Here is a 72,089-nt window from a genome sequence, read left to right as displayed (position 1 = left end):
GTTGGGTATGTTTTAGGGCAGGGTAGACCCATTTTGACCCTAAAACCCTTGTATCGGCACCCCCCAACCATGGGATCACCATGAATGTAAAAACCAACCTAGAAAAAGCAATGCAAGAAGGGTGGGGCACAACACCATGGACAAGTGTGCCAAATATTGGCCCCATCAAAGGTGCTTGGGTATGTTTTAGGGCAGGGTAGACCCATTTTGACCCTAAAACCCTTGTATCGGCACCCCCCAACCATGGGATCACCATGAATGTAAAAACCAACCTAGAAAAAGCAATGCAAGAAGGGTGGGGCACACCACCATGGACAAGTGTGCCAAATATTGGCCCCATCCAAGGTGGTTGGGTATGTTTTAGGGCAGGGTAGACCCATTTTGACCCTAAAACCCTTGTATCGGCACCCCCAACCATGGGATCACCATGAATGCAAAAACCAACCTAGAAAAAGCAATGCAAGAAGGGTGGGGCACACCACCATGGACAAGTGTGCCAAATATTGGCCCCATCCAAGGTGGTTGGGTATGTTTTAGGCAGGGTAGACCCATTTTGACCCTAAAACCCTTGTATCGGCACCACCAATGAATGGGATCTCCATGAATGAAAAATACAACCACGAAAATTAAATGCAAGAAGGGTGGGGCACACCACCATGGACAAGTGTGCCAAATATTGGCCCCATCCAAGGTGGTTGGGTTTGTTGTACGCAAGGGTAGACCCATTTTGACCTTAAAACCTTTGTATGGGCACCCCCAACCATGGGATCACCATGAATGCAAAAACCAACCTAGAAAAAGCAATGCAAGAAGGGTGGGGCACACCACCATAGACAACTGTGCCAAATATTGGCCCCATCCAAGGTGGTTGGGTATGTTTTAGGGCAGGGTAGACCCATTTTGACCCTAAAACCCTTGTATCGGCACCCCCAACCATGGGATCACCATGAATGGAAAAACCAACCTAGAAAAAGCAATGCAAGAAGGGTGGGGCACAACACCATGGACAGGTGTGCCAAATATTGGCCCCATACAAGGTGGTTGGGTATGTTTTAGGGCAGGGTAGACCCATTTTGACCCTAAAACCCTTGTATGGGCACCTCCAACCATGGGATCACCATGAATGCAAAAACCAACCTAGAAAAAGCAATGCAAGAAGGGTGGGGCACAACACCATGGACAAGTGTGCCAAATATTGGCCCCATCCAAGGTGGTTGGGTATGTTTTAGGGCAGGGTAGACCCATTTTGACCCTAAAACCCTTGTATCGGCACCTCCAACCATGGGATCACCATGAATGCAAAAACCAACCTAGAAAAAGCAATGCAAGAAGGGTGGGGCACAACACCATGGACAAGTGTGCCAAATATTGGCCCCATCCAAGGTGGTTGGGTATGTTTTAGGGCAGGGTAGACCCATTTTGACCCTAAAACCCTTGTATCGGCACCCCCAACCATGGGATCACCATGAATGTAAAAACCAACCTAGAAAAAGCAATGCAAGAAGGGTGGGGCACAACACCATGGACAAGTGTGCCAAATATTGGCCCCATTCAAGGTGGTTGGGTATGTTTTAGGGCAGGGTAGACCCATTTTGACCCTAAAACCCTTGTATCGGCACCCCCAACCATGGTATCACCATGAATGCAAAAACCAACCTAGAAAAAGCAATGCAAGAAGGGTGGGGCACAACACCATGGACAAGTGTGCCAAATATTGGCCCCATCCAAGGTGGTTGGGTATGTTTTAGGGCAGGGTAGACCCATTTTGACCCTAAAACCCTTGTATCGGCACCCCCCAACCATGGGATCACCATGAATGTAAAAACCAACCTAGAAAAAGCAATGCAAGAAGGTTGGGGCACAACACCATGGACAAGTGTGCCAAATATTGGCCCCATCAAAGGTGCTTGGGTATGTTTCAGGGCAGGGTAGACCCATTTTGACCCTAAAACCTTTGTATCGGCACCCCCCAACCATGGGATCACCATGAATGCAAAAACCAACCTAGAAAAAGCAATGCAAGAAGGGTGGGGCACACCACCATGGACAAGTGTGCCAAATATTGGCCCCATCGAAGGTGGTTGGGTATGTTTTAGGGCAGGGTAGACCCATTTTGACCCTAAAACCCTTGTATCGGCACCCCCAACCATGGGATCACCATGAATGCAAAAACCAACCTAGAAAAAGCAATGCAAGAAGGGTGAGGCACACCACCATGGACAAGTGTGCCAAATATTGGCCCCATCCAAGGTGGTTGGGTATGTTTTAGGGCAGGGTAGACCCATTTTGACCCTAAAACCCTTGTATCGGCACCCCCCAACCATGGGATCACCATGAATGTAAAAACAAACCTAGAAAAAGCAATGCAAGAAGGGTGGGGCACACCACCATGGACAAGTGTGCCAAATATTGGCCCCATCCAAGGTGGTTGGGTATGTTTTAGGCAGGGTAGACCCATTTTGACCCTAAAACCCTTGTACCGCCACCCCCAACCATGGGATCACCATGAATTCAAAAACCAACCTAGAAAAAGCAATGCAAGAAGGGTGGGGCACACCACCATGGACAAGTGTGCCAAATATTGGCCCCATCCAAGGTGGTTGGGTATGTTTTAGGGCAGGGTAGACCCATTTTGACCCTAAAACCCTTGTATCGGCACCCCCAACCATGGGATCACCATGAATGTAAAAACCAACCTAGCAAAAGCAATGCAAGAAGGGTGGGGCACAACACCATGGACAAGTGTGCCAAATATTGGCCCCATCAAAGGTGGTTGGGTATGTTTTAGGGCAGGGTAGACCCATTTTGACCCTAAAACCTTTGTATCGGCACCCCCCAACCATGGGATCACCATGAATATAAAAACCAACCTAGAAAAAGCAATGCAAGAAGGGTGGGGCACACCACCATGGACAAGTGTGCCAAATATTGGCCCCATCCAAGGTGGTTGGGTATGTTTTAGGAAGGGTAGACCCATTTTGAACCTAAAACCCTTGTATCGGCACCCCCAACCATGGGATCACCATGAAAAAGCAATGCAAGAAGGGTGGGGCACACCACCATGGACAAGTGTGCCAAATATTGGCCCCATCCAAGGTGGTTGGGTATGTTTTAGGGCAGGGTAGACCCATTTTGACCCTAAAACCCTTGTATCGGCACCCCCCAACCATGGGATCACCATGAATGTAAAAACCAACCTAGAAAAAGCAATGCAAGAAGGGTGGGGCACAACACCATGGACAAGTGTGCCAAATATTGGCCCCATCAAAGGAGCTTGGGTATGTTTTAGGGCAGGGTAGACCCATTTTGACCCTAAAACCCTTGTATCGGCACCCCCCAACCATGGGATCACCATGAATGTAAAAACCAACCTAGAAAAAGCAATGCAAGAAGGGTGGGGCACACCACCATGGACAAGTGTGCCAAATATTGGCCCCATCCAAGGTGGTTGGGTATGTTTTAGGGCAGGGTAGACCCATTTTGACCCTAAAACCCTTGTATCGGCACCCCCAACCATGGGATCACCATGAATGCAAAAACCAACCTAGAAAAAGCAATGCAAGAAGGGTGGGGCACACCACCATGGACAAGTGTGCCAAATATTGGCCCCATCCAAGGTGGTTGGGTATGTTTTAGGGCAGGGTAGACCCATTTTGACCCTAAAACCCTTGTATCGGCACCCCCAACCATGGGATCACCATGAATGTAAAAACCAACCTAGAAAAATCAATGCAAGAAGGGTGGGGCACACCACCATGGACAAGTGTGCCAAATATTGGCCCCATCCAAGGTGGTTGGGTATGTTTTAGGGCAGGGTAGACCCATTTTGACCCTAAAACCCTTGTATCGGCACCCCCAACCATGGGATCACCATTAATGCAAAAACCAACCTAGAAAAAGCAATGCAAGAAGGGTGGGGCACACCACCATGGACAATTGTGCCAAATATTGGCCCCATCCAAGGTGGTTGGGTATGTTTTAGGGCAGGGTAGACCCATTTTGACCCTAAAACCCTTGTATCGGCACCCCCCAACCATGGGATCACCATGAATGTAAAAACCAACCTAGAAAAAGCAATGCAAGAAGGGTGGGGCACAACACCATGGACAGGTGTGCCAAATATTGGCCCCATACAAGGTGGTTGGGTATGTTTTAGGGCAGGGTAGACCCATTTTGACCCTAAAACCCTTGTATGGGCACCTCCAACCATGGGATCACCATGAATGCAAAAACCAACCTAGAAAAAGCAATGCAAGAAGGGTGGGGCACAACACCATGGACAAGTGTGCCAAATATTGGCCCCATCCAAGGTGGTTGGGTATGTTTTAGGGCAGGGTAGACCCATTTTGACCCTAAAACCCTTGTATCGGCACCCCCCAACCATGGGATCATCATGAATGTAAAAACCAACCTAGAAAAAGCAATGCAAGAAGGGTGGGGCACAACACCATGGACAAGTGTGCCAAATATTGGCCCCATTCAAGGTGGTTGGGTATGTTTTAGGGCAGGGTAGACCCATTTTGACCCTAAAACCCTTGTATCGGCACCCCCAACCATGGGATCACCATGAATGCAAAAACCAACCTAGAAAAAGCAATGCAAGAAGGGTGGGGCACAACACCATGGACAAGTGTGCCAAATATTGGCCCCCATCCAAGGTGGTTGGGTATGTTTTAGGGCAGGGTAGACCCATTTTGACCCTAAAACCCTTGTATCGGCACCCCCCAACCATGGGATCACCGTGAATGTAAAAACCAACCTAGAAAAAGCAATGCAAGAAGGGTGGGGCACAACACCATGGACAAGTGTGCCAAATATTGGCCCCATCAAAGGTGCTTGGGTATGTTTTAGGGCAGGGTAGACCCATTTTGACCCTAAAACCTTTGTATCTAAGACCCCCAACCATGGGATCACCATGAATGTAAAAACCAACCTAGAAAAAGCAATGCAAGAAGGGTGGGGCACACCACCATGGACAAGTGTGCCAAATATTGGCCCCATCGAAGGTGGTTGGGTATGTTTTAGGAAGGGTAGACCCATTTTGACCCTAAAACCCTTGTATCGGCACCCCCAACCATGGGATCACCATGAATGCAAAAACCAACCTAGAAAAAGCAATGCAAGAAGGGTGAGGCACACCACCATGGACAAGTGTGCCAAATATTGGCCCCATCCAAGGTGGTTGGGTATGTTTTAGGGCAGGGTAGACCCATTTTGACCCTAAAACCCTTGAAAACCAAACACCCAACCATCGGATCACCATGAATGTAAAAACAAACCTAGAAAAAGCAATGCAAGAAGGGTGGGGCACACCACCATGGACAAGTGTGCCAAATATTGGCCCCATCCAAGGTGGTTGGGTATGTTTTAGGGCAGGGTAGACCCATTTTGACCCTAAAACCCTTGTATCGGCACCCCCAACCATGGGATCACCATGAATTCAAAAACCAACCTAGAAAAAGCAATGCAAGAAGGGTGGGGCACACCACCATGGACAAGTGTGCCAAATATTGGCCCCATCCAAGGTGGTTGGGTATGTTTTAGGGCAGGGTAGACCCATTTTGACCCTAAAACCCTTGTATCGGCACCCCCCAACCATGGGATCACCATGAATGTAAAAACCAACCTAGCAAAAGCAATGCAAGAAGGGTGGGGCACAACACCATGGACAAGTGTGCCAAATATTGGCCCCATCAAAGGTGGTTGGGTATGTTTTAGGGCAGGGTAGACCCATTTTGACCCTAAAACCTTTGTATCGGCACCCCCCAACCATGGGATCACCATGAATATAAAAACCAACCTAGAAAAAGCAATGCAAGAAGGGTGGGGCACACCACCATGGACAAGTGTGCCAAATATTGGCCCCATCCAAGGTGGTTGGGTATGTTTTAGGGCAGGGTAGACCCATTTTGAACCTAAAACCCTTGTATCGGCACCCCCCAACCATGGGATCACCATGAAAAAGCAATGCAAGAAGGGTGGGGCACACCACCATGGACAAGTGTGCCAAATATTGGCCCCATCCAAGGTGGTTGGGTATGTTTTAGGGCAGGGTAGACCCATTTTGACCCTAAAACCCTTGTATCGGCACCCCCAACCATGGGATCACCATGAATGTAAAAACCAACCTAGAAAAAGCAATGCAAGAAGGGTGGGGCACAACACCATGGACAAGTGTGCCAAATATTGGCCCCATCAAAGGAGCTTGGGTATGTTTTAGGGCAGGGTAGACCCATTTTGACCCTAAAACCCTTGTATCGGCACCCCCCAACCATGGGATCACCATGAATGTAAAAACCAACCTAGAAAAAGCAATGCAAGAAGGGTGGGGCACACCACCATGGACAAGTGTGCCAAATATTGGCCCCATCCAAGGTGGTTGGGTATGTTTTAGGGCAGGGTAGACCCATTTTGACCCTAAAACCCTTGTATCGGCACCCCCAACCATGGGATCACCATGAATGCAAAAACCAACCTAGAAAAAGCAATGCAAGAAGGGTGGGGCACACCACCATGGACAAGTGTGCCAAATATTGGCCCCATCCAAGGTGGTTGGGTATGTTTTAGGGCAGGGTAGACCCATTTTGACCCTAAAACCCTTGTATCTAAGCACCCCCCAACCATGGGATCACCATGAATGTAAAAACCAACCTAGAAAAATCAATGCAAGAAGGGTGGGGCACACCACCATGGACAAGTGTGCCAAATATTGGCCCCATCCAAGGTGGTTGGGTATGTTTTAGGGCAGGGTAGACCCATTTTGACCCTAAAACCCTTGTATCGGCACCCCCCAACCATGGGATCACCATTAATGCAAAAACCAACCTAGAAAAAGCAATGCAAGAAGGGTGGGGCACACCACCATGGACAATTGTGCCAAATATTGGCCCCATCCAAGGTGGTTGGGTATGTTTTAGGGCAGGGTGGACCCATTTTGACCCTAAAACCCTTGTATCGGCACCCCCCAACCATGGGATCACCATGAATGTAAAAACCAACCTAGAAAAAGCAATGCAAGAAGGGTGGGGCACAACACCATGGACAGGTGTGCCAAATATTGGCCCCATACAAGGTGGTTGGGTATGTTTTAGGGCAGGGTAGACCCATTTTGACCCTAAAACCCTTGTATGGGCACCTCCAACCATGGGATCACCATGAATGCAAAAACCAACCTAGAAAAAGCAATGCAAGAAGGGTGGGGCACAACACCATGGACAAGTGTGCCAAATATTGGCCCCATCCAAGGTGGTTGGGTATGTTTTAGGGCAGGGTAGACCCATTTTGACCCTAAAACCCTTGTATCGGCACCCCCCAACCATGGGATCATCATGAATGTAAAAACCAACCTAGAAAAAGCAATGCAAGAAGGGTGGGGCACAACACCATGGACAAGTGTGCCAAATATTGGCCCCATTCAAGGTGGTTGGGTATGTTTTAGGGCAGGGTAGACCCATTTTGACCCTAAAACCCTTGTATCGGCACCCCCAACCATGGGATCACCATGAATGCAAAAACCAACCTAGAAAAAGCAATGCAAGAAGGGTGGGGCACAACACCATGGACAAGTGTGCCAAATATTGGCCCCCATCCAAGGTGGTTGGGTATGTTTTAGGGCAGGGTAGACCCATTTTGACCCTAAAACCCTTGTATCGGCACCCCCCAACCATGGGATCACCGTGAATGTAAAAACCAACCTAGAAAAAGCAATGCAAGAAGGGTGGGGCACAACACCATGGACAAGTGTGCCAAATATTGGCCCCATCAAAGGTGCTTGGGTATGTTTTAGGGCAGGGTAGACCCATTTTGACCCTAAAACCTTTGTATCGGCACCCCCCAACCATGGGATCACCATGAATGTAAAAACCAACCTAGAAAAAGCAATGCAAGAAGGGTGGGGCACACCACCATGGACAAGTGTGCCAAATATTGGCCCCATCGAAGGTGGTTGGGTATGTTTTAGGCAGGGTAGACCCATTTTGACCCTAAAACCCTTGTATCTAAGACCCCCAACCATGGGATCACCATGAATGCAAAACCAACCTAGAAAAAGCAATGCAAGAAGGGTGAGGCACACCACCATGGACAAGTGTGCCAAATATTGGCCCCATCCAAGGTGGTTGGGTATGTTTTAGGGCAGGGTAGACCCATTTTGAACCTAAAACCATCTCAGCTCCACACCCCAACCATGGGATCACCATGAATGTAAAAACAAACCTAGAAAAAGCAATGCAAGAAGGGTGGGGCACACCACCATGGACAAGTGTGCCAAATATTGGCCCCATCCAAGGTGGTTGGGTATGTTTTAGGGCAGGGTAGACCCATTTTGACCCTAAAACCCTTGTATCGGCACCCCCAACCATGGGATCACCATGAATTCAAAAACCAACCTAGAAAAAGCAATGCAAGAAGGGTGGGGCACACCACCATGGACAAGTGTGCCAAATATTGGCCCCATCCAAGGTGGTTGGGTATGTTTTAGGGCAGGGTAGACCCATTTTGAACCTAAAACCCTTGTATCGGCACCCCCCAACCATGGGATCACCATGAATGTAAAAACCAACCTAGCAAAAGCAATGCAAGAAGGGTGGGGCACAACACCATGGACAAGTGTGCCAAATATTGGCCCCATCAAAGGTGGTTGGGTATGTTTTAGGGCAGGGTAGACCCATTTTGACCCTAAAACCTTTGTATCGGCACCCCCCAACCATGGGATCACCATGAATATAAAAACCAACCTAGAGAAAGCAATGCAAGAAGGGTGGGGCACACCACCATGGACAAGTGTGCCAAATATTGGCCCCATCCAAGGTGGTTGGGTATGTTTTAGGGCAGGGTAGACCCATTTTGACCCTAAAACCCTTGTATCGGCACCCCCCAACCATGGGATCACCATGAATGTAAAAACCAACCTACAAAAAGCAATGCAAGAAGGGTGGGGCACACCACCATGGACAAGTGTGCCAAATATTGGCCCCATCCAAGGTGGTTGGGTATGTTTTAGGGCAGGGTAGACCCATTTTGACCCTAAAACCCTTGTATCGGCACCCCCCAACCATGGGATCACCATTAATGTAAAAACAAACCTAGAAAAAGCAATGCAAGAAGGGTGGGGAACACCACCATGGACAAGTGTGCCAAATATTGGCCCCATCCAAGGTGGTTGGGTATGTTTTAGGGCAGGGTAGACCCATTTTGACCCTAAAACCCTTGTATCGGCACCCCCAACCATGGGATCACCATGAATGTAAAAACCAACCTAGAAAAAGCAATGCAAGAAGGGTGGGGCACAACACCATGGACAAGTGTGCCAAATATTGGCCCCATCAAAGGAGCTTGGGTATGTTTTAGGGCAGGGTAGACCCATTTTGACCCTAAAACCCTTGTATCGGCACCCCCCAACCATGGGATCACCATGAATGTAAAAACCAACCTAGAAAAAGCAATGCAAGAAGGGTGGGGCACACCACCATGGACAAGTGTGCCAAATATTGGCCCCATCCAAGGAGGTTGGGTATGTTTTAGGGCAGGGTAGACCCATTTTGACCCTAAAACCCTTGTATCGGCACCCCCAACCATGGGATCACCATGAATGCAAAAACCAACCTAGAAAAAGCAATGCAAGAAGGGTGGGGCACACCACCATGGACAAGTGTGCCAAATATTGGCCCCATCCAAGGTGGTTGGGTATGTTTTAGGGCAGGGTAGACCCATTTTGACCCTAAAACCCTTGTATCGGCACCCCCAACCATGGGATCACCATGAATGTAAAAACCAACCTAGAAAAATCAATGCAAGAAGGGTGGGGCACACCACCATGGACAAGTGTGCCAAATATTGGCCCCATCCAAGGTGGTTGGGTATGTTTTAGGGCAGGGTAGACCCATTTTGACCCTAAAACCCTTGTATCGGCACCCCCCAACCATGGGATCACCATTAATGCAAAAACCAACCTAGAAAAAGCAATGCAAGAAGGGTGGGGCACACCACCATAGACAATTGTGCCAAATATTGGCCCCATCCAAGGTGGTTGGGTATGTTTTAGGGCAGGGTAGACCCATTTTGACCCTAAAACCCTTGTATCGGCACCCCCAACCATGGGATCACCATGAATGTAAAAACCAACCTAGAAAAAGCAATGCAAGAAGGGTGGGGCACAACACCATGGACAGGTGTGCCAAATATTGGCCCCATACAAGGTGGTTGGGTATGTTTTAGGGCAGGGTAGACCCATTTTGACCCTAAAACCCTTGTATGGGCACCTCCAACCATGGGATCACCATGAATGCAAAAACCAACCTAGAAAAAGCAATGCAAGAAGGGTGGGGCACAACACCATGGACAAGTGTGCCAAATATTGGCCCCATCCAAGGTGGTTGGGTATGTTTTAGGGCAGGGTAGACCCATTTTGACCCTAAAACCCTTGTATGGGCACCTCCAACCATGGGATCATCATGAATGTAAAAACCAACCTAGAAAAAGCAATGCAAGAAGGGTGGGGCACAACACCATGGACAAGTGTGCCAAATATTGGCCCCATTCAAGGTGGTTGGGTATGTTTTAGGGCAGGGTAGACCCATTTTGACCCTAAAACCCTTGTATCGGCACCCCCAACCATGGGATCACCATGAATGCAAAAACCAACCTAGAAAAAGCAATGCAAGAAGGGTGGGGCACAACACCATGGACAAGTGTGCCAAATATTGGCCCCCATCCAAGGTGGTTGGGTATGTTTTAGGGCAGGGTAGACCCATTTTGACCCTAAAACCCTTGTATCGGCACCCCCAACCATGGGATCACCATGAATGTAAAAACCAACCTAGAAAAAGCAATGCAAGAAGGGTGGGGCACAACACCATGGACAAGTGTGCCAAATATTGGCCCCATCAAAGGTGCTTGGGTATGTTTTAGGGCAGGGTAGACCCATTTTGACCCTAAAACCTTTGTATCGGCACCCCCCAACCATGGGATCACCATGAATGTAAAAACCAACCTAGAAAAAGCAATGCAAGAAGGGTGGGGCACACCACCATGGACAAGTGTGCCAAATATTGGCCCCATCCAAGGTGGTTGGGTATGTTTTAGGGCAGGGTAGACCCATTTTGACCCTAAAACCCTTGTATCGGCACCCCCAACCATGGGATCACCATGAATGCAAAAACCAACCTAGAAAAAGCAATGCAAGAAGGGTGAGGCACACCACCATGGACAAGTGTGCCAAATATTGGCCCCATCCAAGGTGGTTGGGTATGTTTTAGGGCAGGGTAGACCCATTTTGACCCTAAAACCCTTGTATCGGCACCCCCCAACCATGGGATCACCATGAATGTAAAAACCAACCTAGAAAAAGCAATGCAAGAAGGGTGGGGCACACCACCATGGACAAGTGTGCCAAATATTGGCCCCATCCAAGGTGGTTGGGTATGTTTTAGGGCAGGGTAGACCCATTTTGACCCTAAAACCCTTGTATCGGCACCCCCAACCATGGGATCACCATGAATTCAAAAACCAACCTAGAAAAAGCAATGCAAGAAGGGTGGGGCACACCACCATGGACAAGTGTGCCAAATATTGGCCCCATCCAAGGTGGTTGGGTATGTTTTAGGGCAGGGTAGACCCATTTTGACCCTAAAACCCTTGTATCGGCACCCCCCAACCATGGGATCACCATGAATGCAGAAACCAACCTAGAAAAAGCAATGCAAGAAGGGTGGGGCACACCACCATGGACAAGTGTGCCAAATATTGGCCCCATCCAAGGTGGTTGGGTATGTTTTAGGGCAGGGTAGACCCATTTTGACCCTAAAACCCTTGTATCGGCACCCCCCAACCATGGGATCACCATTAATGCAAAAACCAACCAAGAAAAAGAAATGCAAGAAGGGTGGGGCACACCACCATAGACAAGTGTGCCAAATATTGGCCCCATCCAAGGTTGTTGGGTATGTTTTAGGGCAGGGTAGACCCATTTTGACCCTAAAACCCTTGTATCGGCACCCCCCAACCATGGGATCACCATGAATGTAAAAACCAACCTAGAAAAAGCAATGGAAGAAGGGTGGGGCACAACACCATGGACAGGTGTGCCAAATATTGGCCCCATACAAGGTGGTTGGGTATGTTTTAGGGCAGGGTAGACCCATTTTGACCCTAAAACCCTTGTATGGGCACCCCCAACCATGGGATCACCATGAATGCAAAAACCAACCTAGAAAAAGCAATGCAAGAAGGGTGGGGCACAACACCATGGACAAGTGTGCCAAATATTGACCCCATTCAAGGTGGTTGGGTATGTTTTAGGGCAGGGTAGACCCATTTTGACCCTAAAACCCTTGTATCGGCACCCCCCAACCATGGGATCACCATGAATGCAAAAACCAACCAAGAAAAAGCAATGCAAGAAGGGTGGGGCACAACACCATGGACAAGTGTGCCAAATATTGGCCCCATTCAAGGTGGTTGGGTATGTTTTAGGGCAGGGTAGACCCATTTTGACCCTAAAACGTACCCTTGTATCGGCACCCCCCAACCATGGGATCACCATGAATGCAAAAACCAACCAAGAAAAAGCAATGCAAGAAGGGTGGGGCACACCACCATGGACAAGTGTGCCAAATATTGGCCCCATCCAAGGTGGTTGGGTATGTTTTAGGGCAGGGTAGACCCATTTTGACCCTAAAACCCTTGTATCGGCACCCCCAACCATGGGATCACCATGAATGCAAAAACCAACCTAGAAAAAGCAATGCAAGAAGGGTGGGGCACACCACCATGGACAAGTGTGCCAAATATTGGCCCCATCCAAGGTGGTTGGGTATGTTTTAGGGCAGGGTAGACCCATTTTGACCCTAAAACCCTTGTATCGGCACCCCCCAACCATGGGATCACCATGAATGTAAAAACCAACCTAGAAAAATCAATGCAAGAAGGGTGGGGCACACCACCATGGACAAGTGTGCCAAATATTGGCCCCATCCAAGGTGGTTGGGTATGTTTTAGGGCAGGGTAGACCCATTTTGACCCTAAAACCCTTGTATCGGCACCCCCAACCATGGGATCACCATGAATGCAAAAACCAACCTAGAAAAAGCAATGCAAGAAGGGTGGGGCACACCACCATGGACAAGTGTGCCAAATATTGGCCCCATCCAAGGTGGTTGGGTATGTTTTAGGGCAGGGTAGACCCATTTTGACCCTAAAACCCTTGTATCGGCACCCCCCAACCATGGGATCACCATTAATGCAAAAACCAAACTAGAAAAAGCAATGCAAGAAGGGTGGGGCACACCACCATAGACAATTGTGCCAAATATTGGCCCCATCCAAGGTGGTTGGGTATGTTTTAGGGCAGGGTAGACCCATTTTGACCCTAAAACCCTTGTATCGGCACCCCCCAACCATGGGATCACCATGAATGTAAAAACCAACCTAGAAAAAGCAATGCAAGAAGGGTGGGGCACAACACCATGGACAGGTGTGCCAAATATTGGCCCCATACAAGGTGGTTGGGTATGTTTTAGGGCAGGGTAGACCCATTTTGACCCTAAAACCCTTGTATGGGCACCTCCAACCATGGGATCACCATGAATGCAAAAACCAACCTAGAAAAAGCAATGCAAGAAGGGTGGGGCACAACACCATGGACAAGTGTGCCAAATATTGGCCCCATCCAAGGTGGTTGGGTATGTTTTAGGGCAGGGTAGACCCATTTTGACCCTAAAACCCTTGTATCGGCACCCCCCAACCATGGGATCACCATGAATGTAAAAACCAACCTAGAAAAAGCAATGCAAGAAGGGTGGGGCACAACACCATGGACAAGTGTGCCAAATATTGGCCCCATCCAAGGTGGTTGGGTATGTTTTAGGGCAGGGTAGACCCATTTTGACCCTAAAACCCTTGTATCGGCACCCCCCAACCATGGGATCATCATGAATGTAAAAACCAACCTAGAAAAAGCAATGCAAGAAGGGTGGGTCACAACACCATGGACAAGTGTGCCAAATATTGACCTCATTCAAGGTGGTTGGGTATGTTTTAGGGCAGGGTAGACCCATTTTGACCCTAAAACCCTTGTATCGGCACCCCCCAACCATGGGATCACCATGAATGCAAAAACCAACCTAGAAAAAGCAATGCAAGAAGGGTGGGGCACAACACCATGGACAAGTGTGCCAAATATTGGCCCCATTCAAGGTGGTTGGGTATGTTTTAGGGCAGGGCAGACCCATTTTGACCCTAAAATCCTTGTATCCGCACCCCCCAACCATGGGATCACCATGAATGTAAAAACCAACCTAGAAAAAGCAATGCAAGAAGGGTGGGGCACAACACCATGGATAAATGTGCCAAATATTGGCCCCATCAAAGGTGCTTGGGTATGTTTTAGGGCAGGGTAGACCCATTTTGACCCTAAAACCCTTGTATCGGCACCCCCCAACCATGGGATCACCATGAATGTAAAAACCAACCTAGAAAAAGCAATGCAAGAAGGGTGGGGCACACCACCATGGACAAGTGTGCCAAATATTGGCCCCATCCAAGGTGGTTGGGTATGTTTTAGGGCAGGGTAGACCCATTTTGACCCTAAAACCCTTGTATCGGCACCCCCAACCATGGGATCACCATGAATGCAAAAACCAACCTAGAAAAAGCAATGCAAGAAGGGTGGGGCACACCACCATGGACAAGTGTGCCAAATATTGGCCCCATCCAAGGTGGTTGGGTATGTTTTAGGGCAGGGTAGACCCATTTTGACCCTAAAACCCTTGTATGGGCACCCCCAACCATGGGATCACCATGAATGCAAAAACCAACCTAGAAAAAGCAATGCAAGAAGGGTGGGGCACAACACCATGGACAAGTGTGCCAAATATTGACCCCATTCAAGGTGGTTGGGTATGTTTTAGGGCAGGGTAGACCCATTTTGACCCTAAAACCCTTGTATCGGCACCCCCCAACCATGGGATCACCATGAATGCAAAAACCAACCAATAAAAAGCAATGCAAGAAGGGTGGGGCACAACACCATGGACAAGTGTGCCAAATATTGGCCCCATTCAAGGTGGTTGGGTATGTTTTAGGGCAGGGTAGACCCATTTTGACCCTAAAACCCTTGTATCGGCACCCCCAACCATGGGATCACCATGAATGCAAAAACCAACCTAGAAAAAGCAATGCAAGAAGGGTGGGGCACACCACCATGGACAAGTGTGCCAAATATTGGCCCCATCCAAGGTGGTTGGGTATGTTTTAGGGCAGGGTAGACCCATTTTGACCCTAAAACCCTTGTATCGGCACCCCCAACCATGGGATCACCATGAATGCAAAAACCAACCTAGAAAAAGCAATGCAAGAAGGGTGGGGCACACCACCATGGACAAGTGTGCCAAATATTGGCCCCATCCAAGGTGGTTGGGTATGTTTTAGGGCAGGGTAGACCCATTTTGACCCTAAAACCCTTGTATCGGCACCCCCAACCATGGGATCACCATGAATGTAAAAACCAACCTAGAAAAAGCAATGCAAGAAGGGTGGGGCACACCACCATGGACAAGTGTGCCAAATATTGGCCCCATCCAAGGTGGTTGGGTATGTTTTAGGGCAGGGTAGACCCATTTTGACCCTAAAACCCTTGTATCGGCACCCCAACCATGGGATCACCATGAATGCAAAAACCAACCTAGAAAAAGCAATGCAAGAAGGGTGGGGCACACCACCATGGACAAGTGTGCCAAATATTGGCCCCATCCAAGGTGGTTGGGTATGTTTTAGGGCAGGGTAGACCCATTTTGACCCTAAAACCCTTGTATCGGCACCCCCCAACCATGGGATCACCATTAATGCAAAAACCAACCAAGAAAAAGCAATGCAAGAAGGGTGGGGCACACCACCATAGACAAGTGTGCCAAATATTGGCCCCATCCAAGGTGGTTGGGTATGTTTTAGGGCAGGGTAGACCCATTTTGACCCTAAAACCCTTGTATCGGCACCCCCAACCATGGGATCACCATGAATGTAAAAACCAACCTAGAAAAAGCAATGCAAGAAGGGTGGGGCACAACACCATGGACAGGTGTGCCAAATATTGGCCCCATACAAGGTGGTTGGGTATGTTTTAGGGCAGGGTAGACCCATTTTGACCCTAAAACCCTTGTATGGGCACCCCCAACCATGGGATCACCATGAATGCAAAAACCAACCTAGAAAAAGCAATGCAAGAAGGGTGGGGCACAACACCATGGACAAGTGTGCCAAATATTGACCCCATTCAAGGTGGTTGGGTATGTTTTAGGGCAGGGTAGACCCATTTTGACCCTAAAACCCTTGTATCGGCACCCCCAACCATGGGATCACCATGAATGCAAAAACCAACCTAGAAAAAGCAATGCAAGAAGGGTGGGGCACAACACCATGGACAAGTGTGCCAAATATTGGCCCCATTCAAGGTGGTTGGGTATGTTTTCGGGCAGGGTAGACCCATTTTGACCCTAAAATCTTTGTATCGGCACCCCCCAACCATGGGATCACCATGAATGTAAAAACCAACCTAGAAAAAGCAATGCAAGAAGGGTGGGGCACACCACCATGGACAAGTGTGCCAAATATTGGCCCCATCCAAGGTGGTTGGGTATGTTTTAGGGCAGGGTAGACCCATTTTGACCCTAAAACCCTTGTATCGGCACCCCCAACCATGGGATCACCATGAATGCAAAAACCAACCTAGAAAAAGCAATGCAAGAAGGGTGGGGCACACCACCATGGACAAGTGTGCCAAATATTGGCCCCATCCAAGGTGGTTGGGTATGTTTTAGGGCAGGGTAGACCCATTTTGACCCTAAAACCCTTGTATCGGCACCCCCCAACCATGGGATCACCATGAATGTAAAAACCAACCTAGAAAAATCAATGCAAGAAGGGTGGGGCACACCACCATGGACAAGTGTGCCAAATATTGGCCCCATCCAAGGTGGTTGGGTATGTTTTAGGGCAGGGTAGACCCATTTTGACCCTAAAACCCTTGTATCGGCACCCCCAACCATGGGATCACCATGAATGCAAAAACCAACCTAGAAAAAGCAATGCAAGAAGGGTGGGGCACACCACCATGGACAAGTGTGCCAAATATTGGCCCCATCCAAGGTGGTTGGGTATGTTTTAGGGCAGGGTAGACCCATTTTGACCCTAAAACCCTTGTATCGGCACCCCCCAACCATGGGATCACCATTAATGCAAAAACCAACCTAGAAAAAGCAATGCAAGAAGGGTGGGGCACACCACCATAGACAATTGTGCCAAATATTGGCCCCATCCAAGGTGGTTGGGTATGTTTTAGGGCAGGGTAGACCCATTTTGACCCTAAAACCCTTGTATCGGCACCCCCCAACCATGGGATCACCATGAATGTAAAAACCAACCTAGAAAAAGCAATGCAAGAAGGGTGGGGCACAACACCATGGACAGGTGTGCCAAATATTGGCCCCATACAAGGTGGTTGGGTATGTTTTAGAGGGCAGGGTAGACCCATTTTGACCCTAAAACCCTTGTATGGGCACCTCCAACCATGGGATCACCATGAATGCAAAAACCAACCTAGAAAAAGCAATGCAAGAAGGGTGGGGCACAACACCATGGACAAGTGTGCCAAATATTGGCCCCATCCAAGGTGGTTGGGTATGTTTTAGGGCAGGGTAGACCCATTTTGACCCTAAAACCCTTGTATCGGCACCCCCAACCATGGGATCATCATGAATGTAAAAACCAACCTAGAAAAAGCAATGCAAGAAGGGTGGGGCACAACACCATGGACAAGTGTGCCAAATATTGGCCCCATCCAAGGTGGTTGGGTATGTTTTAGGGCAGGGTAGACCCATTTTGACCCTAAAACCCTTGTATCGGCACCCCCCAACCATGGGATCATCATGAATGTAAAAACCAACCTAGAAAAAGCAATGCAAGAAGGGTGGGGCACAACACCATGGACAAGTGTGCCAAATATTGGCCCCATTCAAGGTGGTTGGGTATGTTTTAGGGCAGGGTAGACCCATTTTGACCCTAAAACCCTTGTATCGGCACCCCCAACCATGGGATCACCATGAATGCAAAAACCAACCTAGAAAAAGCAATGCAAGAAGGGTGGGGCACAACACCATGGACAAGTGTGCCAAATATTGGCCCCATTCAAGGTGGTTGGGTATGTTTTAGGGCAGGGCAGACCCATTTTGACCCTAAAATCCTTGTATCCGCACCCCCCAACCATGGGATCACCATGAATGTAAAAACCAACCTAGAAAAAGCAATGCAAGAAGGGTGGGGCACAACACCATGGATAAGTGTGCCAAATATTGGCCCCATCAAAGGTGCTTGGGTATGTTTTAGGGCAGGGTAGACCCATTTTGACCCTAAAACCCTTGTATCGGCACCCCCCAACCATGGGATCACCATGAATGTAAAAACCAACCTAGAAAAAGCAATGCAAGAAGGGTGGGGCACACCACCATGGACAAGTGTGCCAAATATTGGCCCCATCCAAGGTGGTTGGGTATGTTTTAGGGCAGGGTAGACCCATTTTGACCCTAAAACCCTTGTATCGGCACCCCCAACCATGGGATCACCATGAATGCAAAAACCAACCTAGAAAAAGCAATGCAAGAAGGGTGGGGCACACCACCATGGACAAGTGTGCCAAATATTGGCCCCATCCAAGGTGGTTGGGTATGTTTTAGGGCAGGGTAGACCCATTTTGACCCTAAAACCCTTGTATGGGCACCCCCAACCATGGGATCACCATGAATGCAAAAACCAACCTAGAAAAAGCAATGCAAGAAGGGTGGGGCACAACACCATGGACAAGTGTGCCAAATATTGACCCCATTCAAGGTGGTTGGGTATGTTTTAGGGCAGGGTAGACCCATTTTGACCCTAAAACCCTTGTATCGGCACCCCCCAACCATGGGATCACCATGAATGCAAAAACCAACCAATAAAAAGCAATGCAAGAAGGGTGGGGCACAACACCATGGACAAGTGTGCCAAATATTGGCCCCATTCAAGGTGGTTGGGTATGTTTTAGGGCAGGGTAGACCCATTTTGACCCTAAAACCCTTGTATCGGCTCCCCAACCATGGGATCACCATGAATGCAAAAACCAACCTAGAAAAAGCAATGCAAGAAGGGTGGGGCACACCACCATGGACAAGTGTGCCAAATATTGGCCCCATCCAAGGTGGTTGGGTATGTTTTAGGGCAGGGTAGACCCATTTTGACCCTAAAACCCTTGTATCGGCACCCCCAACCATGGGATCACCATGAATGCAAAAACCAACCTAGAAAAAGCAATGCAAGAAGGGTGGGGCACACCACCATGGACAAGTGTGCCAAATATTGGCCCCATCCAAGGTGGTTGGGTATGTTTTAGGGCAGGGTAGACCCATTTTGACCCTAAAACCCTTGTATCTACACCCCCAACCATGGGATCACCATGAATGCAAAAACCAACCTAGAAAAATCAATGCAAGAAGGGTGGGGCACACCACCATGGACAAGTGTGCCAAATATTGGCCCCATCCAAGGTGGTTGGGTATGTTTTAGGGCAGGGTAGACCCATTTTGACCCTAAAACCCTTGTATCGGCACCACCAACCATGGGATCACCATGAAGACAAAACAAACCTAGAAAAAGCAATGCAAGAAGGGTGGGGCACACCACCATGGACAAGTGTGCCAAATATTGGCCCCATCCAAGGTGGTTGGGTATGTTTTAGGGCAGGGTAGACCCATTTTGACCCTAAAACCCTTGTATCGGCACCCCCAACCATGGGATCACCATTAATGCAAAAACCAACCTAGAAAAAGCAATGCAAGAAGGGTGGGGCACACCACCATAGACAATTGTGCCAAATATTGGCCCCATCCAAGGTGGTTGGGTATGTTTTAGGGCAGGGTAGACCCATTTTGACCCTAAAACCCTTGTATCGGCACCAACCAGGGGATCACCATGAATGTAAAAACCAACCTAGAAAAGCAATGCAAGAAGGGTGGGGCACACCACCATGGACAGGTGTGCCAAATATTGGCCCCATACAAGGTGGTTGGGTATGTTTTAGGGCAGGGTAGACCCATTTTGACCCTAAAACCCTTGTATGGGCACCTCCAACCATGGGATCACCATGAATGCAAAAACCAACCTAGAAAAAGCAATGCAAGAAGGGTGGGGCACAACACCATGGACAAGTGTGCCAAATATTGGCCCCATCCAAGGTGGTTGGGTATGTTTTAGGGCAGGGTAGACCCATTTTGACCCTAAAACCCTTGTATCGGCACCCCCAACCATGGGAACACCAGGAATGTAAAAACCAACCTAGAAAAGCAAAGCAAGAAGGGTGGGGCACACCACCATGGACAAGTGTGCCAAATTTTGGCCCCATCCAAGGTGGTTGGGTATGTTTTAGCCCAGGTTAGACCCATTTTGACCCTAAAACCCTTGTATCGGCACCCCCAACCATGGGATCACCATGAATGTAAAAACCAACCTACAAAAAGCAATGCAAGAAGGGTGGGGCACAACACCATGGACAAGTGTGCCAAATATTGGCCCCATCCAAGGTGGTTGGGTATGTTTTAGGCAGGGTAGACCCATTTTGACCCTAAAACCCTTGTATCGGCACCCCCCAACCATGGGATCACCATGAATGTAAAAACAAACCTAGAAAAAGCAATGCAAGAAAGGTGGGGCACACCACCATGGACAAGTGTGCCAAATATTGGCCCCATCCAAGGTGGTTGGGTATGTTTTAGGGCAGGGTAGACCCATTTTGACCCTAAAACCCTTGTATCGGCACCCCCCAACCATGGGATCACCATGAATGTAAAAACCAACCTAGAAAAAGCAATGCAAGAAGGGTGGGGCACAACACCATGGACAAGTGTGCCAAATATTGGCCCCATCAAAGGTGCTTGGGTATGTTTTAGGGCAGGGTAGACCCATTTTGACCCTAAAACCCTTGTATCGGCACCCCCAACCATGGGATCACCATGAATGTAAAAACCAACCTAGAAAAAGCAATGCAAGAAGGGTGGGGCACACCACCATGGACAAGTGTGCCAAATATTGGCCCCATCCAAGGTGGTTGGGTATGTTTTAGGGCAGGGTAGACCCATTTTGACCCTAAAACCCTTGTATCGGCACCCCCAGCCATGGGATCACCATGAATGCAAAAACCAACCTAGAAAAAGCAATGCAAGAAGGGTGGGGCACACCACCATGGACAAGTGTGCCAAATATTGGCCCCATCCAAGGTGGTTGGGTATGTTTTAGGGCAGGGTAGACCCATTTTGACCCTAAAACCCTTGTATCGGCACCCCCAACCATGGGATCACCATGAATGTAAAAACCAACCTAGAAAAATCAATGCAAGAAGGGTGGGGCACACCACCATGGACAAGTGTGCCAAATATTGGCCCCATCCAAGGTGGTTGGGTATGTTTTAGGGCAGGGTAGACCCATTTTGACCCTAAAACCCTTGTATCGGCACCCCCCAACCGTGGGATCACCATTAATGCAAAAACCAACCTAGAAAAAGCAATGCAAGAAGGGTGGGGCACACCACCATAGACAATTGTGCCAAATATTGGCCCCATCCAAGGTGGTTGGGTATGTTTTAGGGCAGGGTAGACCCATTTTGACCCTAAAACCCTTGTATCGGCACCCCCCAACCATGGGATCACCATGAATGTAAAAACCAACCTAGAAAAAGCAATGCAAGAAGGGTGGGGCACAACACCATGGACAGGTGTGCCAAATATTTGCCCCATACAAGGTGGTTGGGTATGTTTTAGGGCAGGGTAGACCCATTTTGACCCTAAAACCCTTGTATGGGCACCTCCAACCATGGGATCACCATGAATGCAAAAACCAACCTAGAAAAAGCAATGCAAGAAGGGTGGGGCACAACACCATGGACAAGTGTGCCAAATATTGGCCCCATCCAAGGTGGTTGGGTATGTTTTAGGGCAGGGTAGACCCATTTTGACCCTAAAACCCTTGTATCGGCACCCCCCAACCATGGGATCATCATGAATGTAAAAACCAACCTAGAAAAAGCAATGCAAGAAGGGTGGGGCACAACACCATGGACAAGTGTGCCAAATATTGGCCCCATTCAAGGTGGTTGGGTATGTTTTAGGGCAGGGTAGACCCATTTTGACCCTAAAACCCTTGCATCGGCACCCCCCAACCATGGGATCACCATGAATGCAAAAACCAACCTAGAAAAAGCAATGCAAGAAGGGTGGGGCACAACACCATGGACAAGTGTGCCAAATATTGGCCCCCATCCAAGGTGGTTGGGTATGTTTTAGGGCAGGGTAGACCCATTTTGACCCTAAAACCCTTGTATCGGCACCCCCCAACCATGGGATCACCATGAATGTAAAAACCAACCTAGCAAAAGCAATGCAAGAAGGGTGGGGCACAACACCATGGACAAGTGTGCCAAATATTGGCCCCATCAAAGGTGGTTGGGTATGTTTTAGGGCAGGGTAGACCCATTTTGACCCTAAAACCTTTGTATCGGCACCCCCCCAACCATGGGATCACCATGAATATAAAAACCAACCTAGAAAAAGCAATGCAAGAAGGGTGGGGCACACCACCATGGACAAGTGTGCCAAATATTGGCCCCATCCAAGGCGGTTGGGTATGTTTTAGGTCAGGGTAGACCCATTTTGACCCTAAAACCCTTGTATCGGCACCCCCCAACCATGGGATCACCATGAATGTAAAAACCAACCTACAAAAAGCAATGCAAGAAGGGTGGGGCACACCACCATGGACAAGTGTGCCAAATATTGGCCCCATCCAAGGTGGTTGGGTATGTTTTAGGGCAGGGTAGACCCATTTTGACCCTAAAACCCTTGTATCGGCACCCCCCAACCATGGGATCACCATGAATGTAAAAGCAAACCTATAAAAAGCAATGCAAGAAGGGTGGGGCACACCACCATGGACAAGTGTGCCAAATATTGGCCCCATCCAAGGTGGTTGGGTATGTTTTAGGGCAGGGTAGACCCATTTTGACCCTAAAACCCTTGTATCGGCACCCCCCAACCATGGGATCACCATGAATGTAAAAACCAACCTAGAAAAAGCAATGCAAGAAGGGTGGGGCACAACACCATGGACAAGTGTGCCAAATATTGGCCCCATCAAAGGTGCTTGGGTATGTTTTAGGGCAGGGTAGACCCATTTTGACCCTAAAACCCTTGTATCGGCACCCCCCAACCATGGAATCACCATGAATGGAAAAACCAACCTAGAAAAAGCAATGCAAGAAGGGTGGGGCACACCACCATGGACAAGTGTGCCAAATATTGGCCCCATCCAAGGTGGTTGGGTATGTTTTAGGGCAGGGTAGACCCATTTTGACCCTAAAACCCTTGTATCGGCACCCCCAACCATGGGATCACCATGAATGCAAAAACCAACCTAGAAAAAGCAATGCAAGAAGGGTGGGGCACACCACCATGGACAAGTGTGCCAAATATTGGCCCCATCCAAGGTGGTTGGTTATGTTTTAGGGCAGGGTAGACCCATTTTGACCCTAAACCCTTGTATCGGCACCCCCAACCATGGGATCACCATGAATGCAAAAACCAACCTAGAAAAAGCAATGCAAGAAGGGTGGGGCACAACACCATGGACAAGTGTGCCAAATATTGGCCCCATCCAAGGTGGTTGGGTATGTTTTAGGGCAGGGTAGACCCATTTTGACCCTAAAACTCTTTTATCGGCACCCCCCAACCATGGGATCACCATGAATGTAAAAACCAACCTAGAAAAAGCAATTCAAGAAGGGTGGGGCACAAAACCATGGACAAATGTGCCAAATATTGGCCCCATCCAAGGTGGTTGGGTATGTTTTAGGGCAGGGTAGACCCATTTTGACCCTAAAACCCTTGTATCGGCACCCCCCAACCATGGGATCACCATGAATGCAAAAACCAACCTAGAAAAAGCAATGCAAGAAGGGTGGGGCATACCACCATGGACAAGTGTGCCAAATATTGGCCCCATCCAAGGTGGTTGGGTATGTTTTAGGGCAGGGTAGACCCATTTTGACCCTAAAACCCTTGTATCGGCACCCCCCAACCATGGGATCACCATGAATGTAAAAACCAACCTAGAAAAATTAAGCAATGCAAGAAGGGTGGGGCACACCACCATGGACAAATGTGCCAAATATTGGCCCCATCCAAGGTGGTTGGGTATGTTTTAGGGCAGGGTAGACCCATTTTGACCCTAAAACCCTTGTATCGGCACCCCCCAACCATGGGATCACAATGAATATAAAAACCAACCTAGAAAAAGCAATGCAAGAAGGGTGGGGCACACCACCATGGACAAGTGTGCCAAATATTGGCCCCATCCAAGGTGGTTGGGTATGTTTTAGGGCAGGGTAGACCCATTTTGACCCTGAAACCCTTGTATCGGCACCCCCCAACCATGGGATCACCATGAATGCAAAAACCAACCTAGAAAAATCAATGCAAGAAGGTTGGGGCACACCACCATGGACAACTGCGCCAAATATTGGCCCCATCCAAGGTGGTTGGGTATGTTTTTGGGCAGGGTAGACCCATTTTGACCCTAAAACCCTTGTATCGGCACCCCCCAACCATGGGATCACCATGAATGTAAAAACAAACCTAGAAAAAGCAATGCAAGAAGGGTGGGGCACACCACCATGGACAAGTGTGCCAAATATTGGCCCCATCCAAGGTGGTTGGGTATGTTTTAGGGCAGGGTAGACCCATTTTGACCCTAAAACCCTTGTATCGGCACCCCCAACCATGGGATCACCATGAATGCAAAAACCAACCTAGAAAAAGCAATGCAAGAAGGGTGGGGCACACCACCATGGACAAGTGTGCCAAATATTGGCCCCATCCAAGGTGGTTGGGTACGTTTTAGGGCAGGGTAGACCCATTTTGACCCTAAAACCCTTGTATCGGCACCCCCCAACCATGGGATCACCATGAATGCAAAAACCAATCTGGAAAAAGCAATGCAAGAAGGGTGGGGCACACCACCATGGACAAGTGTGCCAAATATTGGCCCCATCCAAGGTGGTTGGGTATGTTTTAGGGCAGGGTAGACCCATTTTGACCCTAAAACCCTTGTATCGGCACCCCCCCAACCATGGGATCACCATTAATGCAAAAACCAACCTAGAAAAAGCAATGCAAGAAGGGTGGGGCACACCACCATGGACAAGTGTGCCAAATATTGGCCCCATCCAAGGTGGTTGGGTATGTTTTAGGGCAGGGTAGACCCATTTTGACCCTAAAACCCTTGTATCGGCACCCCCCAACCATGGGATCACCATGAATGTAAAACCAACCTAGAAAAAGGAATGCAAGAAGGGTGGGACACAACACCATGGACAAGTGTGCCAAATATTGGCCCCATCCAAGGTGGTTGGGTATGTTTTAGGGCAGGGTAGACCCATTTTGACCCTAAAACCCTTGTATCGGCACCCCCAACCATGGGATCACCATGAATGCAAAAACCAACCTAGAAAAAGCAATGCTAGAAGGGTGGGGCACACCATCATGGACAAGTGTGCCAAATATTGGCCCCATCCAAGGTGGTTGGGTATGTTTTAGGGCAGGGTAGACCCATTTTGACCCTAAAACCCTTGTATCGGCACCCCCCAACCATGGGATCACCATGAATGTAAAACCAACCTAGAAAAAGCAATGCAAGAATGGTGGGGCACACCACCATGGACAAGTGTGCCAAATATTGGCCCCATCCAAGGTGGTTGGGTATGTTTTAGGGCAGGGTTGACCCATTTTGACCCAAAAACCCTTGTATCGTCACCCCCCAACCATGGGATCACCATGAATGCAAAAACCAACCTAGAAAAAGCAATGCAAGAAGGGTGGGGCACACCACCATGGACAAGTGTGCCAAATATTGGCCCCATCCAAGGTGGTTGGGTATGTTTTAGGGCAGGGTAGACCCATTTTGACCCTAAAACCCTTGTATCGGCACCCCCAACCATGGGATCACCATGAATGCAAAAACCAACCTAGAAAAAGCAATGCAAGAAGGGTGGGGCACACCACCATGGACAAGTGTGCCAAATATTGGCCCCATCCAAGGTGGTTGGTTATGTTTTAGGGCAGGGTAGACCCATTTTGACCCTAAACCCTTGTATCGGCACCCCCAACCATGGGATCACCATGAATGCAAAAACCAACCTAGAAAAAGCAATGCAATAAGGGTGGGGCACAACACCATGGACAAGTGTGCCAAATATTGGCCCCATCCAAGGTGGTTGGGTATGTTTTAGGGCAGGGTAGACCCATTTTGACCCTAAAACTCTTTTATCGGCACCCCCCAACCATGGGATCACCATGAATGTAAAAACCAACCTAGAAAAAGCAATTCAAGAAGGGTGGGGCACAACACCATGGACAAATGTGCCAAATATTGGCCCCATCCAAGGTGGTTGGGTATGTTTTAGGGCATGGTAGACCCATTTTGACCCTAAAACCCTTGTATCGGCACCCCCCAACCATGGGATCACCATGAATGTAAAAACCAACCTAGAAAAAGCAATGCAAGAAGGGTGGGGCATACCACCATGGACAAGTGTGCCAAATATTGGCCCCATCCAACTTGGTTGGGTATGTTTTAGGGCAGGGTAGACCCATTTTGACCCTAAAACCCTTGTATCGGCACCCCCCAACCATGGGATCACCATGAATGTAAAAACCAACCTAGAAAAATTAAGCAATGCAAGAAGGGTGGGGCACACCACCATGGACAAGTGTGCCAAATATTGGCCCCATCCAAGGTGGTTGGGTATGTTTTAGGGCAGGGTAGACCCATTTTGACCCTAAAACCCTTGTATCGGCACCCCCCAACCATGGGATCACAATGAATATAAAAACCAACCTAGAAAAAGCAATGCAAGAAGGGTGGGGCACACCACCATGGACAAGTGTGCCAAATATTGGCCCCATCCAAGGTGGTTGGGTATGTTTTAGGGCAGGGTAGACCCATTTTGACCCTAAAACCCTTGTATCGGCACCCCCCAACCATGGGATCACCATGAATGCAAAAACCAACCTAGAAAAAGCAATGCAAGAAGGGTGGGGCACACCACCATGGACAAGTGTGCCAAATATTGGCCCCATCCAAGGTGGTTGGTTATGTTTTAGGGCAGGGTAGACCCATTTTGACCCTAAACCCTTGTATCGGCACCCCCAACCATGGGATCACCATGAATGCAAAAACCAACCTAGAAAAAGCAATGCAAGAAGGGTGGGGCACAACACCATGGACAAGTGTGCCAAATATTGGCCCCATCCAAGGTGGTTGGGTATGTTTTAGGGCAGGGTAGACCCATTTTGACCCTAAAACTCTTTTATCGGCACCCCCCAACCATGGGATCACCATGAATGTAAAAACCAACCTAGAAAAAGCAATTCAAGAAGGGTGGGGCACAACACCATGGACAAATGTGCCAAATATTGGCCCCATCCAAGGTGGTTGGGTATGTTTTAGGGCAGGGTAGACCCATTTTGACCCTAAAACCCTTGTATCGGCACCCCCCAACCATGGGATCACCATGAATGTAAAAACCAACCTAGAAAAATTAAGCAATGCAAGAAGGGTGGGGCACACCACCATGGACAAATGTGCCAAATATTGGCCCCATCCAAGGTGGTTGGGTATGTTTTAGGCGTGGTAGACCCATTTTGACCCTAAAACCCTTGTATCGGCACCCCCCAACCATGGGATCACAATGAATATAAAAACCAACCTAGAAAAAGCAATGCAAGAAGGGTGGGGCACACCACCATGGACAAGTGTGCCAAATATTGGCCCCATCCAAGGTGGTTGGGTATGTTTTAGGGCAGGGTAGACCCATTTTGACCCTGAAACCCTTGTATCGGCACCCCCCAACCATGGGATCACCATGAATGCAAAAACCAACCTAGAAAAATCAATGCAAGAAGGTTGGGGCACACCACCATGGACAACTGCGCCAAATATTGGCCCCATCCAAGGTGGTTGGGTATGTTTTAGGGCAGGGTAGACCCATTTTGACCCTAAAACCCTTGTATCGGCACCCCCCAACCATGGGATCACCATGAATGTAAAAACCAACCTAGAAAAAGCAATGCAAGAAGGGTGGGGCACACCACCATGGACAAGTGTGCCAAATATTGGCCCCATCCAAGGTGGTTGGGTATGTTTTAGGGCAGGGTAGACCCATTTTGACCCTAAAACCCTTGTATCGGCACCCCCAACCATGGGATCACCATGAATGCAAAAACCAACCTAGAAAAAGAAATGCAAGAAGGGTGGGGCACACCAACATGGACAAGTGTGCCAAATATTGGCCCCATCCAAGGTGGTTGGGTATGTTTTAGGGCAGGGTAGACCCATTTTGACCCTAAAACCCTTGTATGGGCACCCCCCAACCGTGGGATCAACATGAATGTAAAAACCAACCTAGAAAAAGCAATGCAAGAAGGGTGGGGCACAATACCATGGACAAGTGTGCCAATTATTGGCCCCATCCAAGGTGGTTGGGTATGTTTTAGGGCAGGGTAGAGCCATTTTGACCCTAAAACCCTTGTATCGGCACCCCCCAACCAAGGAGCATCCATTAGTAATTAAAAAATATTCAAAATGAAAAAAAAATCATCACATTCCATGTTTTCTTGTGTTACATACAATGTGATAAAAATTTGAGGTGATTTGTAGGAGGTACAAAAATCACTTGCTTTAAAAATGGGGCTAAATGTTAGACCTAACAGTCCGTCGTAGAGCAAATGATTTTTTTCGACCATCTCTAGTTCATCCTATTTTTTGTATGCTCCCATGCATGTAATATAAAGTATTATTGAAAAAACATTTAAAATAAAGTTTATTTTTATTTCAATCACTCTACTTTCAAGTATATATTTTGATAAAGGACAATTCTAAAACAAATTAATGAAAACATACAAGGTTGGGTTGATCTGCCAACCTTCAATGCATCTTTTGTACATTTTCTATATATGAACTTTTTACAAATTCGATTATTTAAATTCACATATGAAATATCAGATACAAATAACATATGAAATTGCTACTCTGTTTTATTCTCATGACATTGGTGGTTGCTATTCTCATCACATAACGGCTTTCTATTCATTCATGTAACTTATCTACTATGTTTTTAAAACTATTGAAAACATTATGACAGAGATCAAATTGGTACATAAGTCAATATTACTGAACTATCAAATTTTCAAACAAGCAAAATTTTAGAATTACCATTTCCTTGCAAACAAGATAATATTTCTGGACTACCATTTTTCCAACACAACATGCATGGTAGATAAAAAGGCTGACAATACTTTGTAGCCATCCATAACTTCACTTATCTTATAACAAAGTGAAGAACCAGCAAAAGCAAACACAGTGTGCTACATACCATCTAGCACACTGGTACAGTGCATACATAGCTACCATAGCTAAAGTTCACATGCCTAGCAAGTCCATACATAGTTACCGCACCATAACAGAAGGTGCACACATAAACTAGCAGTTCTTAATAACATACATTACTTAACATCATCATAACTACTGATGATGTACTTCTTCAGTAACTTTTTCAGACATTCAGTCAATCCTGACCATAGTACTCCAGTACTTTCCTCAGGGCAGCATGGTTCGCCTTGTAGCGGAGATCCTTCGGGTGCACCTCCTTCACATGGCTAACAAGTCCTTCACGCAGACCATCCCTAGGAACTTGCTTGGAGGGATGGAACTTGCAGTAGTACCTCCCATCAGGTTTCATGTAAGCACTGATTCCCTCAGCCTAGATCTTCTCCTCCACCTTCTTCTCATATGACAGCACATTGTACTTGCTGACTTCATTATCAGATGAAGCATCTGAGTTGTACTGCAAAACAACAATATCACAATCATATGTCACAACTATTGTACAGCAATGAGTTCAATAAACTTGTCAACCATGCACAATCAATATTGAGAATGCTATCTTACCGACACGGCGTCCCCGGACTCGACCTCGGAGGAAATGTAGGACTGGCCAGAGTACTCCGAGTCATCCAACTCCTCAAACTTCCTCTTGCGGACAGAGGAGGTCTCACCAACCTAATAAGAATAATTTAAAAACAATGTTCATATATACAGATTTCACATTGCCTAATTTAAAGAAAATAAGTGGGAAAACTAAGCAAATAATAAACTCAATGATGCATTATTATAAATTAAAGACTACACATTGCAATTAATTGTACAATGTTTATCGAATGGATAATGCTAGTACAAAACTTTGTGAACTAATAACTCAGCATATTTACAGTTTATAGTACCATATACAGGTGCTATCATTCCATTTCAATTAATATACTAGCAGGGAGCAAATCATTATGTCAATCTAAATTGAAATCATGGCAGCATAACACATATACTACAAATCCTTATTGCAATCATTACAATAATAGGCCAGTAACATTATATTTCTCCTCCTATGTTAAGGTGAAACATAATTCTGTCAACCTATCATTAATATTGATCTTAATATCATAGAGTAATCATAGACAATATTATGTTTCACCTTAACATAATAATGCTCTTAAAAGTAAATTTCATAGAGTAAACAGAGTCAAGATTCTATTGCAATCATTACTACATTATAGGTGCTTCAAAGAAATGGAGCACATTCTAAATTACAACTATACTTTCAAAACATGACAACTATAGCTATACAAAGCATGTTAAATATTACTACATAAAGCATGTTTAATACAGGTGAAATTAATAGATTACAACACATTCTGAAAAAGGAAATATCTTATGCACAAATGGGAATGCCCCTGGAGCAGCAGTACCATAAATTTAATAAGCAATAATTGTCACCATAAGATGTTAAATAAACAACATTTAGGGGTTTTTAGCTTCTAACACCCAGAAGTGGTGGTCCTGCCAAATCATACCATTTCAAATAATAGGTACACATGCTATTATTCATACTGTGGTGATGTATAATTATAGTAACTACATATTTTCCCATAGCAGGGGACAAATTATTATGTCAATGATGTTGCCATCATAGCAAGATAACACTCCTGGAGCACAACAGCATTACCATAGATTTACAAATCAATGTGAATCCCTGAAGCAATTATGCAATCATGTAATAAAAAACATAGTAATGAAGCTCTGTAGCAAACAATTGATGCTAATACTAACAAATTAATTGTGCACACAGTAATCAAACCAGATAAATTGTGCACACGGTATATAAATTGGTTCTGTTGCTTCCTAGCCTTAGGCGCCTTTTTGTATATTTGTGTTGCATTTTTTAGCTAGACCTTGTGTAACTTGCCAGGCGGGCAAGAGATACTTGTTGTATGGTTTCGTTATCCCGTGGTAATGAAATCCGATCCATCTGGATCGTTTGGAAAAAGATCCATTTGGTCCACAGTAAGCCCTAATCACAAATCATATGATTCGTCTATTCTTCGATTTCATCTAACCCTAATCACCATCAAATAAGGGCAAATAAGCTGAGGAGTTGAGAGGATACCACATACCAGAGGGTCTTCCACCGTTGGCTGCACATTCAGATCTGGCAACATCAGCTCGCCGCCGAATACGTGCTCCTGCTCATCCGCCGCCGTCAGCACCAAGCCTCCGCCCGACGCGGCCGCACCACGACGGCTCCATCCACCCGGCACCACATCTGGCACCGCCACGCCGGTGTTCTTGACCAAGGCAGCGGCGGCCGCTCTCGTGGTGGAGCTGCTACCCTCCATCGGCCTCCGATTCGACGAAAATCCGCGGAGAAGAAGGGATTAGAGAGAAGAGAACTGGCAGTGGAGATGGAGTGGAGAAGACGAAGTGGCCGAGGGAGAGGGTTTTCTCCGTACCTGATTTGGGGGGGAAATGGTGGGGCGAGGGAGGCGGAGCAGCCGACGAAGGTTTTATATGTCCCTTCCGTTTCGGTACACGCACGTGACTTCGCCACGTACACGACGGTTCACAGAATATGTACAACACAGTCGCGGGCCATACGGGCCTGTACAGGGCTTTTACGTATCTGTCAGAAACGTGAAATGACGAAACTAACCCTGAATCCGAACAGGTATCGCGCGATCTCAACCGTTCATGTGTTTTGACGATTCCACTTTTCCTCTGGGGGGGAGCACCGGAGCAGAAGCGCACGCAAGGGGTTTTTTCTCTTCTCTATTTCCACACTTCGTCACATAATGAGGAGGAATCTACATAGGCCAAGGGGAAATCCGATTGCTACCAGAAATGGTAGCATGCCTGGAACTTTCGAATGGTGAAACATTGTTGTATCGGACTACTTCAAAATTTTAAAACTCGGACGGGAAACTCAAATTTGTTAGGGTAAAAACCTAACCTTGGTGGTACCGGTTGGACTAGAAAACCTATGAAAACGGACATAACCCAAAAGTACTAGGAAGGAGCACTCAAAGGTTATAACAGCTAGTTGTTGTCCTAGAAAAGTGTATGCTAGGTTCTGACAAAAGATGAACTAGGAGGTTCCGAAACTAGCAGAACAACCTCTAGAAACAGTTGAATAGAACAGACTTAGAAAACATGAGAGTTCTCAAAGCATACCAACTCGTTACTACCGAAGTAAATTTTTTTGACAAAGGGAAGACCCCCGAAACTTGGGGGTTTGCATCCGATAGGCCTAATCGGTCTTTGTTTGTACACAAAATGTAGAAGAGAAGCGGCATTTGAAGAAGAGATGTGCCACGAACTCCAACTATCTTTTGCATAGTTGATAGAGGGCACAATTTGCAACCTCGATTGTGAAGGCGTACGGCGGTTCACGTCCTATTCTGAAGGATGAGGCATACGAAGAAATAGCATTTTGGCGGCGGCAGGTTCTCCGTGAAGTTTTGTTATCACCAGAATTTGACCGAGTCAGAGGTGGGCCGCGATCAAGATGGATTTGAAGAATATACATGGAAGAAAGACGTGAATCGGCCTGTTATGCAAAGTTTGGGCTAGTTTGCCCGTGTATCTGTAACATAGTAGATTACGTGTCGGTTAGTTAGAGTTTGCCTCGTGCACGGTTGGGATTATTCCCACGTTAGAAAGTCTACGGACTATAAATATGTACCTAGGGTTTATGAAATAAACAACAATCATCGTTCACCACAAATCAATCTAGGCGCATCGCCAACTCCTTCGTCTCGAGGGTTTCTTCCGGGTAAGCATCATGCTGCCTAGATCGCATCTTGCGATCTAGGCAGTACAAGTTTATTCGTTGCCATGCGTTGCTCGTACTGAAGCCTTTTTGATGGCGAGCAACGTAGTTATCTTAGATGTGTTAGGGTTAGCATTGTTCTTCGTATCATATGCTATCGTAGTGCAACCCTTATACACCTAGCCGCCCTTACACCTATCTTAGGTGTAGGGGCGACACCCCGCTTGATCATCATTTAGTAGATCCGATCCGTTACGGTTGCTCCTTGTTCTTCAAGGATTAGTTTAATATCTGCAATAGTTAGGCCTTATAAAGGGTTGGAGGATCCAGCGACGCGTAGGGTGTAGTTTGCTAGCCCTAGACAGGATGTTCCGGGGATCAACCTCGTGTTGGTTTTTAGGCCTTGTCTAGGATCGGCTTACGATCACCGTACGTGACCGCGAGGCCCAATCGTGAGTAGGATGATCCGATTATGCGGTGAAAACCCTAAATCGTCGTAGATCGTTTTAGCTTTATCTTGATCAAGCAGGACCACCATATATTCGTACACCTCGTGCGAATCATGGGTGGATCGGCTCCTTGAGCCGATTCACAGGATAACCTGAGAGCCGATCGAGGCTCGTATTTAATGTTTACGTGTATGCCATGCAGGAAACTAAGCGAGGCATCTCCATCACCTTCCTGACCAGGTATAGGTCAGGTGGCACGCCCTTGCACCAGCATCGGACGTGCGTGCCGGAGGCTTTGCGGGCCGTCGCTCGGAGGGACCAGGGCCAGCCGCAGCCCTAAGTTGTTCCCGGCTCTACTGTGTTGCCCGTCGCTGCTCGCCGGTGGGTTTCTGACCGCAACACATTCTGGCACGCCCGGTGGGACATACCAAGGAGAGATGCCACTCCAGTCCCGTCCACCGCTGCCATTTGCGTTGGCAGCACCAGAAGTGCCGAATTCACCGGCATTCGTCGTCTACAAGATCGGTGGTGACCCTAGTGACTGCCAGTTCTTGCATGAGGCGCCTAAGGAGGTCCCTCACGGGTACATGTGCACATATGTGCCAGACTGCGGTAACTGGGCGCTCACAAACCAGGCCGCGACAGCAGGGACTTCTGGAAAAGCGGGAGGAACGTCAGCGACAGATCTTGAGAAGCGTACGTGGCTAGCTAAGTATGCCACTCCGACGAACCTCCGTAGCTCAGCTCCTGCGGTTGGCTCGGAGAGCTGGAAAAGCAAGCATGGCTGGCTAAGTACGCCACCCCGGCGAATCTTCGTAGTTCGACTCTGCAGCCCGCACCGCGGATCAAATCGATGCTATCTTGAGAGATCAGTTCGGCATGGTGCCGAAAAGGAGGATAATCGGCTATTCCAAGCCATACCCCGATGAGTACGAACTGGTCCCGCTACCACCCAAATATCGGCTCCCTGATTTCTCCAAATTCAGTGGATCAGATGGTTCCAGCTCCATCGAGCATTGGCACAGCTAGGAACGGCCTCAGCGTCGGATCCACTACACGTGAGGTTCTTCGCACAGTCCCTCACGGGATCGGCTTTCGGGTGGTACACTTCGTTGCCACCAGACTCGATCCGGACTTGGAAGCAGTTGGAAGAACAGTTCCACATGCAGTACCACTCAGAAGCTTCCGAGTCTGGCCTTGCCGATCTGGCGCAGATACATCAGAAGCGTGGAGAAACTGTGGCAGAATACGTCCAGCGCTTCAGAAATCTGAGGAACCGATGTTATTCGGCTCGTGTGACTGAAAAAGAAGCAGTCGAGTTGGCAGTGGTGGGCCTTGCATCACAAATCAAGGATATGGCCTCCCAAGCAGACTACCCTTCACTGGCGCACATGGTTCAGAAACTGTCAGCATATGAACAGCGCCATCCGGACTTGTATCAGGACAACTTCAAGCGGGCGGTAGTCCTGGTTGAGGCAGATGAAGACGAAGGCTCTGCGGGAGATCAAGAGGTAGCAGTGGCTGAATGGACTCGGGGGGCAACCCCCGTGTCCTGCAAATGGGTTAAGCCACCAGGTCCGCCCAGAGGGTTCGATTTTGACGTGACTAAAACTGAGCAAATCTTCGACCTCTTACTCAAGGAGAAACAGTTGAAGATACCCGAAGGCCTCAAAATCCCCACGGTACAGGAGCTGAACGGAAAGCCATACTGCAAATGGCATAACTCGGTCTCCCATGCCACCAATGACTGCAGGGTGTGGCGTCAACAGATCCAAATGGCGATAGAACAAGGACGTCTGATTTTCAACCAGTACGCCATGAAGGTCGACACCCACCCCTTTCCCGCCGTTAACATGGTGGAGTGCACTTACCCTGAAGGTTGCCAGCCAGGATCCTCGTTCAGCATCAACATGGTAGGACCTGGGCACCACTCTGGCAAGGATGGAGACGAGGGCAGCTGCTCTCGTAGCAAGGACACGGAGGAGGCCGCTCCACGCGATCGGCTCCGTCACGATGGCAAGCGCTACGTCACAGAGGGAGAAGTGAAGAACATAAGATATCAGCGACCTCTCTCTGATCACCTCCTCAATAAGTATGTGAGTCAATATAGCCAACGCCGACGATCCAGCGACGATGATGATAGAGACCGTCTGGCTAGGGACGCCAGGGGACATCGTCGGCATGATCGCGATGAGGAGGAGTACGAGCGCCGTGCCAAGGAAGAATCGAGGGAGCAAGACGACAAAGATAGGCACTGGGACTGTCCCTTCTTCAGACACTGCTGGGATTCAGGAATGAGCCGATTGCCTACAATCGGCAACTGCCCAGAATGTAGACAGAAGAGGAAGGACGCAGCTAACGTGTCCGTGTTCAAACGTCTAGGGCCTCTCCCACCTCGAAGCAAACACGCTGAGTCCCCTCGGATGGAAGATCTCGAGGATTTGGAAGACGAGGGAGAAGAAGAAGAAGACAGGTACCACCAACCAAGGTGGTGCCCTGATGGACTCAGCCGTTCCCAAAAGCGTAGGGTTCAGCGATTGCGCGGCTTGGAGGAAGCCGAAAGGTTATACCTGCACACGCTAAGGAAGGCACGGCCTGATCTGGCCGCGAAAATTCAGCGAACCCTGGATGAAGAGGGTCGACCACGGAAAATGGAGTGGCGCCCCAAGCAAAAGAAAGCCGATGATGAGACATCGGCTGGCACAAACATGGTGCTCGTCCTTCCGACGGAGTTTAGTGCTCCAGGATTACATGAGGCACCCAATTTTGACGACTGCGAGCACATCAACGTGACGAAGGGCAGGGTTAGGCTAGTCTTATCCACTGGCCTGACCATGTAGCAAGAGCAAACCGATGAGCAAACGTGGCGAGGCCGATCCTTGGGATCGGCCCCAAAGATCTATGAAGGAACATTACAAAACCTTCATTGAGCGCTTCGATTAATATGGAGGCCGATTCCAGCAATCGGCCAAAATTATCCTCACCACATGTTCTGCTTGTGTTCAACATCGATCTACTGGGCAGCGGTTTTACGTCGGCTGATGAGTTAGGAAGAATCAACATTGGTCCTACCAGAGCCGACGTGCAAATACATGTGCCTTGGTTAACTACGGAGCCGATATCTGCAGTTCCCTGACAGATTCGGCTCGGGGGGCACCTAATCAGATGAACATGTGCAGATGAACGTGTGTGTAGTGAAATGTTGGGGGCCGATAGAAAAAATCGGCCAGTAAAAAAAAATTTCATGATATACAGCCGATGCAAGGACATCGACTCTAGTTCAAGACGCGGCTACACAGGATCTATTTGCTGTGTGTTCAAAGCGTGGATCTTCACCAAGTCCAGTTCAGCTGTGGGGCCTGCTGCTTCCTCGAGGGAGTAAACAATGAGAGCTTCCTCAGCTGCATTGGGCCGATTCTGGTGCCTGAACCTTCTCTTCGAGGATTTTCAACCCTTTATGCCAGTTCAGCAGTACCGTCAGAAGAAATATATCGGCTTTCAAGGGAGGAGAGGTGATCGGCTCTGGTGCATCTACTGTCGGCCTGGCTAAGTTGACCACTGTCTCAGCTACGCTCATAGGACTTCTGCATAGTGGTTGTCTCAATTGCCTGAGTTCAAGGCCCTTGGTTTGATTTGTGCATCCTCACCGATATTCTCGCCTTGATTAAGGCTCGGGGGGCAGCTCGCCTGGTAGATGCTCTGTTTAGGAGCCGATTGGGGTACCATCGGCTGATCCTTCGTCACAACCTTCTTCATAAAATGATGAATGCTCGCAGAAGAGGATCGCTGGAGCTGGTGGGAGAAATTTAAAGGCTTTCTTGAAAACTCTACATTATCCACCAGATTTCAAGGGCATCAGCTGAAGAATTGAAGGATGGTTTTGTGAAGGACCGATGCGTTGCTATCGGCTCATTAAGCATTGGCTAAGTAGACAAATCGGCAAAATCAGTATGAGGGGAAATCGGCTAAATTGGCTCAAAGGAAATCGGCAAAATCAAATTGGGGAAATTCTTCATTGATAAAACAAGATTTCTTACATAAAGAGCTGATTGCTCCCAAAAGGAAGTACTGGGGGATACATTGCCCCGTCTACTACTACTGATCCTATGCTAATGGTCCTATCTACGGGCCGTCGCTGCCCTCGTCATCGCCGTCGTCGCCGCTGTCGGCGCTACTCCTGGCGGGCTCGTCGTCGCTGCTCCAGCGGCCGCCGGCCGGGCCCTCATTGTCCTCATCCTCCTCGTCAGCATCATCGTCGTCGCTGTCGAAGTCGCTGAGGTTCCCCGGCTAGGGGCAGAACCGTTTGGTCGGTGGCTCGTCGGAGGAGGTGTCGTCCTCCTCCTCTTCCTCCTCCTTCTCCTCCTCCTCCTCCTCGGGAGAGGTGAAGTCGTCGCAGGAGAAGCGATCGTCATCGCTCTCCTCCTCCGTTTCCCCGTCCGCGAGGAAGCGGAGGTCACTTTCCCCGTCAGTCAAGGACTTGTCGTCCTCTGACCAGACGGAGAAATCATGGCTGGATTCCTCCCCGGCCTCGATGGCACGGCGGGTGTTGGCCGCATGGACCTCCGCCGGGTTCGGCTCCGGCGTCGGCTCGCGGGAAGAGGAGGACTGGGTGGAAAGATCCGATGGAGCAGAGGAGGAAGAAGACATGGTGGCGCAGGAGGGTTTTTGGAGTGCTAATGCGAAGGGGATGCGGAAGCAAACTGTTTGGAGCGGTTAAATAAAAGGGGATATACTGGAAATTCAATGCCACAGCAGTTTCTGAGGAAGTGGTGCCTAGAAAAAAAAAACTGCCAGGTCACGCGGAGAAGTTGAGAAGGCAAGGCATCATGATGAAGGATACTGCGACGGTTCTGCCACGACATGACCCGACGAAGAAAAAGCAGAGTGATTTTGGAATTATCAATTCCAAAACCAGGGGGGCATGTGTTATCACCAGAATTTGACCGAGTCAGAGGTGGGCCGCGATCAAGATGGATTTGAAGAATATACATGGAAGAAAGACGTGAATCGGCCTGTTATGCAAAGTTTGGGCTAGTTTGCCCGTGTATCTGTAACATAGTAGATTACGTGTCGGTTAGTTAGAGTTTGCCTCGTGCACGGTTGGGATTATTCCCACGTTAGAAAGTCTACGGACTATAAATATGTACCTAGGGTTTATGAAATAAACAACAATCATCGTTCACCACAAATCAATCTAGGCGCATCGCCAACTCCTTCGTCTCGAGGGTTTCTTCCGGGTAAGCATCATGCTGCCTAGATCGCATCTTGCGATCTAGGCAGTACAAGTTTATTCGTTGCCATGCGTTGCTCGTACTGAAGCCTTTTTGATGGCGAGCAACGTAGTTATCTTAGATGTGTTAGGGTTAGCATTGTTCTTCGTATCATATGCTGTCGTAGTGCAACCCTTAGACATCTAGCCGCCCTTACACCTATCTTAGGTGTAGGGGCGGCACCCCGCTTGATCATCATTTAGTAGATCCGATCCGTTACGGTTGCTCCTTGTTCTTCAAGGATTAGTTTAATATCTGCAATAGTTAGGCCTTACAAAGGGTTGGAGGATCCAGCGACGCGTAGGGTGTAGTTTGCTAGCCCTAGACAGGATGTTCCGGGGATCAACCTCGTGTTGGTTTTTAGGCCTTGTCTAGGATCGGCTTACGATCACCGTACGTGACCGCGAGGCCCAATCGTGAGTAGGATGATCCGATTGTGCGGTGAAAACCCTAAATCGTCGTAGATCGTTTTAGCTTTATCTTGATCAAGCAGGACCACCATATATTCGTACACCTCGTGCGAATCATGGGTGGATCGGCTCCTTGAGCCGATTCACAGGATAACCTGAGAGCCGATCGAGGCTCGTATTTAATGTTTACGTGTATGCCATGCAGGAAACTAAGCGAGGCATCTCCATCACCTTCCTGACCAGGTATAGATCAGGTGGCATGCCCTTGCACCAGCATCGGACGTGCGTGCCGGAGGCTTTGCGGGCCGTCGCTCGGAGGGACCAGGGCCAGCCGCAGCCCTAAGTTGTTCCCGGCTCTACTGTGTTGCCTGTCGCTGCTCGTCGGTGGGTTTCTGACCGCAACAAGTTTGTAGTTAACTTGGGCTTTCAACACATATCACAAATGTAACGTCTGAAATAGTGTTTAACTCTATTAGAATTGCTATATCCACAAGAACTCTACCACGTTGTTGGATTGCCGTGTCTTAGCAGCTAAATCACCCCCTCGAAAATCAATATAATGTGAAACTTAACGATTGGATCAAAGACTTGTGTGTTCCACTAGTGTGCAGCACATACGCGCAGATGGCCGTGTTCTACATATTCGAGGCAACTTCCATAAGGCCAGACAAGAACAAAATTGGATATCGGCGGATGTGTTGTACGTTCAGCACTACGACGATCATCAGATTGGATCGGATCGAGACTGCACTACTATGACGCCCTTCGTCAAGTTTTCACACCTGCGTGTCTAGTGGTAATAGTCATGGTTTTGTACCTCACTACCTCAGCTAGATCTTAGAAGGACCGCGTAAGAAAATTGTTTTTGTTTATCTCTACGTAGCATCATATCACAGTTGTAAAGAAAGAGAGAAGAACAAAACTGAAAGGACCGAGGTGTGTTCCAGCGTCATTCTTTCCAAACAAATTAAAGCAGTACACACAGAGCACACTACATTGGACCAATGGATAGTTGATTAATTCTTCGTTTATAATGACAACTATTTCATTTTTAAGAAGGCATGTGGCAAATCCAAGCTCTGAATGTCTACGTAAACCTGATTCTTAAACTTAGCTGAGTAAAAATTTAGAGCTTTAACAGAAGCTTTCCAAAATGCACGTATAGCAAAAAGCATGAGATGAGTAACAAAGAGCGTCACATCCCTAGACTAGATAACCTGAAGAAGTAACCTGGAGTGGGCTTAACGTGGAGTGGGCTTCATCTCAACAAGTACCCTGTGAGACTAAGTTAGTTCTCAGTCAAGTGACGTCAGCCATGTCAACATGGAGTGTTCCAGATATTCTCGAGCTCTTGGCTGACCTAGGGTTTCTCTCCTAGGGCGATTCTGACGGCGATTCTTGCCGGATCTTCTCCGACTGACTGTTCGCCTTCAGATCCCTCTCGCCACCTCACGTCGACTCGGGCTGATCAAGGGGTGGGCTTTGTCCCGCTACCCGGCCTTGGGAGATTGTGGGTGGAGGGTTTAGGGTTTCCCGGAGTGCTATAGATCAGTTAGGTATCGCCATGGCTGGGAGCTCCCAGATGAAGGACGGCAATGCAAGGAGGACGTATGATGTGGATGAGCTGCTGCAGAATCTGAACCTCCACGGGGAGGAACTCAATGATGTAGTGCTGGAGAAGGAGGAAGTCCAGCGATGGCCGTAAGTGAAGTGGATGGCGGCGGCAAAGGTTCTGACAGTCAAGAAATTCAGCATGCAATCTCTGAAGAACACGATGATGGCTGCCTGGAACCCTGCGCGGGACGTATCTTTCAATGTGGTTGAAGAGAACCTGTTTGTTTACAAGCTTTGTGCCTGGGGGACTGGAAGAAGATCATGGAGGATGGCCCGTGGTTATTCCGAGGGTGCGCGCTGATGGTGGAACCGTTTGATGGATAGACGGTGACCCCTACAATCATCCCTAAAGGAGTACAAGCTTGGATCCAGATCCATAAAATTCCACCTTTGTTCAGAAACAAGGATGTGCTTGATCAGCTAACACGGGGACGGAACTTGCTGTTGTTCCTTCTGGTGCTGGTGTTTTTCATCGTGTTCGTGTAGTGCTAGACTCAACCAAACCCCTGACGCGGTTTGTTCCGCTGATGATGGAGGGCCATGACCGCATTTTTCTTCAGATAAAATATGAAAAGTTGCTGAAGTTCTGTGATCACTGTGGCTTAATGGGGCATAACTATATGGAGTGCGGGACAGGGGAATATGAAGACTCAGAGCTTCAGTTTGGCTCGTGGATGCTAGCGGATGAATCACTCTGGAAGCCAGGAACGCCGGGTGCTTGTGTGCGTCAGATGGGACGTGATATGGGAAGTGCTCGAGGAAGAGGCGCGGCAGCTGGTCGAGGCGGTGGACGTGCTGGACGTGAACCAGAAAATCGGGATAGGCGCAAGCAAGTGAAAACTCCCGCAAACAGAATTCAGGAGAAGCTGGCTTGGTGATAGGTCCTGTAGATGATCTCAACGACACGGCCTCGAGCCCTCTCAAGGATACACCACTTGACACTTCTGAACCAGCAGATAGTGGGGCAAGGAAGAAGCTTGATATGGCACCGGGGGAGGAGATGATTCCACCTCCTCCACCAGCATATGTTTCGCCGAGGGAACAAAAGAAGCAGAAGAAAGCGGCAATTGGGAAGGATATGGTGCACTCTATCGTTGATGGAGCTGATTCCGTGGCCTCCAGTGCGGAGGACCGCCAGGAGCAATGAGTTGTCTCAGTCTCAACTGTTGCGGGATGGGGGTGAAGCGACAGTCAAAGAAATTCACGATTTAGCGAAGGAACATGCCCCTACAGTGCTTTGTATCCAGGAGACCCAACTTCCTAAGATTAGGGTAGAGGGATTAGCACGATCTCTAGGTTTTGATAATGCATTTGCTGTAAGCAGTTCAGGCCGTAGCGGTGGACTCGGCATTTTCTGGAATAATGGAATAAACATAGAGATTTTACCTTACTCTCAGTATCACATTGATGCGATAATTTCTGGTCCCTTAATGGAGCCATGGCGATTAACAAATGTGTATGGAGAGGCGCAAACTAGCGAGCGATATAAAACATGGGACTTGCTGAAGTTCTTGAAGTCATCATATCCGCATCCTTGGCTATGCATTGGTGACTTCAACGAGGTACTTCGGAGGGAGGAGCATCAAGGGATCCATGAGCGTAGCTATGCTCAGATCATGGCCTTTCGTGAGACGGTGGATGTCTGTGGTCTTCTAGATCTTGGCTTCATCGGTATAAGTTGTACTTTCGAGAACAAGGTGGTGGGTGGCTCATATTGCCGGGCCAGGCTCGATAGAGCCCTGGCATCTATTGATTGGTGCGCCAGGTATCCTCTAGCTGAGGTGCATCACCTGTCCTCGGTTGCAACATCGGATCATATCCCCATTATACTCAACCTGGAACCAAAACCCGAGGTAGAACGGCTCCCTCGGCGCCTGTTCAGGTATGAGACTATGTGGGAGACTCACACTGACCTTAGTCCTCTTGTCAAGCAGGTTTGGGCTACTGGAGAGAAGTGTTCGTCCATGCATGAGGTACAGGAGAAGCTTTCATCATTATCTGAATCTCTTACATCATGGGGGGCGTCCACCTTTGGCCATGTGCGGAAATAGATTAAACGGCTGAAGAAGGAATTGGAAATACTCAGGGAAGCTCCACTTCGGGTAGGCCCGTCCTATGAGGAAATAAAGGTGGTGGATAGGTTGGTTGAGTTGCATCACCGAGAAGAACTCATGTGGCGACAACGATCCCGGGTACAATGGTTGTCAGAAGGTGACAAGAGCACGCACTTTTTTCATCACAGAGCTAGTCGTCGCAAGAAGAAAAACAAGATAGTACGCCTTACGAGACCAGATAGTACAGTCTCTGATATACCGGCGGTGCTGCAACAAATGACCAGATCATTCTATGATAATCTATACCATTCTAAGGGAACACAGGGCATGGAGGAGGTCTTAGCTGCGGTGCCAGTCTCAGTAACGGCGGAGATGAATGCTAACCTGGTTGCTCCTTTTGAAGAGAAGGAGGTCAAAACGACGCTTTTTCAAATGTTCCCAACAAAAGCACCGTGCTCTGATGGGTTCCCGGCTCATTTTTTCCAAAGAAATTGGGAACTTTGTGGAGAAGAGGTGACAAATTCTGTGTTAAGGGTTCTTCGATGAGAGGAAAGCCCAGAAGGGATCAACAAAACCTTCATAGTTCTAATACCTAAAGTGGCCACCCCAGAGGATCTTGGTAAATTCCGCCCAATAAGCTTATGCAATGTTATATACAAGACTGCCTCCAAGGTGTTGGCTAATAGGTTGAAGATAATAATGCCGGATATAATATCAGAGGAGCAATCCGCTTTTGTTCGAGGCAGGTTGATAACGGATAATATAATTACATCGTACGGGTGCTTACATTTTATGAAGAGGAATGGAGCTAAAAAGCATCAGCATTGTGCGCTTAAGTTAGACAAGTGCAAAGCATATGATCGTGTTGAATGGAACTATCTACAGGCGATTATGCTTTGCATGAGATTTCATACTCGATGGGTTCAGTTAATTATGAGGATGATCTCATCGGTTTCTTTCTCAGTTCTGTTTAATGGATTTCCACTGGATGAGTTCAGACCTTATAGAGGGATTCGGCAGGGTGACCCTATATCCCCGTATTTGTTCTTGATAGCAGCATAGGGCCTTTCAGGCCTGTTTTAAAACCCAGTCATCGCTCCTCGAAGGAATCAGAGTGGCCTCAACTGCTCCTGCGGTTAACCACATCCTTTTTGCCGATGATAGCCTGTTGTTTGTCAAAGCAAGCCATGCGGGATCTATAGAAGTCAAGGAAATTCTAGAAAATTACTGTTTAGCGTCGGGCCAACGGGTGAACTTGGACAAATCCTCGGTTTTCTTCAGTAAGGGTTATCCAGAGGCCATAAGACAATCAGTCAAGGATACACTCCAAGTTCCCAATGAGACTTTAAATGAAAAGTATCTTGGCATGCCCTAGGATGTGGGCAGATCGTTGAATGTAGCGTTCAAGTATTTGCGAGATAGGGTCTGGAAGCGTACACATGGATGGATAGAGCAGATGCTTTCAGTCGGCGGGAAAGACATGTTGATCAAATCAATTGTTCAAGCAATTCCGACGTTTTCCATGTCCTGCTTCAAACTCCCTAGAGGACTTTGCCTTCATATAAACTCCCTGATCCGTAATTTTTGGTGGGGAAGCAAGAAGGGAAAGAGGAGGACACACTGGGTTTCTTGGGAAGTCATGTGTTTCCAAATCAGATGGCGGCTTAGGGTTCAGAGACATTGAATTATTTAATCTCGCCCTTCTAGCGCGTCAAGCTTGGAGGATTTTGCAAAATCCTGATTCTCTTAGTGCCAGAATTCTCAAGGCAGTATACTACCCTTCCACGGATTTCCTAAATGCCAACCTTAGCTCCCATCCTTCTCAACTTTGGCGAGCAATTCTGGAGGGGCGGGATGTTATGCATCAAGGGCTTATCCGGAGGATTGGTACTGGAGCTAACACACATGCGTGGGACCAAAATTGGATCCCAAGGGATCACATGATGAGGCCAGTTGCATGCATACGAGATGATCCACCGGAGAAAGTTAGTGAATTCATAAACACTGACTCGGTCACATGGAATAGGGAGAGACTCGATCACTTCTTCCTACCAATGGATGTCGAGCACATCTGCAAAATTCCCCTGAGTACCCGCAACCAGGAGGATATATGGGCTTGGCACTACGATCGTACATGTATCTTAAATGTTCGATTGGTTTATCGGATGCTTGTTCGTACAAAGAAGAGGAGAGAGGACTGGCTGGAGCACAGGCCAACTTCCTCTAATACAGCTGCAGAAGGCAAGATGTGGAGCAAGCTATGGAAGACCTCGGTTCCTTCCAAGCTTCGCTTGTTTCTTTGGAGACTAGCTCATCAGTCCCTTCCAACAGGCGATATTCGACACCACCGTCATATGGCCACTTCCCCAGCTTGTTCTGTGTGCGGTGCGAAGGATTCATGGCAACATTTCTTGATTGATTGCATGATGGCCCGCTGTGTTTGGGCGTTGGTCAATGAAGACATCACCCAACATATGATATCAACTCAGGAGCCATCAGCAAAGAACTAGCTATTTATCATGATGGAGACTTTGAGTCATACGGAGTTCACGGAGATGGCAGTGACACTCTGGGCGAATTGGTATGCTCGTCGATGGCTCATACATGATGGCGAGCAGCAGAGTCCTTTATCTACTTCCATGTTTGTCAGACGGTTTCTTGGCGATCTGGAGTTGTCTCCAAAACCAGTTGCGGCAAAACCGACTACAGCAAGGAGAGTGGAGCCAAAATGGATACCGCCGCCGGCAGGTTACCACAAGATCAATGTGGATGCGGCGAGAGCGAAGGTAGCGAAGGGTGGAGCTATTGTAGCTATTTACCGGACTGAAACGGGGATCTTCATGGGTGCATCTGCTCTAACTGTGAAGGAAGATCTTAGTCCGGCTGCACTCGAAGCCCTGGCGTGTAGGGAAGGGCTAGCGCTGTCACAAGATCTGCCTCTGATTGTCTTGACGTCATTAACAATTTGACGAGGCCATACTCCGGTGAGTACAACATGATTCTCACGGAGTTTAAAAGGGCGTCGTCGATCTTCCCAGGTATCTTGTTCTACCATGAGAAGAGAGGGTCAAATGGAGAACCGCATCGTCTTGCTCGTAGTTTAGTTAATTTAGATTTTGGATGCCGATTATGGCTCCTAAACTCCTCCGGAGGGGCTTTGTATTCCGAAGAACCTTATGTTAGATGAATAAAGTGCGGGCGATCTCTCAAAAAAAAACGTCAACATGAAGTTATTTGCCTCTAATCGAAATTCTGGATCGATCGGTTCGCCCGACCGTACGCTAATCATGATGATGAAAGTGTAACATGCTTTGATGATGGAGGCATATGTGTTGGGCCGAGCTGTCTTACTTCATAAATATTTCTATCCTATTTAGCTTGTTGGGCCTTTTCAGTTTATGGCCTAATGGTTTTATATACGGTGTGAATTCATGTTTGGTCTTAACATGAGCCAACGATGGATCACTATGGAATGAGAGACACTTCTAAGAATAGGAAAAAAATAGTTGAAAATAGGTTGCAACCGAGTTTTTTTTTCCAGTTGCAGGTAGGGTTGCAATTGAGATTTTCTAATTACAAATAGGGTTGCAACTAAGATTTTCTAGTTGAAAGTAAAGTTACAACCGATGTTTTTCTAGTTGCAAGTGTAGTTGCAGCTAAAATTTTGCTGGTTACAAGTGGGATTGTAACTGAGATTTTTTCGATTGGAAGTAGGGTTGCAACTGGGATTTTTTAGTTACAAGTGGGGTTGCAATTAATACTACATAGTTGCAAATGAGGTTGCAACTTTTTTGGTTGCAAGATAGTTGCAACAAAGATTTCCTCTAGTTGTAAGTGTGGTTGCAACTGAGATTTTAACGGTTGCAAATTGGATTGTGTGAGAATTATTTTGGTTTCATGTGGGGTTGCAACTAAGATTTTTTACAATTGCAAGTGAAATTGCAACCAAGGTTTTCTCTAGTTGAAAGTGCAGTTGCAACTAAGATTTTGCCGGTTGCGAGTGGAGTTGTTTGAGATTTTTTTTTGGTTGCACGTGGGGTTTTAATTGAAATTTCTCAGTTGCAAGTGGGGTTGCACCTAAATTTTTATAGTTGTAATTCGAATTTTTGGGTTGCAAACAGGGTTCCCACTGAAATTTTTAGTCAAAATCATATAATAAAAATATCAAAAAATTATTTTTGTGATAAAATATCAAACGAATTGAGTTGTACAATTTCTGTGATGAAAAAAGACAATGTAAAGTTATGTATAGAAAAGCCCATGGCTATAGGCAGAAAAGCGAGGGAAAGATACTATCTGAAATGGCCCAACTCGTAGTGGGCAACACCAGCCGTAAAAGAAAAAGAGAGGAAAATAGATGCAGCCGTACGGTCCACCCATTGCCCAAAAATAAAATGAAAAATAGAAAAACGCAGAGCCATGTATGTACACAAGTCCGCACGGTGCATTCAACAGTCATGAAATTGACTGAGAACCATTCGCAAAAAAAGAAATGGACTGAGAACTAAGTTAAGTTCTGATCTAGCTGAAAATTAGCAAATTCCTTTTCAAAAATATATATAAGTAAGTCCCCTCAGTGAGCGGTGACAGGGAAATACAAATACGAGTCGGTTATTCTTAGGCGACTCGATTGATTTTTGTTATTTTTTTGACGTGCAAAAAAAAACTCGATGGATTAAGTTGCCAGCGAGCGGCGTACACGGAGTCATGGACACGGAAAGGAAAGGGCTTTTCCGAGTCCAACACGATCCACCAGAGAAACCTCAAGTGGACGGGGTTCTTGTTAAATAGCCAGCGCCCTCCGTCCTTCTGTTTCCAAAATCGCATCCACCGCTCGCCGCTTCAGCCACCGTCGTCACAGGTCGCCGGCCGATCTCGAGAACGAGACCCCCGCTCACTCCAATCGATCACGCGCGATGAAGCTTGTCAACAAAAGCCTGGAACGCAACGGGCCCGGCTCCGTCAAGCTTGTGCCGCAGATTGACGACGACATGTGGGACGCCTACAACCTCATCGCCGCCGGCGACACCGTGGAGGCCATCACGGTCCGGAAGATCGGAGGGCGCGACACGGAGCGCGTGAAGATGACGCTGGAGATCAGGGTGCAGTCCGTGGAGTACGACAAGGAGGCGTCCCGCCTGCGCGTCCGCGGCAAGAACATGACCAAGAACGAGTACCTCCAGGTCGGCCAGTACCACACCCTGGAGCTGGAGCCGAAGAGGCCCTTCGTGCTCCGGAAGGAGCTCTGGGACTGGCCGGCGCTCGAGCGGATCGAGCAGTCGTGCGACGAGACCGCCGCCGGCGCCGACCTGGCGGTGCTCCTCATGCAGGAAGGGCTTGCCCACCTGTTCCTCGTCGGGAGGAGCGTGACGGCCACCAGGGCCCGCGTCGAGGTGGCCATCCCCAGGAAGCACGGCTGCGCCATGGCCGCCTACGACACCGCCCTCAGGGACTTCTTCGACCGCGTGCTCGACGCCTTCCTCGTGCACGTCGACTTCGGGCTCGTCCAGTGCGTGGTGATCGCGAGCCCGGGCTTCACCAACGACCAGTTCCGCAGGTACATGTTCCACCAGACCGGCCTCCGAGGGGGCATGCGAGACATCACAGAGATCAAGGAGCGCATCGTGCTCGCCAGCGCGGCCTCGGGGTACCCGCACAGCCTCAACGCCGTCCTCGCCGAGAAGAGCGTCATGGCGCAGATCAAGGACACCAGGGCCGCGCAGGAGGTCCCGGCGCTGCAGGAGTTCTTCGCGATGATGATCAAGGACTCGGACCGGGCTTGCTACGGGCCCAAGCACGTGGAGGTGGCGCATGAGCGGCTGGCCATCAAGACTCTCTTGCTCACGGATACTTGGTTCCGGAGCCCCGACGTTGCTGCCAGGCGGAAGTGCGTCGACCTTGCTGAGTCGGTGAAGAAACTCGGCGGCACAGTGCGCGTCTTCTCGTCGCTGAGTGTCTCCGGCAATCAGCTGGACCAGGTGACGGGAATAGCTGCCATTCTTCGCTTTCCCCTGCCTGATTTAGATGACATCGAGATGTGATGTCATTACTACTACTTGTTGTCATGATTACCTATAACATTTCCGGTTTGTTTATCAAAACAAAGTTCTATATGGTCAACTTCGAGTGCCCTAATGCCAATTCACGGAATTTGGTCTTGAAGTTTACATTTCATATCTGTTTAAATTTCATTCATTCATATACATTTGGTTCCATAAGATATTTCCCTAGATTATAAAGTGTACAATGTTTTTTGGAAAAGAGAAAGCCTTACATGAATTATTTCCTTGGTACACTACATTATAAATTAGTCCTAAGGGAAAATAAATATAATGCTAATTTTGGCCCCTTCTCTTGAAGTCACAGGGCTATTTTGCCGAGTTTCTTAGACATTGTAGATTTAGCTTTTTTCCAGTTTGGGTTGCTACGTTGTGCATTACGCACAAGTTGATCCGGTGTGCTGTACATTTAAATCATCGCACCTTAGACATTGTAGATTGATTCTACACTAAGGGGCATGGATTTTCTAAGAGCATCTACAACGGATCCTATAAAAGGATCTATCGTAAAAAAATGTTTAAGCTGAATTGTAAATTGTTTTCTGGTCAGAAAAAAACCCTAAGAGCTCGTTTGGATCTCATCATTTGGGGCTGAAATTAAGGAATTTTGTGTGATTCCAAGAATCAACTTGTTTGACTACCATATAATTGGTTAACGGATCTATTTGGGAATTCCATGGTTTTTATTCCATGCCTAACTTTAGTTTCTTTTGGTATCATGTCATTTTTGTGGATTTGTTATTTCATTTCATTTCTACCAAATGAAATGAAATGATGGGTGCCAAACTAGCTCTAAAAAGGAACATTCTCCTTTCTTTCCCGCGGACACGCGAGCACCTGCCCACTCCACCAACTGCTTGTGGTCGTGCCCTGGCTGGCCACCTGTTCCGCCACGACTCCAGCAGGACCGTTGTGGCCCTATCCACATACCCCACCCTACCTGTGCATGCTCGATGCTGGTTGTGCTTCGGCCAAGTGCACGCGCGCGGCTCCGTCTAGCCGCTTGCTCTGGCGCTGGCGTACCCCACGTTGCTCATGGGCACTAGCCACTGCAGAGCTCCGCACGGGTTAGAGGCATGAACCGAAACTAAAGGATTTTTTTCTCCCATTCTCTTAGATCAAGACTTTAAATAATCACATTAAAACCAAAAGTCCAACACGCAATGAAATTATCATTACTCTTGTCCTCTTTCCTCCCATTGATATTGAAGTCCCCACCTACCAACATCGGTAGCGACTCCGACTCCCACCACTAGTAGAGAACATGCCTATAGCACCGGTTTGTAAATGGCATTTGCACCGGTTGTGCAACCGGTGCAAAGCATAAAGGCTCCCCCCTTTAGCACCAGTTGTACCAAGTGGCGGCGGCTGAGCGCCCGCGCGGAAGCACGAATCGGTGCTAAAGGGTCTGCCGCGGTAGAAAAAATGCCCCAAAACGCTGCCGCGGCACCGGTGCCATTTTTATCAGTTTTTTTCTAATTATTTTCCATTCCCTCTTTTTTTTATTTTTCCAGAATTTCTAGTATTTTAGTTATTTAAACCTTTTTTTCAAAAACCTTTTTTTCAAAAACCTGTAAATTTGTAAATCTAAAAATTGGCTTGTTAAGTATTATTAATCTTTATGCAGGAAGGAATTATAAATTTAAATTTTTTAAAAAATAAAAAATCCTAAATTTCTAGCAAAAACTAAAATCTTTCTGCTTTCATATTTCCATTTGGAATTTTGAGACTCTAAATTTTTTGAGAATTTCCAGTTGTAACTTTCTCCCACAATCATTTTGATATATTATACATTTTTCCGATGACGTATGCAACCGTTAATGCCATTTTACCTTTTTCTTTTTTTTTGCTAAAAAAAGTCGAAATTCAAATTTGTTAATTTCTCCTAATAGTAGGTTATGTAAAGTACAGGAATCTCAAAAGATTTATTTATTTGAATTTTCTACCATTTTATTTTGCATTTTATAAAGCAAAAAAAGGCGATCCACGGCGGGGGAGGAGGGAAAGGGGGATGCGTGGGGAGCAAAAAAACCTAGAAAGCCTTTTACACTGGTTCGTGCCACGAACCGGTGCTAAAGGGTAGACCTTCTACACCGGTTTGTGCCACGAACTGGTGCTAAAGGGTTCGCGCCTGTCACGCGGCTGGCGCCAACCCTTTAGCACCGGTTCGTGGCACGAACCAGTGCCAAAGGTCCTGCACGAATCGGTGCAAAAGCCCTACGGGTTCCCTACGTGTTCCCTGCGACGTCCTGGCTGCTCGAACAGGTGCGAATGCACCCTTTAGTCTGGATTCGTAGCCCAATCGGTGCTAAACCTCTCCAAACATAAGCCATGTTTTCTACTAGTACACATGGGTACAATCTTGGACAAAAAAAAGGTTTATGTGAGTTTTGGGCAGCACCATAAACTGGAACCAAGACTCAGTCATAACCGTCTTTTTTACATCTCACGCGAGTTTAACACAAAAATCCCCCATATAAACTTTTATGATGTGAAGTGTTGTTCTTGTATTATCTCCTACTAGAATACATCCCGATGAACCAGAGGGGGTAAACAAAACCATGCAAAATCTAAGCCAACAGCTAAATGTATCAAGAAAGGAACAATACAATTACACCTTATTTAGGTGGTGCTAGGGACATACGACTCAAACCAGCAATGCGGTCATGTGCTTTCCATCTTGGCACAAGCTTGAGAGAAGTGTGTGGGCCACACACCTGTTTTCTCTCGGTTGTTATACATAAATTGTTTGTCCAATGAGGTTTGTTGTGGGATTTTTAGACCTAGAGATTTTTTCTTTTGAAGATTTCGGTAATTTGGGAATTTATGGTAGTTGTATACCTGTGCTGTTCGCGTTGCATTGTTGGGATTAGTTAATTTGTTCTGTTGCACAAGTACATTTCTTTTGTCCTTACTACAATTAATGTTGTAAACTAGACATGATGCATATTATAATTTTGATGTTTCATCTTGTGATAAATCCATGTTGTATGATGAAGTTTGTGCGTAAATCCATGTCGCGCTAACGTACTTTGGGTATTGCATCAAGCAATGGTGTATGTTTGTGATCAATTGATGCCTCGCGGCAAAAGAAATATGCCTGTACAGAAGATGTTAATTTCGCTTGCACTGTTGTTCTTATTTCTGTGGGAGAAAATCATGAAGGCAAGAAGGAGAGAGAGATCCCTATTGTATAATCGTTCATGTTCATCTCATGGAGTATATGACACTAATATCTAAAGCTGAGAAAGAACTTTTCCAAATGAAATATGTCACTAAGACAATAGAAAACTGATTGCCCTTCATGATGTTAGGACGTGGTGTGGGGAGTGATGTTGTGTTTATTGGTTCAGTGCCTCCGTGTGTGGAAGAACTAACCAAACGTGATTGTAAGGATACTGTTAACTCTGATTCGTAATACAAGCACCACACTTTCAAAAAAAAAAAGAACTGATTGCCCTTTAAAAACAAGAAACATATCAGAATATGTTCCGGGCCCACAGGGCAGCAGCAGCAGGGCGCATTTAGTCGTACGAATACAGATATTGCCCGGTCCCCGGCTGCCCACTGACGCTGCCTACAAAAAAACAATTGCCATGAAAATGACCAGGTTGCCTGACAAGCCATTTTCACATGTAGACAGAGCAGCATGCTTGGAGTCATGTTGCTGCAAGTGAATTGTTAAGAAAAATAAAAACTACAAGTCAAACAACAGCTGGTACTCAACACAGTAACATCAAGCCAGAAGAAAATTTGGACTACAACTTCTACAAGCGCCAAAAAAAAAAAACTACACCTGACCGTTTGTTGTTTTGACTTTTGCATCAACAATCTGTGTACTTCATGCCTCAGCTCCTTCTGAAAGATACAGAGGACTTAACGGTCCCCAACTTCTAGACCATGGATCCTTGTTCAAAACAAAAACAAAAAACGGTCCCCTACTGAAGTAATATAACCAAATAAAAAGACCGAAGACTTGTAATACATTTGCAGTAGTTTACCTGATTTCTGTTTTGGTAAACCGGCTGAACAATATTGAACTACAGAGCAGGACTTTTCCCCTTATCCTCTCTCAAGGAGTTGCAGTACTCGGCCCCGTTTCCTCTAGAAGGCCGGGCCAATCTTTTGGCCCCTCCGCCGGAATAGCCGTCCGGAGTTGGTTCAGGAGCGGTGCCAGAGTAGTTAGGTGTAGGATGTGTAGTTGTAGGTGTTGTGGTTTCGGCTGTATGCCAAGTTTGGGCTCCATGCCCATAGCTTGGAACGGATCTCTGGTTAGGGTTCCTTCTCTTCGTCATCTTGCTCCACTTGTCGGAGTGGATGGCGTTGGAGAGCGGCGCCGCTCCTTCGAATAAGATCGTATTCTGGTGGGTCACCTTCGTCTACAAGGACGCCACGAGGTTGAGGTGCTCCCGTCCGGCTGTGGAGGCAAGGCGGCGTGGCGAGGTGTGCTTCCGTTTGTCTCCCGACCGGCCATGGTGGCGAGGGGCAGAGAAGCTGCAGCGCGTCATCCCTAGCTGCGGGCAGGAGGTCTTGTTCATCGATGCTGGTCGGAGCAAAGAAGTTCTGAGATGCAGTTTTTCCTAGCCTGTCGTGGTTGTTAGATGTATATATCTGTATATTGTAGTTTCCCCATATGTTAGGGGGCTTCCTGCATATTTCCACCTGTACATGTACTATATATTGTGGCCTTTGGCCCCCTGGTAATACAACAAGCATATTACTCTAACATGGTATCAGAGCAAAAATTGATCCTCCTCCTCCTCCTCTAGTCCGTACGGCCGACGTTCAAGCTTGTTCCGGCCGATCTAGTTTCTCTCTCCGCTCATCTGCCCGACGCCCCGGCCGATCTTCCCTGCGCGTCGATCTCGTCCGAACTGCGGCTCCGCTCGATCCGTACGCCCGCGTGAGGCTGCCGCCTGCTCCCGCGTGAGGCCGCCTTGCCCGCGTGAGGCCGCCGCTTGCTCCCGATCCCGTGCGACCCGCCAGAGGCCTCTCCCTGCTCCCGCGTGAGGCCTCGATCTCCCCGCTCTCCCATCGAGTCGCCTGTCCCTCGACTCGATCCCGCGAGTCCTCGATCGCCCAGGTCGCCCGCTCCCAATCCCACCAGGTCGTCGCCCAGGTCGCCCGCTCCCGCCAGGTCGTCGCCAAGTCGCCAGACCCTCTGCTTCCCCTGCTGCCCCGACTGACTTGATCTCCGATCTCCGCTCGTTGACTTAATCCCGAAAAAAAAAGGCAAAAAAAAAAAGCAAAAAAAAAAAAAACTACTGTCGTCAGCTATGTCTTCTTCCGCTGATCCCGCCTTCTCTTTGGGTCTCCCTTCGGTACTTGGTATTTGTCCGCTGCCTCCGTGTATGACGGCTAGCCATTCTTCATCGCCGTTTGCAGCCTCTTCACGCGGCTCTGCCCGCGCTTCCCCGACTTCGTCTACGTCGGCTCGCCGCTCTACATCGACTTTTGCGGCCTCTTCACGCGACTCTGCCCGCGCTTCGCCGACTTTTGTGGCCTCTTCATGTGGCTCTGCCCGCGCTTCGCCGACTTCGTCTACGTTGGCCCGCCGCTCTACATCGACTTTTGCGGCCTCTTCACGTGGTTATGACCGCGCTTTGCCGACTCTGTCTTCATCGGCGTGTTGCTCTCCGTCGCCCCCTTTGGTGGCCTCTGTGCGTGTGGCTGATAGCTCCTCGTCGGCACCTGATTGTACCTCGACCTCTCCAGTCGCGCCCCTCTCTGCGCATGAGATAGCGCAGCTTCACCGCCTGCTTGATGCTTGGGATTCCAGTTTACGTCAGCAGCCTCGCGGTCCGAGTCTCCGCCCTCGTCCTCATTGCACCTACTGTGGCAAGGTTGGCCACACTTCCTCCACCTGTTGGACGCGGGATCCCGATTTACGTCGGCGAGTTCCAGGATCGTCGCAGGCCGGCTCTTCAGATCTTCTGCGGTTGCACTCTCGATCGGGACATTCTCGGGGGTCTTCGTGGTCTGCTCGCTACTACGGACTCTTCCTCGCCGGCGCTGGTTCTGTGGATCGGCTCTTCGGCACTCTGCGACCACCGGTTTCTACACGATCGAGTACGTCCCCGTGGTATCTGGATTCTGGAGCTTCCTTTCATATGACCTCTGAGTCTTCTATTCTGTCTGCTCTTCGGTCTCTTATTTCTCCTGTCCGTGTTGTCACGGCTGATGGTACCTCTATTCCTGTTTCTAGTAGAGGTACCCTTTCTACTCCCTCTTTTTCTGTCCCTGATGTTTCTCATGTTCCTCGCCTTCAGATGAACCTTTTCTCTGCTAGCCAGCTCACCGATTCTGGTTGTCGCGTCATTCTTGACGCTGAGTCTTGTGCGGTTCAGGATCATCGCACACAGGCCCTGGTTGGAGCTGGCCCTCGTAGCCGTAAGTCTCCGGGGCTTTGGGAGTTAGGCGGCCAGTGTTCCTTCCACTGCCACTCCATCTGCCAGTTCTCCTCCGGTTGTTGCCTCTGTCACCGGCTCTTTTCAGCAGTGGCATCATCGTCTTGGTCACCTTTGTGACTCTCGCCTGTCGTCTTTGGTTCATCGTGGCCTTCTGGGGTCTGTCTCTGGAGATGGGTCGTTACCGTCGGGGGCTGTAGGTTAGGCAAACAGATTCAGCTTCCTTATCCTACTAGTGTGTCCTGCTCGCAGCGACCGTTCGATTTAGTCCATTCAGATGTTTGGGGTCCGGCTCCCTTCGCTTCGAAAGGGGGCCATCGATACTATATCTTATTCATTGATGATTTTTCACGGTACACCTGGGTGTTTTTCATGCACTCTCGCAGTGAGGTGCTCTCTATTTATCAGCGTTTTGCGGCCATGGTCCGCACTCAGTATTCCTCATCCATTCGCGTGTTCCGTGCTGATTCTGCTGGTGAGTATATCTCCCAGCACCTTCGTGGTGTCCTTGCTGAGGAGGGCACCCTCGCTCAGTTTTCTTGTCCCGGCGCGCATGCTCAAAATGGCGTCGCCGAGCGTAAGCATCGTCATCTTCTTGAGACCACCCGTGCTATGATGATTTCTTCTTCTCTTCCGCCACATTTCTGGGCTGAGGCTGTTGCTACGTCGGCCCACCTCATTAACATTCAGCCTTCCGCTGCTCTACAGGGTGGCATTCCTCTCGAGCGTCTCTCTGGTGTTTCTCCAGACTACTCGACTCTCCGTTCATTTGGTTGCGTCTGCTATGTCCTTCTGCCTCCTCGTGAACGCACCAAACTAACCGCTCAGTCTGTTGAGTGTGTTTTTCTCGGATACATTGATGAGCATAAGGGCTATCGCTGTTGGGACCCCGTTGGTCGTCGGATGCGCATCTCTCGTGACGTCACGTTTGATGAGACGCGTCCCTTCTATCCTCGCCCCACCTCGGGTACTTACCCGGTGGATGATATCTCTTTTCTTCTTTTTCCGGATGCACCCCCTGCTGTTCCTCCTCCCATCCCTCCGACTTCTGATGCGCCCCCCTCGGCGCCATCCTCTCGTTCGTCTAGTCCACCTAGTACTCCTCGTTCTCCGGCTTCGGCTCCTTCCGATGCTGTCCCTTCTTCCTCTTCTTCTGATGACTTGTCTTCTGCAGATGAGCTTCCCCCTTCACGGCCTGTGCGTCAGCGTCGTGCTCCAACTCGTTACTCTCCTAGTCAGTATGGTCTCTCTGTCGTTTCCGAGCCGACTTCTTATCGGGATGCTGAGCGTCATCCTGAATGGCAGCTTGCCATGGCTGAGGAGATCGCTGCGCTTGAGCGCACTGGCACTTGGGATCTTGTTTCTCCCCCTTCTGGTGTTCGTCCTATCACGTGTAAGTGGGTCTATAAAATTAAGACTCGCTCTGATGGATCTCTTGAGCGCTATAAAGCGCGTCTTGTGGCTCGTGGCTTTCAGCAGGAGCACGGGCGTGACTATGATGAGACTTTTGCCCCTGTGGCTCATATGACTACTGTGCGTACCCTTCTTGCTGTTGCTTCTGTTCGCCGCTGGTCTGTCTCCCAGCTTGATGTTCGTAATGCTTTTCTTAATGGCGAGTTGAGTGAGGAGGTTTACATGCAGCCTCCTCCACAGGTATTCTGTTCCCGATGGGATGGTTTGTCGTCTTCGACGGTCTCGCTCTGGTCTCAAACAGGCCCCTCGTGCCTGGTTTGAGCGCTTCGCTTCTGTGGTGACTGCTGCGGGTTTCTCTCCTAGTCGTCTTGATCCAAAGACTTTTCGTTCACACTTCTCCTCGTGGACGTACTCTTCTTCTTCTTTATGTTGATGATATGATCATTCTTGGTGATGATCCGAGTATATTGCCTTCGTCAAGGCTCGTCTTCGTGATCAGATTTCTTATGACTGATCTTGGTCCTCTTCGCTATTTTCTTGGCATTGAGATTTCCTCCATTTCGATGGCTTTTCTATCTCTCGGGAAAAGTACATTCGGGATCTTCTTGCTCGTGCCGCTCTTGGGGATGAGCGCACGGTCGATACTCCTATGGAGCTTAATGTTAAGCTTCGTCCTACGATGGTGATCCTCTTCCCGATCCCACCGTTATCGCCATCTTGTTGGGAGTCTTGTTTATCTTCTTGTCACTCGTCTGATATTTCTTATCCCTGTTCATATTACGAGTCGGTTGTCTCAGCTCCTACCACTGTTCACTATAGTCATCTCCTCCGTGTTCTACGTTACCTTCGTGGCACGATCACTCGTCGCCTTTTCTTTCCCCGTTCCAGCTCTCTCCAGCTCCAGTGCTATTCGGATGCTACGTGGGCGAGTGATCCTACGGATCGTCGTTCACTTTCTGCTTACTGTGTGTTTCTTGGTGGTTCGCGTGTTGCTTGGAAGACGACGACACAGGTCGCAGTTTCCGGGTCGAGTGTTGAGGCTGAGTTGCGGGCTATGGCTTTGTTGATTGCTGAGGTGACTTGGTTACGGTGGTTGCTTACAGATTTTGGGGTCTCTGTTACGACACCCACTCCACTTTTGTCTGACAGTACAGGTGCTATCAGTATTGCACGTGATCCGGTCAAGCATGAGCTGGCCAAGCATATTGGTGTTGATGCTTTTTACACACGTGCTCACGTGCTGGATGATGTTGTTGCGGTTCATTATGTGCCTTCAGATTTGCAGTTGGCGGATTTCTTTACGAAGGCACAGACTCGAGCGCAGCATGATTTCTTACTCTCCAAACTCAGTGTTGTGGATCCACCATGAGTTTGAGGGGGGGGGGGGGGTTAGATGTATATATCTGTATATTGTAGTTTCCCCATATGTTAGGGGGCTTCCTGCATATTTCCACATGTACATGTACTATATATTGTGGCCTTTGGCCCCCTGGTAATACAACAAGCATATTACTCTAACAGTGGTGGCGAGGAGGACCATGCCTATGTTGCTTCGTGCTGCTTCAATCGTCATCAGCTTCAGAGGTGTTTAGGACCTAGGTTTGCCTGATTCTCTCGAACGGAACACACGACGCCATCGTCGTGATCTTTGCGGCCCTTCTTCAACCTCCATCGTGGAGACCTGTTGTTGGATCCATCGCTAGAGCTCAACGCCTCTAGGAAGCCAAGTGGTTCATCCCTGGAATCCTAGAAGTGGTTGACGGTTGGGTTTCTTCGTCAGGAGAGAGCCATCGAGCAATCTACTCTTTGTCCTTTGCGGAAACGCCTGGAGAACACCGGCGACCGGTGGCGGAGGCACCCCTATACTCGATTGATTTTTCCTTTTTTCTACTAGGGTGCTTTCTATAAAGGTGAAGGCCTTTTCTTCAAATACTAGGTTTTTTAGGGCGAGTTATGTAAAGGGCCTCTTTGCAATTTGTACGTGCCACATGTTTTATGAATGAAGCTCCACCAGGATCTTCTTGACCCCTCTTACTGTTCAAAAAAAAAAAAACTGACCAGAAGTATTCGTTGCAGATTTTTTTTACAAGATGGTTATTCTTCAGTCATAATCTTTTACACGTATAAATGTATAATGCATTCCATTCATCTTTACAAGATCATTTACCCCCACCACCTAAAACTTTATATTACATTTCATGCTATACCCCCTCTTTTGTACGGAATGTGACTACAGCTATAATTTCCATGTTTTTTCAGGCATCTTAACATGACCCTACAGATTACAGATGCTCCTCCACCCAATCTTTACCGATGAGCATTTAATTTAGGCCACAAAATCATGCAGTAGAGGCGGCGGTTCAAACTGTTGCCGTTGATCTAATTGGTTCATCGACTCATAGTCTGAGGAGGCAGCGGTGATACTGGGAGGAGCTGTGGTGTTGTACATGTCCTCTTCCACAGCGGTGAAACCTGGCTGATGAGTGTTTGGAGCTGAAAGGCTGTTCTCGGTGTGCTGCAATCCTAGCGTCAATGACACGTTGCTGTTCCGGTATCCCCCAAGCTCTGCCAAATGGTAGGCCATGAACCGGGCGCTCTCATCGGCATGATGTGCAGTCGCATCATGGAGGAGGTCGCCATCTGCCTCGCCCGGTCTTTGGTCTTTCAACAGCAGGTTCATGAAGCCATCATCGGAGTTCGCCTCATTGTGGAAGCTGGCCGGGGCTCCAGTGAAACCCACCATCCCAATGTTGGCTTTGGATTCGCTGGTTTGGTAAGCCTGACTCATGGAGCATTTCAGATCTTCCTTTTCTTCACAAGATACCACTTTGTCCTTACTTCTTGGTTTATTGTCAGAGGAGGAGTTGGACTCCAGCTCTGCCTCCCCAGTCTCTTCTTTATACATGTCTTCGATCATCGGCTTCCAGAGGCGGACACGGGCATTTATGAACCAGTTCGAAATCTAGGACAATGCAGAATATTAAGTAAGTTCAGCAAACTAGATTCATTTAACAGAACGCAAAGTCCTTCAGAAATCATTTGCACACACACAGACTCAAAACCAAATATCCAATATTCTTTAGTGCATGGTCTATTTACAAGTTATTACTGATAGAGCAGAACTTGGTAAATTTAAGATCGCCTATTTGCAGGGTATGGAGATAGATAGGCAACAACCTTGTGGTATGGTTTAACATTTGCACCGATATACAGATGATCAGTAACAAAGTTAATTGTGATAAATGTAACACATATCTTGGTAAGATGATAAAATACCTGACTTCTTGTTAAACCAGTTTGCCTAGCTAGCATTAGCTTTTCTGAATCTTTTGGATACCTGAAAAAATGACCGTGTCATCAGAAAAAGATCAAAAAGGGGCAAGTGGAGATAAGCATATAAGAAATAAGAAACATACGGGTGAAGGAAGTGTTCAAACAACCAAGCACGGAGAATTGAAACTGAGTTTTCAGGCAGTCCCCTCTGTGGCCTCCAAGCATTTTGCTGTAACACACCATACTGCTGGAAAGCTCGCTGTTGCCTTAACTGTTGATCAATGTAACGGAGGCGAGTTAATTTGCCTTCTTTGCCAGATGAATTTTCCTCCTCGCCAAGTTTCTTCCGGATAACATTGACCTGGTCGTTGATAGCATCCTTCAGACATCGGAAATGCCGTGATATTGTCTGAAGGGCAACTGCAGTGTAAGGTTTGGCAGCTCCAGGCCCAGCAACCATATCAAAAGATGAGACTACCATTTGCATTTGATGGAAATAATGCTTGTACTTTCGGTCCACCTGAAAAAAAAAAAAGTTGATGTTCAAGACAATTGATTGAACATATGATATACCAATTACTAATTGACAAATAAGAACACCACGCTCAAGCTGCCAGTAGTCCTACTGCTCAGCCTGAGTTAAGAATAATTTTTCTTGCTGACGGACAGTTTGGAAGTGGAGTATTTCTCAACAAAGTTTCTGTATTTAGTTAAAATTTATTAGGTACCAAAATTTTACCAAGAAACACCATTCTAGTTTCTGTATTTAGTTCAATTTAAAATTTGATTTAGATACAAAAACTTTACCAGGGAATGCTTCTCTTCTAAACAGCCCTGAGAGAGAACCTTTTAAGCTCCTGCCACTTGACATTTTGATAGGTTTGTTAACACGACTTTCTTACAAACTTCACCATCATGATTTAATTGATCAGAATAGTAATTAGATATATGCGGAAGTACCAACTCCAAATAAAAGAGGCTCTTAGTAATTCCTTGGAGGCCCTCAAGGTAAAAACATGTATGCACAGGCTTAAGCCTTGTTAAATGTTGGTATATAGGCAGCTAAGCTTTCTTAACGAATGAAAAGACACATAGAAATCTTTGACCCATCTCTCCTAACTTCTCCAAGGAGCCCGAGGCATAAATTTCTAGTTAGAAACCAAACCATTCAGAACAAACTCGGGATGACCCATCTATGTTACTCTAGTCAATATTAAGCCCGCGCCTCCTGATTGGGTGGGAATTCCAATCCCAACCACCACTTTTTCTAACGAAAACAAAGATAGGACAATGCAGTTGACTTCTGAGTTATGAGAAACTCTGAGCTTTCGTTTCTTGAGATACTAAAAACTCTGAGCTGCAACTGCCACCAAACAAAGCATTTATTTGTCCATGGAACTTCAAATTGGAGTAACTAAAACTAAGTTTGCTCATATTGATGTATTTTTATAAGTGAATTCAATCTTTTAAGAAACATTCTGTGGATACCAAGTAGTCAAGCAAAAGTAAATTGTCGTGGAAATTCAGTTTAATTTCAACAGCAAACTATGGAGGTATAGACTCACAAACCTCATCCAACATGGCCAAAAGTTTAGCCATCTTATTCTGGAGCTCTTGTTTCTCAACCGCAGAAATCTCAGCTTCCGCATTGGCAGTAGACTCCAGCGGATTGGAAGCCTCGCTTTTTGACACCCCATCGGCCTCTTTACCATCCACTTTTTCTGGTTCAACCTTGTTTTTCTGTGCATTCTGCTTTATATTCTTCCAAACACTGACTATCTCATCGAGTAATTCTTGTGCTGCCTTCAGATACTTCGAATTCCTGATTGCCTGTGAGGCCTCTGACTGCATATTCTTCATTCTGTTGTCATCACCCTGGTAAGATTGGGTTGCCAGTAAGTCTTGCTTCGGGGACCAGTATGGGTATGAAGGTGCCAGGATATGTGTGTTGAGGCTCAGAGACAATCCTTGGCCTGGTGCTGATGGAACACTTGCCGAATCGTGGTTGTTCAGCAAGCCAAACTCTAGCTGCGCACTGCTATGAGCATCATTGTGGATGACATTGCCACCACCACTGTGTGCAGCAGCAGCATCCATGAAATGCATTAACATCTCATTTCTCATATCTTTAATAGGACCAAAGGAGCGTTGCTCTGTAAGCGAAGTAGATGAATGTTGTGGAATTTCCGAAGGATGGCCAGCCAGCTCCATAAAATTCTGCTGGGACTGCATAATACCACTGAACTCGGTGTATGGTCCAGAAGATGCATTGTTTGAATAGAGCAAGTTCCCTAGGGATGATGACACAGGATATGATGCATTTCCCGTGTCTGGTGAGTACATGGTTTGCGAGTCATCGCCCGGGCTTGAATAATAATTAGACATGTCACAACTTTGACTGCTCACTTATGAAGATAACTGCAAAGGCATGAGTATGGATGTCGAAGCAACTGCAGATGGTACGTGGAGCAACTGCATGTCACTTATGAAGTTCACCAAATCAAAATTAAGATTGACCTGCCTGCAAAAGGGGAAACAGAATGAGTTCAACATAACACTGAAGAAAAAATAACTAACTGAACAAGGAATTAATTTTATCCAAGAACAGTAAGACTGGAAGAAATTATACGACTAATGCAATTGACAGTTATTTCTTGTCTTTTTCATTTTTACTCCAGAAAAACTAAGGCTCTGTTTCTTCTGCAAGGGCACAACATACACACAATGGCCATCACGAGTGATTAAAGCCCAGATCCTCGGATCCTCTTTTTTGGCAGCAGTTACCACCAGTTTGCTCATTCTGTTTTTCACATTTGTACGGAGTATGGAAGAAACACTCTGTTCAAGAAACAGGACAATATAAAGTGACAAGACAAGATGCTTGTTTGCAGGCTAAAGGTACAGGTGGTCCGTCATCTATGAGCTCAGCTAGGTTCTTGGCTTTTTGCACCTTCCTAACCAAGATGATGAGAATGTGGAAGAAAATTCCTTATGTTTCACCAAAATAACACAACCATCCAAAGGCACCGGACGAGATAATGGACTCTATACCACACAACCACAAGAGAAACTACAAGAGCACAGATTATTCTGTGTTTTGAAAACTCTATTGTTATATTGCTTTGACAGTTAACTGTTCTTGAATGAAATAGGATTATATTGTTGGCCGGCAATACCTTGTCCGATCAATTATTGGTAGCCGAGGCGTGCACAAGACTCCTCAGAGCTCCTCCACCAGCTCAGCAACAACCACCAAAGATATGAGCGTCTACTGATTCAGGATGATTCTGAAAAAGAAGAAGATGAAATGGCATTAAGATGGCTAGCCAGATAAAAACTACTGTCCTGCTACTTGTTTGCAGCTCAAATTTTAACCAATTTTTAATGATACGAAAGAGGTGGGAGTGGAAGCAGGAGAAATGTCCAAGGCGAAAACCTTGTTGTCAGTTGTCACACGCAATAGAATAATTTAAATTCTGACGAGAAGACCTAAGAGTTCAGATAATACAAGATAGCAATCCAGGAGAAGGAAGAAAAAAAAGTAAGAGGGCTTTACAGCATGGGTTTCAAGAAGGCATCCAAGGAAAGAAAGATTCAAGAATCAGCAAACGAAAACCAAAAGGGTTCCTCCCCACTAACTGTAATTAAGCTCAGAAGCAAGCAGTGCTGGTGGTAGCTGGGGAAGCAACTAGAGAGTCAGAATTCCCCTCCGAGAATACCAAACGATAATTGAGCTACCAAGGCTACCGTGAAACACGGAATTCAAGAGGGTAACCGAGAATTCCGCACCAAAGTGGCGAAGAATGGATAAATTCTCGATGCATCAACACCAGAAAACCAAGAATTTGAGGTGCGGAGGTAAAGGAGGACCATCAATCAAGCTGCCAAAAACCCAATAGTACCTTCAGTTCCCCCAAGAAACCCAACTCCAGCACCACCACGGACTCCACCAAAATCAGCAGCCGAGGCTCTCAATCTCTCCTAGCTCCAGAAGCCCTAAGCATCGACTGAGCAGGCCGGCCAGAAACAGCAAGAAACCTCACAATTGAGAGAGCCCTACCTATGGCCGCCCCCCGAAACCAAGAAAAGCCACCAACCAATCATTGGAGCTCTCATAACAGCAGAAGGATCGGTTGCACCCACTCATCAGATCAGACAAGTCGATTTCTTTTCGCAAAGCAAAGAAGAAGCAGAGCAACCAAATCATACATGCGTCAAGGGAATATGCGAGAACGCGCCACAGAATTTGTGTTCCTGGTGCTGGGGTCAATGATGCAGAGAGGGGTGGATAGAATATTGAAGGGAGAGAGAGACCTGGTGGCGGTGCGCTCCTCTTGGGAGGCAGGCAGGCTGGGAGAGCGAGCGGGCGAGCAGGCAGGGATTGCTGTCAGCTGATCTTGCGGAGAGCGGAGAGAGATAGGAGGGGAGAGGAGAGGAGAAAGAAAATGGATGAATCCCTCGCTCCTCTGGCCAGCATGGGGACAAAATCAGATCCCAAGACTACAATAAGATGGAAAAATCAGGAAAAGGAGGGGAGAGAGAAGAGCTCCAACCAAGCCTCTACTATTTGCTTCTTCTTCCTCCTTCTTCTTCTTCTCGCCTCTGAAATGATAGATAAATGAATAAACAAAACAAGCACCAACCACTAACAACTGTTACCAATAAATAATGGTGCGAGGGGCCTCCCCTCCCGGAGAAAATTTCCATCTTTTCTTCGTCTTTATTATTGTGGCTGTTAGGGGTGGATTATTGGGTGGGGTTGGGGAGGTTTGGAGGGTTCAGATTTTAAAGTTTAAAACCAAATCAAAGAGCTGTTGGAAGTTTGGCGGTGCGTCCACCACCACCACCACAGCTTCTGGTTGCTTCTTCTTCCACGATAGCGCGTGTTGATTTCAAAATGTTGCCGAGTGTAGTTATGTTGTGCTCGGTCCAGTTAGTATTATTGCTGGGAAAATGAGACATGACCCTAATAAGTCTAAAGCATATGATAGATTTTTATACTCCCATCATGAGAATAAAGTGAAATTGAGCTTAGCAAATTACTTTACACGGTGGCATGCATAGTCTCTCCTTGTTAAGGCGGCGTTTCACATTGGAGCGTAGTATCCTAAACCAATTTGTCGGATCCGCATTTTATGGTTGTCGGATCGCTTTCACTTACTTTCGTGGTTATTTTTAACAACAGAGTATTAAATAAGCACAACACGGTCACGGCAATCGCAAGTTGAGCCTAAAAAACATACTCCAAAATTGGCTATTTGTTTGTTTTAGCATTGAAGCCATATAGTTATAAAGCGAGGTCATAACTTCTCGAGGAAAAAAAAAAAGAGGAAAAAAGAGCACCTACAACAACAACAACAAAAAAGACACCGAGGCAATTGTATCGCGTATTTGGTGGGGTTGAATGGAGAGACGATGGAGGATAGGAAGGTGGCGGTGCACAATGATTGCAGGAAATTTTATTTATAGTTGAACTCTCAATAGTATATCATTCAAAACCGGGTGTAGTGCAAATCTCCTTATTTTCTTACATGTCAGAACACCATCACTCTCTAACCATGGCTGCAGAGGGAGGTCAGCGGCGAGGTAGTGGTATTTTTAATCTTAGGACTCAATGCTCCACCATGGCGTCGACTCTTAACTGCGCCCCATTATTTGTTTTGTCTATGTGATGCATAATTACTAAGAAGGGAGGACGTAGTCATATCTTGTTTGAAATATGGTATTATCAACAACCATATGGCAGATTACTAAATTGCATATTATCATTCAATTAAACTTATCGTATCTCAATAAAGTAGTGACTACTATAATAAACACCATCGAAGATACAATGCAGTGTGATAGTTATCTCTAAAGACCTATCATGTGGAGAGGTACATTCAGAGTGACTTTACGTACAAAATTAGACAGGTCCAGTCCTTCAATTTCTAAGCTCGCCAATTGGACATACTGTTTATGCCAGTATATATTTTTAATACAAAATCTCTCGTTTGACAAACCTTACATGATGGGACCAACTGAAACCCAATCTTCAATTAATGGCATTCAAAAGTCCAAACCGAATTTCAGGGTTACCCTGTTTCTATCTGCTACATTTCGTACCATCCTACTGGTGTCAGTAGCACAACAGAAGAAAAAATACCACTCATTTTCTGAGAATTACACATACATCTTTAATTGTAGGATAGAAGATGCGATGTCAACTAAGAGCATCCCCACTCGTTGGCGCTCCCCACGCCCAAATCCGGCGAAATTTTCGTCCGGATTGGATGAAGATTTGGCGTGGGGAGCGCCGAAGTTCCAGCCGTCCCCCCGGCAGGAAACCCCCAACCTCGACCATTTGACATATTTCAAACAAATTCAACATAAAATTTAACAAGTTGGGCAAACAAGAGGACGAAAATTGCTGAAACAAATTCGGCGATAACAGTACAATGTTTAACAAGTGGTGAAACAAATGAAGCACACAAATTTCACAATTTTTCAAACAAATTAAGACAGACTAGTTGGCGTCGGCGTTGGCGTTGCCTCGGAGCCTCCATATGTGCTCCACCAGATCATCTTGCAGCAGCTGGTGCATTGTAGAGTCTCGAATCTCCTGGCGCATAGCAATGAAGGCGGCCCATGATGGAGGCACCTGGTGATTAGGCTGTGCAAGAGGACCCTCTCTCTCATATGGTGCTTGTTGCTCAGCCAGAGGAACCGGATGCTTTCGCTCATCTTCAATAATCATGTTGTGTAGGCACACACAGCAGTTCATCACCTCCCACATCTGATCTTTGGACCAAGTCATAGCGGGGAACCGGACGACGACAAATCTCTGTGTGTAGGACACCAAATGCTCGCTCGACGTCTTTTCGGCAAGCTTCTTGTTTCTTGACAAACTCGCAAAGTTTGGGGGTGCTAGGGTTGGAGATCGTCTTCACAAATGTTGCCCACTTTGGATAGATACCGTCTGCAAGGTAGTATCCTTTGTTGTAGTGCCGACCATTGATCACATAGTCCACCGGGGGAGCATGACCCTCAACAAGCTTGGAAAAGACCGGGGAGCAGTTTAGGACGTTGATGTCATTGTTGGATCCAGGCATACCAAAGAAAGAGTGCCAAATCAAAAGATCATGGGTAGCCACTGCTTCAAGTATCACAGTGCAGCCTTTTTTGTGACCCTTGTACATTCCCTGCCATGCAAACGGACAGTTCTTCCATTGCCAATGCATGCAGTCAATGCTTCCAATCATCCCTGGAAAACCTCTAGCTTCATTTGTTGCAAGGATCCTCTGAGTGTCTTCGACAGTGGGTGATCTCAAGTAATAGTCCCCGAACAACGCTATGACGGCCTGCAGAACCGGTAGAAACAATCAAGGGCGGTGGACTCCGCCATCCGAAGATAGTCATCTGCGGTATCACCGGGAGCTCCATACGCCGGCATCCTCATAGCCACCGTGCACTTGCAGTGACGAAAATCCAACCAAACCGGTGCAATCCGCCTTGCATCTGAAGTAGGGATCAAAGTGGCGGATGGCATACACAATTTGCGAAATAGCTTCTGCTCATCCTGAAACGACGCGGAAAACACTCTCACCGTGCAACGGATTGTCGGCGAAGTAGTCGGCGTACAACATGCGGTAGCCCTCCGATCGGCTGTCTCGGCTTGCACTTCCGGCGACCTCGTGCCGACCCACCACGCCGACGAGTTGCCAGTCCGGCGTACATGCTTGCCAAGCAACCAAGGATCATCATGTGCTCGTCGTCTTGGGCGGCTGCTGCCATCTCTTCTTGCATAAGCTCGACGAACATCTGCTCCTCCTCTTCGTCCGAGTCCATGGCCGGCGAGGCAAATGGACGAACACCTGACGGGCGTGGTCGAGGCAACCCGAGCCGCGAGCGACGACGAGCAAGCAGGCCGGAAAACAGGCCGGCGGAAGAGCGACGGATAGGCCGTCGTCCAAACACGGCGGAATATAGGCAGGTGGGGAAGGAGTGGCGGCGCAATCTGGGCAACAAGCCGGCGGGGTGGTGCCGGCGGCGAGAGAGATACGAGGGGTGGGGGAGATTTTGAGCGACGTGGCGGTGGGGTTCGTGCGTCGAGTCACCGACAGATCGGGCCCTTCCCCGCTTTTCACTCGTCCGGAGTCCCCGAGAGCTCCCCGGGGGGGCGGGGGGGGCGTGGGATCGCCGGATGAATTTAGGCCCAAATCCGGACGAAAACGAGGAACCGGGGGCGCGACTGGGCCGAATTTCGCCGTCCGGATGGAAAAAACGCTCGCCGGGGGCCTCCTCGGGGGGACGAGTGGAGATGCTCTAACACACACATACGCAGATCCTCAAATCATTTCCAGACAAAGACATGGGTAGAGATTTATGACATGTGACATCGTAGTCACGATGAGAGAAAAATCCACTCGTAGGGGACCTCTACCTCAACCATAAAATGCTACACGCACACAGAGAACAAAAGGCAACGCTCATTCCACACCTTTGTTAACAGTTCCTGCCATATTAGAGCATCTCTAGCATATACGGCATATCGGCCAAACGCCGCAGGCAGATATGCGGTTTTCAGCGCATTTTTGCGCCAGATCAGATCCCGCATCAGTGGTAATCGCCAAAACGCCAGCATATATATCGGTTAGCGAGGCTGATGGGGGCCAAACCCCATCCGCTCCTCCGCCTCTCCGTCTGCCGCCGACGAGCAATCGCCGCTCCTCCGGCGAGCAATCGACGCAGTAGAACGCAGATCCATAGTCCCCACCTCCCGCCAGCGACGATGGTGGCAGGGCGCGGGGGCGGCCAGGTGGGCCGCGGCAGACGCTCCACCGAGCGCGGTGGGAGCTCCGCTGCTCCTCCCGCCGGCGAGAGGACGGAGGCGTAGAAGGTGAAGTCGGACGCGGCGCGCATCCACGGTAGCTACCGCTACCGCAACTACGGCGCCGCCGCGCCTCCCGCCTTCACCAAGCGCGAGTCGGAGCGGTACCGACGCGGATGCGCCATGTCCTCTTTTGTGGCCTCGTCGTCCTCGGCGTCGAGCTCCCGCCAGCTGATGACCCACAAGTATAGGGGATCGCGATAGTCTTCGAGGGAAGTATAACCCAAATTTATTGATTCGACACAAGGGGAGGTAAAGAATACTTATAAGCCTTAACAACTGAGTTGTCAATTCAGCTGCACCTGGAAAAGCACTAGCAACAGGGGTGATGTGAAAGTAGCAGTAATATGAGAGCAGTAGTAAAAGTAACACAGCAACAGTAATAGCAATATGAGAGCAATGGCACCAGAAAATAGTTGATACTACTTCCAATGACATGTAGAACAAGTATATAATGATGAGAGATGGACCGGGGTTCCCAACGATCTACACTAGTGGTAACTCTCCAATAACAAGTAACAAGTGTTGGGTGAACAAATTACAGTTGGGCAATTGATAGGAATCAAAGCATTAAGATAGAACATCAGGCTTATTAATTATGTAGGCATGTTTTCCGTATATAGTCGTACGTGCTCGCAATGAGAAACTTGCACAACATCTTTTGTCCTACCAGCCGGTGGCAGCCGGGCCTCAAGGGAAACTACTGGATATTAAGGTACTCCTTTTAATAGAGTACCGGAGCAAAGCATTAACACTCCGTGAAAACATGTGATCCTCACATCACTACCACCCCCTCCGGTTGTCCCGATTTCTGTCACTTCGGGGCCATTGATTCCGGACAGTGACATGTGCATACAACTTGTAGATACAATCTAAGCAATAAGTATAGAGCTCAAATCTAAGATCATGCCACTCGGGCCCTAGTGACAAGCATTAAGAACAACAAGATTGCAGCAACAATAACTTCACAAACTTTATAGATAGACTAATCATAATGTATCATCCATCGGATCCCAACAAACACAACACCGATTACATCAGATGAATCTCAATCATGTAAGGCAGCTCATGAGACCATTGTATTGAAGTACATGGGGGAGAGTATACCGACATAGCTACTGCTAGAACCCGTAGTCCATGGGGGAACTACTCACGGAGCATGATGGAGGCGGTGGCGTTTATGGAGATGGCTTCCGGGGGCACTTCCCCGTCCCGGCAGGGTGCCGGGACAGAGAGTTCTGTCCCCCGAATTGGAGTTTCGCGATGGCGGCGGCGCCCACAGGTCTTTCTGGAGTTTCGTCAATTGGTACGGTGTTTTTAGGTCGAAAGGGATTTTATAGGCGAAGAGGCAGCGCAGGGGGGCACCTGGGGGCGCCTCACCCTAGGCTGGCGCGGGCCCAGGCTTGGCCGCGCCGCCTTAGGGTGTGGTGGCCCTCTGGCCCCTCTCCGACTCTTCTTCGGTGTTCTGGAGCCTTCCGGGAAAAATAGGAGGTTTGGCGTTGATTTCGTCCAATTCCGAGAATATTGCCCGAACAGCCTTTCTGGAACCAAAAACAGCAGAAAACAGGAACTGGCACTGTGGCATCTCGTTAATAGGTTAGTTCCGGAAAATGCATGAAATCATCATAAAGTGCAAGCAAAACATGTAAGTATTGTCATAAAACAAGCATGGAACGACAGAAATTATGGATACGTCGGGGACGTATCAGCATCCCCAAGCTTAGTTCCTGCTCGTCCCGAGCAGGTAAACGATAAAAGAATAATTTCTGTAGTGACATGCTACTTACATAACCTTGATCATACTATTACAAAGCATATGAAATGAATGAAGTGACTCAAGGCAATGATCTATAGTTGCTAACAAGTAGATAACATATAGCAAAACTTTTCATGAATAGTACTTTCAAGACAAGCATCAAAAGTCTTGCACAAGAGTTAACTCATAAAGCAATAAATTCAAAGTAAAGGCATCGAAGCAACACAAAGGAAGATTTAAGTTTCAGCGGTTGCTTTCAACTTTCAACATGTATATCTCACGGATATTGTCAACATAGAGTAATATGATGAATGCAAATATGCAAGTATGTAAGAATCAATGCACAGTTAACACAAGTGTTTGCTTCTAAGGTGGAAGGAAGTAGGTAAACTGACTCAACATAAAAGTAAAAGAATGGCCCTTCTACGAGGGAAGCATTGATTGCTATATTTGTGCTAGAGCTTTGGTTTTGAAAACATAGAGAGAGCATAAAAGTAAAGTTTTGAGAGGTGTTTGTTGTTGTCAACGAATGGTAGTGGGCACTCTAACCCCCTTGCCAGACAAACCTTCAAAGAGCGGCTCCCATTTTATTTTATTTTTGGGTGGCACTCCTTCCAACCTTTCTTTCACAAACCATGGCTAACCGAATCCTCGGGTGCCTGCCAACAATCTCATACCATGAAGGAGTGCCTTTTTATTTAAGTTTTATTATGATGACACTCCTCCCCACCTTTGCTTACACAAGCCATGGCTAACCGAATCCTTCGGGTGCCGTCCAACAATCACATACCATGGAGGAGTGTCTATTTAGTTTGATTAATTTGGGACTGGGAATCCCATTGCTAGCTCTTTTTGCAAAATTATTGGATAAGCGGATGAAGCCACTAGTCCATTGGTGAAAGTTGCCCAACAAGATTGAAAGATAAACACCACATACTTCCTCATGAGCTATAAAACATTAACACAAATTGAGAAGCATTTTGAATTGTTTAAAGGTAGCACTCAAGCAATTTACTTTGGAATGGCAGGAAATACCACATAGTAGGTAGGTATGGTGGACACAAATGGCATAGGTTTTGGCTCAAGGTTTTGGATGCACGAGAAGCATTTCCTCTCAGTACAAGGCTTAGGCTAGCAAGGTTGTTTGAAGCAAACACAAGTATGAACCGGTACAGCAAAACTTACATAAGAACATATTGCAAGCATTATAATACTCTACACTGTCTTCCTTGTTG

At 47.7% G+C, this 72,089-nt stretch overlaps 2 protein-coding genes across 7 annotated transcripts; one reads left to right on the top strand and one right to left on the bottom strand.

The window, feature by feature from the left end:
- Window positions 1–47,993: 47,993 nt before the first annotated feature.
- LOC127348530 (protein PELOTA 1-like) lies at window positions 47,994–49,193 on the top strand. Its single transcript, XM_051374526.2, has one exon. The coding sequence runs from the start codon at window positions 47,994–47,996 to the stop codon at window positions 49,116–49,118; it is 1,125 nt and encodes a 374-aa protein (XP_051230486.1). The 3' UTR covers window positions 49,119–49,193.
- A 9,829-nt stretch (window positions 49,194–59,022) lies between these two features.
- Window positions 59,023–65,069, bottom strand: LOC127293458 (BEL1-like homeodomain protein 7). 6 transcript variants are annotated; one of them, XM_051323088.2, is made up of 7 exons: window positions 64,783–65,069; window positions 64,544–64,695; window positions 63,406–63,516; window positions 61,799–62,750; window positions 60,373–60,749; window positions 60,233–60,293; window positions 59,023–59,918 (listed from the first exon to the last, which is right to left on the bottom strand). In XM_051323088.2, the coding sequence occupies exons 4-7, from the start codon at window positions 62,612–62,614 to the stop codon at window positions 59,283–59,285; spliced, it is 1,890 nt and encodes a 629-aa protein (XP_051179048.1). In that variant the 5' UTR covers window positions 62,615–62,750; window positions 63,406–63,516; window positions 64,544–64,695; window positions 64,783–65,069; the 3' UTR covers window positions 59,023–59,282. The 6 variants fall into 6 exon arrangements, with proteins under 6 accessions (XP_051179048.1, XP_051179047.1, XP_051179052.1 ...); XM_051323087.2 differs by having other exon boundaries at window positions 64,544–65,069; XM_051323092.2 differs by having other exon boundaries at window positions 61,799–62,746; window positions 64,544–65,069.
- Between the last annotated feature and the right edge of the window lie 7,020 nt (window positions 65,070–72,089).

Source organism: Lolium perenne, chromosome 4 (genome assembly GCF_019359855.2).
Source record: "Lolium perenne isolate Kyuss_39 chromosome 4, Kyuss_2.0, whole genome shotgun sequence".
Lineage (NCBI taxonomy): Eukaryota > Viridiplantae > Streptophyta > Magnoliopsida > Poales > Poaceae > Lolium > Lolium perenne.
The sequence above is the reverse complement of the archived record's forward strand: the minus strand, read 5'-3'. Positions and strand labels throughout refer to the sequence as shown.

What these genes read in the sequence shown, in the direction of transcription:
- LOC127348530 (XM_051374526.2), top strand. Translation starts at nt 47,994, where the DNA reads ATGAAGCTTGTCAACAAAAGCCTGGAACGCAACGGGCCCGGCTCCGTC.
- LOC127293458 (XM_051323087.2), bottom strand. Translation starts at nt 62,614, where the DNA reads ATGTCTAATTATTATTCAAGCCCGGGCGATGACTCGCAAACCATGTAC. An exon ending in TTTTGGCCATGTTGGATGAG is followed by an intron (nt 60,750 to 61,798) that starts GTTTGTGAGTCT and finishes TTTTTTTTTCAG; the next exon opens with GTGGACCGAAAGTACAAGCA. An exon ending in CTGGTTTAACAAGAAGTCAG is followed by an intron (nt 59,919 to 60,232) that starts GTATTTTATCAT and finishes GCATTGTCCTAG; the next exon opens with ATTTCGAACTGGTTCATAAA.